Source organism: Ipomoea nil, unplaced genomic scaffold, assembly GCF_001879475.1.
Source record: "Ipomoea nil cultivar Tokyo-kokei standard unplaced genomic scaffold, Asagao_1.1 scaffold0382, whole genome shotgun sequence".
NCBI classification, from domain to species: Eukaryota; Viridiplantae; Streptophyta; class Magnoliopsida; order Solanales; family Convolvulaceae; genus Ipomoea; species Ipomoea nil.
This window is the reverse complement of record NW_017616810.1, coordinates 2,237-74,325: the sequence shown is the minus strand read 5'-3', so window position 1 is coordinate 74,325 and position 72,089 is coordinate 2,237. Positions and strand designations below refer to the sequence as shown.

At 38.0% G+C, this 72,089-nt stretch overlaps 2 protein-coding genes and 1 pseudogene across 2 annotated transcripts; 2 read left to right on the top strand and 1 right to left on the bottom strand.

The window, feature by feature from the left end:
* Positions 1-8,973: 8,973 nt before the first annotated feature.
* On the top strand, positions 8,974-11,527 carry LOC109171819 (protein FAR1-RELATED SEQUENCE 5-like). The gene is made up of 3 exons (XM_019320899.1): positions 8,974-9,753; positions 9,871-10,004; positions 10,114-11,527. The coding sequence occupies exons 1-3, from the start codon at positions 8,974-8,976 to the stop codon at positions 11,525-11,527; spliced, it is 2,328 nt and encodes a 775-aa protein (XP_019176444.1).
* Positions 11,528-34,535: 23,008 nt separating this feature from the next.
* LOC109171818 lies at positions 34,536-34,949 on the top strand. Its single transcript, XM_019320898.1, has one exon. It carries the CDS (start codon positions 34,536-34,538, stop codon positions 34,947-34,949), a length of 414 nt encoding a protein of 137 aa, XP_019176443.1.
* Positions 34,950-38,736: 3,787 nt separating this feature from the next.
* On the bottom strand, positions 38,737-39,657 carry LOC109171817 (annotated as a pseudogene).
* Between the last annotated feature and the right edge of the window lie 32,432 nt (positions 39,658-72,089).

Genomic DNA, 72,089 nt, shown 5'->3' with positions numbered 1-72,089 from the left:
CCACTGCCACCACTACCGCCGCCATCACCACCACCACCACCAACACCAACACCAACACATATTTTTATAAGGGTATTTATGTCTTTTGAAACATATTTCATTTTATTCCTTAAACCAACCAAACACTGTAATATAATTCCTAAAGTCTATTCCTTCCACGAACCAAACAAAAGAATACAATTCCTATTCTATTCCTTGCCTATTCCATTCCTTATGGAATAACATTCCTATTACCTCAAAATTCATTCTGTGAACCAAACGTGCTGTTAGTGTTGTGGGAAGGGTAGCTAGTTTTTATGTTAGTTGTTGTGCTTGCTTGGTGAGAGCTTGTTTGCCTAAAAAGCCTTGTTTATCTTTTTCTTCTATTCATGTCACATTTTGTTCACCGTTATCCTTTTTGACAACCCTTGTTGTACCCAAGCTTCGGGGACGAAGCTTATTGTTAGGGGGAAAGGATGTGACACCCCGAAAATCCTATCCTTTAAATAGGATTAATTGAGTAATTAATCTTAATTTATCCTTGTTAATTTCCTAATCAATTTCCTAAATTGATAGTCGGAGGACCTAAATTGACCAACTCCTTGGTCAATTGATTTAAATAAAAAAGGAGTACATTTAGCTTTGATGGTTGTACTTAATTCTTTGGGGTCTTCCTAAGCCTTTCTAAGGAAAGTAAGGGTATGATGGTCTTTTCACCTTACTTGGTCTTGAAGCCTTACCCTACCTAAACCTAAAGTTCATTCCCTCACTATAGCAAGACAACTTTTCTCTCCCTTCTCTCTAAGAAAATTGGCTTCTTCCCCAAACCAAGAAAGACCTCATCCAATCTTGCAAAGATTCATCCCAAGATCCCACCTTTCTATCTTCCAAGCTTAGGAAATGGTAAGATCTAAAGTTATTTAGTGTTTTTGGTTAGCTTTAAGGTGTCTTTATCTAAGTTTGGTGTTTTCTTGTGGTTTGGCTTATGTAAGAAGGTTGTGAGGAAGAAGAGCTTCCAAGTAGGGCCTAGGAGGGTTAGAAGAAAGAATGTTTTGGTCTTCAAAGGTAACACATGCTATACAAAACCTATTTTCTACTTGCTATTTATGATTCTTGACTTCTATTGATGATTCTTGATGATTGTGAGTGATTTGATGCATGATCTTGTGATAATGCATGTTTAGAGATTGTAACTAGGTTTCTTGAATGCTATCTTTTGATCTATTCTTGAGTTCAAGTCATTTTCTTGTTGTATGTGAGATTTGGGGTGTTTTGGACTTAAACTTGACCTTGAAGATGAAATTCCCTGAAGGGAATTATTTTGGTGCTCGGGTGTTCCCCGCGGGCGGAACGGCGGGCGGATGCCCACCCGCGGGTGGTGACTTTGTACCCGGCGGGTAGAGCCACGGGTAGGGACTCACCTGTGGACCGTGGTTCCACCCGCGAGGTACAACCTTGATGACGTGTCGGGTGTTGTTTTCACGTGGTTCCATCTTTTGGTATGTGATGTTTTGACCTCCTTTTGTTGGATTGTTGAGCTTTTGGGTGTCTTCTTGATGTTTCGTATGCCTAGAATGAGGTTCTAAGTATCCATGGTAGGATTTGGTGTCTTGAATCGTGCTTATGGTCTAACTTTGTGATTCGTTGGATTTATGTGAGTATTTGAGGTTTGTTGTAACCATTTTGGTTTACCCGTTTGATGTGCATGCTAGTTATGATGTCATTGATGCTAGTATGCATTGTTTGTCCATTCCTTGAGGATTGGTAACTTGTGTTGCCAACCATGTTGATATGGGATTGAAGTCCATTGTTGTTGTTGAGTAACATTTCATGTCTATCATTGAAACCTCTTGATTGATTCCTATGATGTGATCTTGTACATTTGTTGTACTCGTTGTTGATGCTTGATTGGGCTATTGATGAGCCCCAATCTTCTTGATGATGACTATGTGTGATTATGAATGAAATTGGTGGTGATGTGACTTGAGCTTTGCTCATGAGTTCGGCGGTATGTGACTATGATATTTAATGGTACCCTCGTGTACTGAGAGTTCGGTGGTATCGTTTGGCGGCAGTTTGACGGGAGACGACGGTCCCAGGAGGGATAAGGTTGGACTCAGAAGTATAGGGTGGTACTCGAAGGTATAAGTTGGAACTGAGATAAGGCCAGGGGTAGCCAGGGGTTCGATGTATGTTATAGATGGATATAAATACATTTTCCTAAATATTTATTATGTATGTACTTTCGTACAGACAGTACTAATCCTAAATAATATAAATTTATGTACCATAAATATGTTAATCCTATATTATTATTCCATCCATCCGAACTACATTATTCTTAATATATATATATATATATATATATATATATATATATATATATATATATATATATATATATATATATATATATATATAAACATAATAAGTGTGAATGAATGTTATACCCCTGATTTATGTCCGTTTTTTCCATTAAGTTTTTTTGTACATTATGCTATAAAGGTTGTACATTAAAATATTTTGGACAAACATACCCCAACCGTTATAACTTCCGTTATCTTTTCCACTATTGTTACCATGCACATGCATCCACCATATATTTTCTTATCTTCTTCATTAATAATAATATATACACATTATATATTAGATTTATATGTTAATTATTACATAAAATATAAATATCAAATTTATAAAAATAATTTACATTATTATTATTATTATTATTATTATTATTATTATTATTATTATTATTATTATTATAATTATTATATAGAATAATTTAAATATCTAAAATCTAAATAATTTTAAAATTTTAATATAATGTATTAATATTGGGCACCTATTTTTTGCGCATCGCGCATAAAAAATACTAGTATATATATATATATATATATATATATATATATATATATATATATATATATATATATATATATATATATATATTGAGATGACCCTAATTCTATATATTTCCTCCTCGCATAATCTCTCCGTTGCCACTCCTATTTCCCCCAAATAATTGAAAACTTTAGCTTCATCATCGGGTCATCAATTGAATCAAGAATTAGCAATCAAGGATCTTCAATTCTAAGTTGTTTGAGTATGATAGATTTTTGGGCTTCTAGAAGTAAGATTTATGTCTACCTAAAATTTATCTACCCCAAGGCAAAACTAATTTTCCTAAGTGCTTATGTGTTCAATTTCTGTCAAGATTTCTCAAAGATAATTCTCTTAGTATTTATGAACGTAGGTTCTTTTACTTGTAATGATTAAGGAATATTTGTATGTGAATTGCATGTTCAAATCGTAGGTGGAGGTTCATATTTTTATGGTGTATGTATTGTGTGTCAAATCAGATAGTTCGCATATTTGTATTGAAATGCATATTTACATTCATTCGTATATATAAAGCACGTTAGACAAAACTGTATGTTATAAGACATCCTACTATGCATATATACAATGTTATTAATTGCAAGCAATCTGTGTGTACATGCCAATACTTGTATACTTAGTATGCTATGGACAATCCCGCATAGCACCTCGTGTAATTACGACATAATTAAGAATTTGGCATAAAATATTCGTTATGGAATTTGGTGAAATATTTCGTGTGTGCTAAATTTTGGTACTTAATACTTATGTAAGTACTTGTTATGTGATTATCCGTAAAATTTTGTGGTGTGCAATATGACGATTTTGATTCTATTGTCTTCCCAAAATTTATTTACCCCTTAAGAAACAAAAATATTTTTTCTAATTGCCTACATGAAAATCTTTTCCTCAAAAATCGATCTTTGTCATTTTGAGTAATTGTTATATGATTTATGATCTTCCTGAATATATATGACAAATTATCCGGTTATGCCGCAAAGAATTTATTTGTTGAATATGCACTAGCTTAACATGTTGAATAGTACGCAGATGTGTTGTGTGATTCCATATGACTAGTTATTATTTAAGACTCGAAATATGTTCACATGCCTTCATGCTTGGAAATGATAAATTCATGTGTGTTAGTTTTTAATTAATGATGGATTTGGAAGTTTCGATGGGAGTTTTTCATAAAGTAGTTATTTTATTAAAAATGGCCACAACTGGGGACGGGTAAAGGTAGTTGCACCGGAAAAGTGGTGAGAATGTCTTGGTGGTTGGATTTGGGCTAGTCTTTTATTCATATACTAGTTAAAGAATCCAAGTGAGTGTTTGATTTTGGTAGGGGATTTTATAGTTTTATGTAATTGTATAAGGTAGGCTTGGATATTTAAGAACGTTGAACAGGTGAAACTGTGACCACATTATAGGATGAATAGAGTGCAGTATAGTTAGTTGTTTGTGTGCATTTACGCTTGGTAACAACACGCATTAAGTTGGTTGGTTGTTTTTTCTTTTGTGTGCACCTTAGAGTACATAATATGAGCATATTTGTGTTATTGAAGACATTGTATACCACGTGCGGGTGTGTAAGAGGATTATGTGAATTTGATGACATTGAATTGCATGTTTGGGTGTGCTTAAATTAGACCACCGCTGTTATACGTCTAGTGTGCCAGTTTGTGGGCATCATTTGTGCGCTTGAGTTGGTTACTAATATGCATTTGATATCGTGAATATTGGTTGTGTGAAAATGGAGAGGAGTGATAATTTGAAAATTTTCAAATGAGCTAGGTTATAGAATTTGTGCGCATTTATTTTGATCATTTAGTACCTATGATTTGTTTTAGGATAGTAGATGTGAGAGGCGCATATTGCCGATAAAAGGCGATACCATGTTCAAGCCGCTCAAAACGTTTTCCCATAAAAGGCCGAACACCCTCTTCACAACTCGGCATCCAATACTTTGTCCCACCGAGAGAAATGTCATCCAATACTTCGTCCCACCGAGAGAAACGTCCATGCCACAACCTTTGATAGAATTAGACTGCCCTACATGCATAAATAACAAAAAAATAAAAAAGGGATAAGGGTCAAATAGGCCCTCCAAGTACATACCAAAATTCAATTAGACCCTCGAACTAAAAAAACATTCAATTGAACCCTTATACTTGTTAAAAATGTGCAATTAACTAATTTGACCTATAATAACAAGTTACCTTCAAGTCACATGCCACATGGATGCCAAGTAAGATGACACATAGATTATTAATATTTTAAAACATTATTAAAATAATAAATCAAAATAATTGTATTTAAAAAAAAAAAAGAAAAACACAGACTGCCATGACACCTGCCATGGCTTCTTCGTCTTCTTCGTCCAGTTCCACATGGACGAAATAGCTTGCGGTTTTCTCCGTCCAGATTGGACGGAAAAACCCATCAGCTTCTCCGTCCGATAACAATACAGGCTGCGGTTGCTACTTTCTACTCGAGCTTGGCTGCTGCGTGGAGGTCACAGGTTGAAGCGGGTCTCGAGAAAGAAACTCCACGGATTGCCCGGAGCTAATTGGCTGCTGTTTTGGACTACCAAAGAATATTTGTTGTTGCTCTCTGCTGGAGTTGGGGAAGACATTAAACGCATTGGGCTGCTGCACAGAAGATACCGTGTTCGGGGCAGAAGGAACTGGGTCTGAGTTGAAGTTTAAGAGCAACGACCACACATTGACGACGAGGCAGAAAGCTTGATCGGCAAAGGAGAGCGTGTTCTTCTGGGGGGTTGAGCAGGAGAGCGAGGTGGCGATACTGATTGGCGATGAACTCGCAATCAAGGCTCTGGTTGGGAGCCACTTGGAGGATGCCGTACCAGTCCAAGTGGTGGTTGTTGATCCATTTCTCGCCGGCGAGGAGAGTGTCGACGATGGCTAGGAGTCCGAATCTCGGTCCAGGGTCGCAAACGATTTGCACCCTATTAGATCACGATTGTTCAATAGCTTCTCCGTGATTGACAGCCATCGGATTGCCTCCGCCCAGGGTTAATGAAGACCAGGTGCTCCATTTTCCGTCGGAATTTCCCGTTTTCCTCTTTGATTTACGGGAAGCTGGCAATTTTTTTTTTTTTTTAATTTTAACTTATTTTTATTTTTAAATGGGATGCCAAACAATCAAAATTAACATGTTACATGTTGGTAACATGTTAAATATGTTAATTGCACAATTTTAATCAATTTAAGGGCTTAATTGAAGCTTTGTTTAGTTCGAGGGTCTAATTGAATTTTAACATATAGTTGGGGGGCTTATTTGACCCTTATCCCAATAAAAAATAAAAATAACAGGATGAAACTACCATCATGTACAACCAAACCAATGATCACAACCACTGCTATATATGCACTTAAAAAACCGCAGGGGGTAAACAAAAAAAAAAAAAAAAAACAAAACAAAAAAACAAAAAAAAAACAAACAAACAAACTGTGTGTGTAAATAATATTAATGGTAGTACAATAATGCACAATTAAGGTTAACATCGATGCACAAAAGTGCATCAAAAAAGTTATAATAAAATCAATAAACTAGTTAAACGAATGTAACATACACAAAATTCTACTGTCACCAACGAAACAACAAGGAACAAGCACTGCTAACATGAAAAAAAATAAATAAAAAATCCCACGCACGATGATAAAAATCAATGACAACACACGAATGCACAACTATTGTAAACAACAATGCACAAATCCGTCTATTAAAAAGTGACTATATATTGTTCACTCTGTGCACAATATTATTCATAAAGTTTGAAAAAAAAATTATTTAGAATACAACTATTACTAATAATTAATTTATTAGTGGGATGATGGGGCTTTAATTAAAAAAAAATTACACCAAATTACGATGGTGGATATATTTCAAATTACATCAAATAAAAAAATAGGACACAAAATACAATAAAAATGAAAAATTTAATGATGAAAATATAGGTATATGGAAATAGTATTACCTTACCCTAGTTTACGCCTACAATTGTAAGCTAAGCTTTTTATTTTTTAATTTTTTAAAATAATTTTTGTGGCATGTATTACATACATACATGGATTAGGGAACTAGGATACCTACCTTTCTGGCCTCCTTATCTAGACGTAGTTTGAGCCGCTTCACACACATATTTGCCTACTTTAAAGTTCACCATCCCACAACTAATCTAAACAACAATGCACGAATCTGCATTTATTAAAAATCAAAACAATATGAAGAAATTAAATAAACAAATTGAACAATCCCACAACTAATATAATGCTCACACAACTAAGTTATATATACCACACAAGTGTGATACACCTCTACGACCAACAACACAAACTCTTGAAATTATTAAAAATAGAAAACCCATAAATGCATACGAGTGGATTAAGCACGGCTGACACAAAACTAGAGCACAAACACAAACATCACTGATGCACACAAACACACATAAAAAAAACACACACACACATACACACTACCTTAAATTGTACCTCATACGCATCAAGAGCGGGTGAATACGTGCACACAACTAACCTATATATACCCTCAGTGTCACACACTTCTATGAACAACAACACAAATTGCAAAAAAAAACAAAAAAAACAAAAAAAACAAAAAAACAAAAAAAAACAAAAAAAAGGCACATGCGTGGATTAAGCACAGCTGGCACAAATACACTGCACAAACACAGACATCAACGATGCACAAAAACAATAACAAAAAAAAAAAAAAACAAACAAACAAAAAAAAAAAACAAACAAAAAAAACCACGGCTTTGATTAGTTCACCAACCAAAGATAGAAAATAATTCATAATATAAAGATGGAAGTTCTAATTAATTTTTAACATTCTTGCTTAAGATAACAAATCATGCTATGCACAACTCTTCACATTCCTGTTTTTTGTCGAGAGAAATAGGAGCACGAAGATTATTAAATGCATAGGCAAAATTTATCTGATCAGTCATGCATAGTTGAATTTTTTGTTTGAAATAATAATCATCTACAGTGTCTTCGACAGGTGGGGGTGGAGGTAAGAACTCTTTCCCGGACGTGGAGATACAAAAGTTGACGCAAAGCAGAATTGTCACGGAGCACAAAAATGACCAATGTGGAGATATTGTTAAATTCAAAGCTTACCTTAATTACTAATCCTAAAAAAATGTAAATGATCCCAAAATAATAATAATCATACATAGAAAATAAAACAAAAGACTAAAAACCCCTCAATCCCCATATCACGTGAGATTTCAAAACTAAAAGAAAAAAACCAGATCAAAACCACACATTAACCTTAATCCACAATCCTCTTGTGGGAAAACATCCTTAATATATATATATATATATATATATATATATATATATATATATATATATATATATATATATAGGTAGATGCTCATGTGCGGTCACGGCCTTAGGTGAGGCGGTGAGGTCAGTTTACAGCCGTTGATCGAAGTTAATCTAACGGCAGCGACATATTAGTTGAATTAAGTAAAGTTTTTCGCGTTTTTGGTAAGCGGGGGCGTTTCAGTAATTTAATGGGATGGGGACGTGAATGTATAAAAGACGGTTTATTTTGTGTGATTTTAAACACGGAAGGAAAGAGAGATCAAGACATCGTTCGTGATCGCGTTGTAATTGGAAGAAGATCAAGATCGCGATCGTGTTCATGATTGCGTCCCAATTGGAATTCGGAGAATATCGCTGGAGATCACAATCGGAAGTTGGACGAGATATCAGTTGCGTTTGCAATTACAGATTATCGCAATTGGGAGATTATTGAGGTTGAGCGATGGAGCCTGGTATGTTTTGAATTTCTCATGTTTGTAGTTTTAATTTGTCTTTTGTATTACTATGTGTCTGTTATGATTTGGAAGTTTATCGCATGCTTTTTTTATGGATTTGCTGTGTATCGATGTTGACTATGTTGCTGTGTGTTGTTTTGTGATTACGGTTTACTTTTTGTATACTCGTGGTGCATATATTATTTGATGATGTGTATGGCAGTATTAGATTTTATGCATGTATAATGTGCATGTAGGTAGTGTTATTCGTGTGGTATTGGATAAGTTGTGGTGCTTTATTAGTTAACATGTGGTGTGCAGCTGATGTTTTGCAATCTGGTGGTGTTTGTGGAGAAGGCAGTGGTGGTGTTTGTGATAACTCAACTGATGTTTGTGGAAAAGGCAGTGGTGGTGTTTGTGATGAAGGTAATCCCACTGATGTTGGTATAGAATGCAATGGTGATGGTTGCGATGATGGTAATGTGACTGGTGTTGGAGTAGCAGGCAGTGGTGTGGGTTGTGATGAAGATTATTTGGCTGATGTGGGTGTACAAGGCAGTGTATGTGTGTTGGAAACTTCTCCTGGGCTGACTAAGTATTGGCGCCCAGTTTGTGCTGACAGTGTGAAGCCTATTGTGGGGCAACAATTTGTTTCCTTGGATGGTGCTGTTGTGTTTTATAAACAATATGCTGGGACTGTTGGGTTTGATTGTAGGCAGCAGTCAATTCGGAAAGATAGGGATGGTGTTGCTGTGGAGAAGCACGTAGTATGTAACCGTCAGGGTTTTAAGCAGAGGGTTTCTAGGGTTGCTAAAACTACTTTGGCGAGGAGACGGAGGGTGACAAATAGGGTTGGTTGTAAGGCTAAGGTTGTGATAAAGCGTAAGTCTAATGGGTTGTATGTTGTGCATTATTTTGAGGAACGTCACACCCATTCGATGTGTTCAATTATTGCTAGGCAATTTTTAAAGGTGAATCGTAGTCTCGATGCTGGGCACCAAATGTTTATTGCTAGTTGTGTTCGGGCAAATATTGGGTCTGTTCGGTCATATAGGCTGTTTAAAGAGATTGTTGGTGAGTATTCCAGTGTCAGGGCTACAAGTGTGGATTTTAAGAATTTCAAGCGTGACCTGATGTCGTACATTCTAAATGGTGATGCTCAATTATTCATAGACACGTTATTCAAGAAACGTGAGTTGTGTTAGGCATTTGATTTTGAATATGATGTTGATGAAGGTGATCAGCTTTCAAGGGTTTTTTGGGCGGATGCAGTATCTAGGAAGAATTTTGCGTTGTTTGGTGATGTTGTTTCATTTGATGCTACATACCGTACTAACAGGTTAGTATTTATTTTTATTGTGCATGTTGTATTTGTCTGTGGTGCATGATTCCATACCTTATGGTGTGTCTTCTTAGAAGTATGGTGTTGATTGCTTGTTGTGTTGTAGGTATAAGTTGGTGTTTGTTCCATTTACTGGAATTGATAACCATAAGAGATCCATCACCTTCGGTGCTGGTTTGCTTACGAGGGAAGATGTAGACTCATATGTGTGGCTTTTGGAGAAATTTAAGAAAACTATGTGTCATGACCCTATATGTGTTGTTACTGATCAAGATCCAGCTCTCAAGGTTGCTGTTGCTCGCGTGTTTGGTACATCAAAACATAGATTTTGCATGTGGCATATAATGTGTAAGGTTGGTGAGAAAGTTGGACCAATTCTATCTAAAGATGAAGTGTTTAGGAGGAAGTTGAATGGCATTGTCTGGAACAAATCACTGGACTCCAAGTCATTTGAGGAGGCATGGAGTTGTATCATGGAGGAATATGGTTTGGGTGACAATGGTTGGTTTCGTTACTTGTTCGAGTCTCGTACATATTGGGCATCCCCATATTTTCACGACGAGTTTATGTCAGGACTGGTTAGGACAACGTCTCGATCAGAGTCTCAAAATAGTTTCTTTGGTACGTTCTCTAATGGTCATTCTAGTTTGGTTGAGTTCTTGGTGCATTTTGGAAGTGCTGTTGGTGCGCAGCGTCATGCACAAGCAAAATTGAATGCTGATTGTGAATCTTGTTTTCCTGTTTTGAAGACACCATTGGCTTTGGAGAAGCATGCAATGGATGTTTACACCATTTCTGTATTTTATGATGTTCAAGTAGAGATTTGTGCAGCTTGTTATTCGTGTCAAGTGGTGTCTTTGTGTGATTGTGATGGCCATGTGTCATATGGGATAAAAGATGGTGCCCAACGGGCATGGTATGTGGAGCTAGTCTTGTCTGATTATACTGCTACATGTTCTTGCAAGATGTTTGAGCGGACGGGGTTGTTGTGTAGGCATATTTTTTTTGTGTTTAAAGATCGTGGGCTTGAGAGTATTCCTTCTAGGTATGTAGTGTCTCGGTGGACAAAGGGTGCTTGTTTGAAGCCAATATTTCATATTGATGATACAATTGTTGATCAATCTTCTAAAGTGGAGAATGTTAGGATTTTTACTAATCTATTGTGGTCTGACATATATGTTTGCGTGGGCTTGGCCGATGGTAATATAGAACGTTTGTCACAGCTACGACGTGTTATTTGTGAGCAAAGGCAATTATTTCTCCAAGAGGGGAGTGAGGATGGCAGTGGGGTGGTGGCTGGTGGCAGCAAACAAAGTGTGATCAATTCATTTTGTGGAGATGTGTCTCAGGGTTCAACAGTGGAGGTGCGTGATCCTATTCAAGCTAAGAACAAGGGTAGCGGTAAGCGGTTGAAGAGTACAAGGGAGAAAGCTGCTAGCAAGTGTGTAAAGCAATCAAGGAAATGCCATACTTGTGATGAATATGGTCATAATAGTAGGACATGCCCTTTAAATGGTTAGATACAGTTTGATTTGGGACATATATGTTTTCACAGTTGCGTACAATTCTTATAACACACAGTTATGCATTTTATTACAGTACTTGGTGTTTTTTAATAAACAGTGTGGTGCATTTAAGAATGTCGGATGTTTTTATATTAGAATGGTGTGTTTTATTCCGTTTTGTGGTGCATTTTTATATATAGACTTATGTTGGCTGTAATATATTGTGTGGTGCATTTTATTTCACATGTTAGTGTATTTTGCAAGTAAAAAGTGGAATGGTGCATGCTATTTGTTATAATGGTGTTTTTGAGGTGTCCTTTTATAAAATGAAGTGTATGCATAATAATACTGCATTTATAGCAATGCAAATGGGTAAGCCATTCACAAGTACCCATCACAAAAAATTGTTTGTCTAGTAGTCATATGGTCTATGCCATGCCATCACAAAAAAACATTTACATGATTGAAAGTCTTCCTAAACACCAAACTCTGCTGCCTTCTGTATGTTTATTTCTTTCAGTTCATTCACATCTGTGGTGATCAAGGCAGCCAAGTACCTCACTCGTAACTTGTTCAATTGTTCTTTGTTGTTTTTCTGCAATCCACAATCCCATTCTTCAACTGACTGTCCACGGAAGGTTTCCATATGCCACATTAAAAAGATGCCACAATCCTTTTTGTTATGCGCATCTCTCCAAGGCATCTTCATTATCTTGGATTTCAGCTTCTTTACCTTCTCACCTTTGTATGCGGATTTCTGTTCGATCAACATATTTGAAAAGAATTTTTGCTGCATCAAGGAAGCATACACCAATATTAGTTTTTTGTGTTGTTGTGTATTAAATATATATAACCAGGTAGTGTTTAGTGGGTTACCAGATTGTCAAGCACATATCCGTATTTGTCCTGTTTCTTCACAGGTGCTGAAGAGTTGTCAATGATGTCAAACTTTTCCATTAGTGGGCTAATAGACAGCAAGTAGTAGTGGTTGGATGCCACTATGGGAAACAGAAACTGTCATAACAAAAACACACCACATGTGTCATAATATACACCACTATATGAGTAATAATGCACCACAATTAGACAAATACACCACTTACGTATACAACTTTGTGCCACACGATGTCTATAGCAATCGCCTTGTCTTGCAGATACTTTTCTTTGAATCTTTCGAATCTTAATTTTTCATCCCCCTGCGGGTTCACAACTGTGTACAGCTGCAAAGTTCAATGATGCAGTTGTTAGATTTGTAGGGGTTTTACAGGCGTAGTTACTTTTATATTATTTGCTTACACTTATCCAGGTTGAAGCACGAATTTTGTAGACCCTCTCTCTCCTTCACGAATGTTTAGTATGGCCGCCCAAGCATCAACTATAGATACTGGAATCTCAGTATCTGGCGCCATTAACAGCATATCTCTCCAGTAGATTACCCGTCCTTCATACCTGAATAATTCCTGCTCACTGGTAATAATGTATTGTATAAGCAACAAAAATATTAATACATCATTATTAAATCATACACCGAAGTTATAGCAGTAACACACCATTAGAAGTTAATATTTCATTTAAAGAGAATACACCAATATATATAGAGATATACACTAATAACTATTGAGTATCACACAAAACCTAAGCAAACTAATGTGACCACCTGATGTGTCAACACAGACAACCATATAAACACACCAATAGTTATCAAATAATGCACTAGTTAATATATGATAATTATACACCAATATTATTATACAATGCACCAAATATATCTTAGAAATACACCAAGTAGAATGTGTTGTGCTTACAGTTCTGGGTTAGGGTTTTCTAATACCCATTGTCTGATTGATTCCTCTGTTGAAGTTATTGGGGCTTCCAGATCAGTTGCATATATTCGGGCCTTAGGTCTGATTGGGCTGTTCCCTCTAGCTGGTCTCTTTCCTTTGTCCAAAGGTTGGGGTGGGGGTGGTGGATCTGAAGCAGGCCCCTCTTGAATTTGGTCTGTCGGTGTGACCTGTAACATTTAGATTTTAATTTTTTTTCTTTTTGTCACGTCGCCAATTTAATACAGTGCATTACCTCATCATTGTTATCAGCAGGTGCATCTGGTTCAGCACTCTGTCCATCTTGTTGTCCTTCAGATGCTTCTTCACCCTCATTCATGTCCAGCTCTACTTCCTCATTTTCTGCAGCCTGATCAATGTTTTGGTAGTCTCGTGCAATATCATTCACGTCCGCCCATTGTCTATTTTGTTCATCTTGTGTCAATCCAAGGCTGAAAGATGGCATATCATTTAGAAAATTTCTCTTGTTTACTGCACGGACAATCTCATCTACTGCCTTCAAGAACTCAGGGTCACTCCAGTAGGCATCCTCTCGTTGAGTAAAGGTCAGTTCTCCATCATCTTGTGCTCTGAATCCAAGCATTTGCCTAGCAGATTCAAACATCTGTTTGAATGTATCATGCTCCAATACTGCTGCAAGTGCATTTTCAATTAGCTTTGATATTCTCAGCAGACTCTGTGCAATTGACCTAGTGTGGGTGGTAATCTCATCAACAAATTCCTGTACATGAAACACTATAGTATAAACACAATACATATTGTAATATACACCAAATATTTATAAAAAATACACCACAGTCAGATAATGCACCATATTACACACAAAATGCACCAATTACCATTGCAGTGGTTGGGTTACCTGTAATCCTTGTGGCAGTGGTGGGGTCTCTTCTTGTGGTGGGGGTGGGGGTGGGGGTGGTGCTTCACAGTGTGTTGTGATCTCCAGTGGTAAGGCAGTATCAACGCGTCCATATCCAAATCCTCCAGACTTGAGCTCATCCTGTTGTCGTTGTCGGAGCAGTTTAAATGTCATGCTATTCATGGCAGGGTAGCTTCTTGGGACAGACCTCCGGTAGAGCACCACACGGTCAACATAGAATACCTGCATTTGGTAGTTTAGATTATTCATAGGGTGATGTGAAAGTAATTACAAGCTTGTTGAGTGTCTTTTTACCGTTAGGAAAACAATTGGACCTCCAAACCGTCCATCACAGCTCTCCAGCCATGCCTTTTTGCTTGCAATGAGTGAATTGATCAGCATTCTACACCAATTGAGCCTCTTGATGTTGTCAACTTGACGCAAGTTGTCAATGTAGCTTTGGTTCACATAACCATTTATCTGTGGCTCCACCAACACACTCATAACAAGTAGTGCAAAATTCCGTTTGAACCATGGGTTAGCAGCTCTCAATGTCAACATTTTTTTAGCCATCTTGCGTGGGGTGATGTGGCCGTCAGCCCTTCCAAAGATTTTTCTCCAGTCTGCCAGGAGATCAGATACTGCTTTACTTTCCCTCTTAGTGATTACTATGTCTCCAAGCGGCAGTCCCAATGTCACAGCAACATCTTCTTCTGTGATATGTAGTTTTTGGTCATTTTGCAGATTCAATGTGTTGCTCCTTGCATCATAGTTTTCAACCAGCCACATCCCCAGTTTCCTTGGAAGGTTTGTGATTTTGAGGTCAAGAATCCTTCCCAGCCCAATGTCTTTTATACTCTGGCGTTGTTGTTTGGTTAGGGCATTAATGGGTTTTGTTAGCTGTGTTGGCAGTGGCCTTATCTTTAGGTCAGTATCTTCATTCTCTTGCTCCAATGTATCTATTTCATCATTTGAGCTGTCATCAACTTCTTGTTCATGCACTTCTTCATCTGTCTCTGTTTCATCTTCTATTCTGTCAAGGAATGTCATTGCTTCTTGTTTTCTATGCCTCCGTGGCTTTGACGAATCTCCTTGGTCTAATGCCTTTCTCTTGTTGTCTGAAATACACAGATGGTAGGACAAAAATACACCATGCATAAAAATTAAACACACCACAACACTCTTTACCAATATTCAAGTTCCAAATCCCAGAAATCACCAATAATAAATGATATATACACTACATTGATGTTCACCATAAAACAAAACAACACGTAATGAAATGCCCAGCCTGTAATGCTCAAAAATACACCGACTGTAGGATAAATATGCACAGTGTACAACAAATAAACTCACAACAAATTTTTCACCAGTATTCTAGTTATACATTACAGAAAACACCAATAATAAACGAAATATACACCACAGTAATGCTTATCATAGACAGACAACACGTAACGAGATACAACAAATTCATAATATGAAATACACCAACGGTAGGATAAATATGCACTGTGTACAAAAATTAAACACCCAACAGTTTTTTTACCAATATTCATGTCACAAATACCAGAAAACACTAATAATAAACGAAATATACACTACATTATTGTTTATAATGCAAAAATAACATGCAATGCGATGCCCTAGTCTGAAATGTTCAAAAGAATACATCGATGGTAGGGTTAACATGTTAGTTGACACATTGAAGTAAAATATTACAGAATACACTAATAATAAACGAAATATACCATTGCATGCTCGTTGCTTGCCTTTGTTCGCCATTTGTGTGTTTTGTAGCGAATCAGTGTTGTAGAAGACGGTTCGTGTCCCTCTCAGAACGCGGTGGTGTGTTCGGCTATAGTCTCCTCACTGTTCGTCGTTGAAGTTTCTCGTCGTTGCAGTGGTTCGCCTCGCTTTCGTCGCCGGAGCAGGAGCAAGTTGGAGAGAGTTCGCGACTTCGGGATTGTGAATAGGAAGATGGGACGGGGTGTTTACTTGCAGAAGTGGAGAAGTGATCAGTTCGAATTGAACGAATGGACAATTTTGCCCTCTATGTCGCGGTGATCTTTAAGTGAAGCGCGAAATCATCTCAATTATGGTGCGTTGGATTGGACTTGATCAACATATGGGAAATGACCTCACCGCCTCACCTTAGTGTACAGCCGCACCTGATCTTGCCTCTATATATATATATATATATATATATATATATATATATATATATATATAATAAACATAATAAGTCCCAATGAATGTTATATCCTTGATTTATGTCTCTCTTTTTATATGCCGATAAAGGTATACATTTTACTTTAAATGTTGTACACTTCAATATTATTAGACAAAATTGTCCCTACTATATTCTTGTTAGACGAAACTACCCTTACACCGTTATAACACCATTACTTTTTAATTCAACATTGATGACTCCATCATTATTACCATGCACTTATATCTATTATATCTTCTTTCTATTCTTTAATTATCATTTTATTAAAATCATTATTTAATTAATTTATTGATTGACTATATTTTAATTAAATTTCTATGAATGGTAAATCATATATGTGTGTATAAAACACATATATTATTTGTGTATATATAATTCGAATTATAATTTAATTATTTGTATTTATCAATATTTTAATATTGGGCATGAATTTTCGCGCATCGCGCGTACAAAATGTTAGCATATATATATATATATATATATATAACACCTATGATCTAAAAACTAGAAGGAACAACAATGTGCACTACAAGGCACAACAATGTACTCTGGAAAGCTAAACAATGTGCTCAGAAAGGCTCAACTATATGCTCTATAACGCAAAACAATATTCACTTCGATATTAGTCCTTTAATTCATAAGTAAAACTAAGAAAAATACTATGCCTCTAATATGCTGCACACAAAACATACACAAACACTGTCATTCTCAAAAACACAACCTCATACTGCACTATCAAAATCTATTCAGATACACATTTTCAATTCCCAATCAAATTTAGAAAAATACTATACCTCTACTATGTTGCACACAAAGAATAAACAAACAACGTTTATACACAATAACATAACACCATATTGCATATTCAAAACACTACTCAGATGCACAATCCCAACGCAAAAAAAAAAAAAAAAAAAAAAAAAAAAAAAAAAAAAAACTATGCCTCCTAATATGCTATACACACACAAAAAATAAAAAAAATAATACCGTTTGGGTGTAGAAAAACAACACCATACTGCACGGACAATCACTAGTCAGATGCACATATCCACATTCTCAAAAATTTGTATGACTATGTAAGACCTCACATTTAACAATTTAAACTAGTCACTTTTTTTTTTTTTTTTTTTTTTTTTTTTTTTTTTTTACAAACTGAGGACGTCTATTAAAATATAAAAAAGCAAGTATGTACGGAGGTGGCCTAAAAGTGGCCACCTAATAACAAATAACAAATAGAGTTGTTATGTTGTGCATCCGTGTGCATCATGCATGGTGCACACATATGCAAAAACGACGTCGTTTTAACGTCAACTTAAAAAAACAAATCAAAATTGCATAACTACACATCATAATTTCATAACTATACATCCAGAATTGCATAACTACACATTCATAACTTCGTTACTATACATCCAGAATTGCATAACTACACATCCATAACTTCATAACTATAAATCCAGAATTGCATAACTTCATAACTATACATTTAGAATTGCATAACTACACATCCATAATTTCATAACTATAAATCCAGAATTGCATAACTATACATCCATAATTTCATAACTATACATTCAGAAATTATGCACAACATAATGTTGTTGACGGAATCGAAACTGATTTTTTTTATTTTTAAAGTTGGACGCGCATTTTTAATTAAAACGACGTCGTTTTTGCATCCGGTTGCACTATGCATGGTGCACACAGATGCATAGCATAATTTGCTTAACAAATATGTACAAGCTTAGAGCCCAAAAGTGGCTCTAAGCAAATCAATCGCAAATTATGCTGTGCAACCGAATGTACCATGCGCATGGTGCATATGATGCAAAACGACGTCGTTTTGGTTAAAAAACGCGCGTCCCACTTAAAAAAGAAATCGGGTTCGATTCCCGGCAATAACATTTTTATATATCAATAAATTCATAACTATATATCCACAGTGAATGAATGAAGTAAAAATTCACAATGAATGAACTAAATATCCACAATGAATGAACTAAATTCCACAATGATTGAACTAAATATCCACAATGAATGAACTAAATATCCATAAATTCATAACTATATATCCAAAAATTCATAACTATATATCCATAAATTCATAACTATATATCCACAGTGAATGAATGAAGTAAATATCTACAATGAATGAACTAAATATCCACAATAAATGAACTAAATATCCATAAATTCATAACTATATATCCACAGTGACTGAATGAAGTAAATATCTACAATGAATGAACTAAATATCCACAATGAATGAACTAAATATCCATAAATTCATAACTATATATCCAGAAATTCATAACTATGTATCCACAATAATACTATTGCCGAGAATCGAACCTGATTTTATTTATTTTTAAGCGGAACACACATTTTTAGTCAAAACGACATCGTTTTGCATCGTATGCAACATGCGCATGGTGCATTCGGTTGCACAGCATAACTATTGCAAATCAATTAGCAATGGCCCTAGCCTACCGGAATAAAGGAGGCCCAATCGGCCCTAATAAAATGCCCCGGCCCAAGGCCTAACAAGAAAAAGGCCACTATGCTAACTAATAAAAATTAGCCCAGCAACCTATAATAAAACCAAGGCCATTCGGCCATAGTAAGAAAAGGCCCAATCCGGCTAAATAAAATGCCAAGGCTATTTAGGGCAAATTATATCGTGCACTGCAGTGCATAATCGATTATGCACCGCGCATCAAAATAATGTCGTTTTGTTTAATGAAAAGAAATGGTACCCGTTTCTTGCCGTTTCGTACCCTTCCGCAAAAAGTAACTCTGTTATTCAGTTTCATTTTGTATATATTGCAGTTTCAGTTCAACACAAATATAGTTCATTTCAATATAACTACAGTTTCATTCGATATTTATAGACTCAAATATGTGAAAATGTTATTTAATTTTATTTTATATACGCTATAGTTTTATTAAAACACAACTACATGATCATTTTGATATAATTACAACTTCATTGTACAATATACACTCAAATATGTGAAATGTTATTCAGTTTCATTTTACATACACTGCAGTTTCATTTCACCACAACTATAGTATCATTTTGATATAACTGCAATTTCATTTGATAATATAAAAAATAATACGTGAGGCAGTGTCAGTTTAGATATACTGTAGTGTCAGTTGGTGATTAACTTACAAAAAAATGCACGCTCCGTTAAAACTAACGGCGCGCAGTTTCTTTACTTAAAAAACGGTGCCGTTTTGACCGCGATGCACGTGCACCGCGGTCCACGATATAAAGACCCGCTATTTAGAACAGCCCAGCAGCTCCACGACCCAACTCTTTATATGCACGGCCCTTTCCATTCTCCATGTTAAATCAGCCTCATAAGGCTATCCTTATCACACAAATTTCTCTCACTTTCTAAAATGAGTCCCACTTCCCATCATCAATTTTGCATATAATAAAATAATATTAAAAGAAATAATAAAAATAAAAAAGACATCAAAAGTTGTGCAGGTTATCCTTTTCAGCAACTTTTGTGTAGCTTTTTCTCTCATTAGCAAATTCTCTATCCTATTTCTAATTTAGCAAACTCTGTCTCTCATTTCAATACACATCAGCATAAAAAAAGAATAAAAAATATATTCTCTCTCTTCCATGTCATTTAGAAAGAAGTAAAATTTCTACGATGGGTTAGCCTAAGAACCCAACCCATTAGAATGAGTAGACCGTAGAGTTACCATAACCCCATGTGGCCTAAACCTTTCTTCCAACCCAGTGCAATAATAATCAATCGTTATGCCATGGAACCGTGTTCACCATTCATGGTGAACACGGTTCCAACGGTGTTAGTACACCGTTATCTTTTTTTTTTTTCTTAATTAATTGCGTGACTTTTCTTCTTCATTTTCACATTTCGCGGTTTCACTTTAATTTGAGGTGAGCAATGATTTCGGACATTCATAAATTATGAATTCATGCCTGCACATTCACTTTGGAACCATGTCTACACATTCCTGTCCGAAATCACGGACATTCATAAATTATGAATCCATGCATGCACATTCACTTTGAAACCATGCCTACACATTCACTTTGGAACCATGAGATTATGAATTTTCTGTTATAAGATTATGAATTTTCTGTTATGAGATTATGAATTTTCTGTTATGAGATTATGAATTTTCTGTTATGAAATTATGAATTTTCTGTTATGAGATATGAATTTACATTACACTCATAATCTCATAACAGAAAATTCATAATTTAATAAATATTTTACTTTTATGCGATTATGAATTTTCTGTTATGAGATTATGAATTTACATTACATTCATAATCTCATAACAGAAAATTCATAATTTGATCAGACGCGCGCCGTTAACTCCACATCCGCGAAATTTATTTTTTTTTTCGCGTAAAAATGACGTCGTTTGGACTTGTGTTCACCATTCTCGGTGAACATGTTTCCAGGGCATAATTTGCGAATAATAATGGAGTGTTATGTTGTGCAACTGTGTGCACCATGTAAGGTGCACACAGAATTGGATCCATAATTTCTATACTATAGATTCATAATTTATATACTATAGATCCATAATTTCTATACTATAGATTCATAATTTCTAAACTATAGATTCATAATTTCTATATTGTATAGTTATCAAATTATGAACATATAGTTCAGTGATTTGTGAATACAGAGTTCAACAATTGGGAATATGAACATTGAAAATTATGAACATAGAGTTTTGTAAAAGTGGAAACCTATTTTACCCTTCTTCCCAGCGAAACGATTATGTCAAATTGCGACCGACGAAAAAAAAAATTAATAAACAAGACAGTTTTAAAAAACGAATTAAAAAACGAAAAATAGGTTTATTGTTTTATGTTGATCGCAATTTGGCATAATCGTTTCGTTGGGAAGAATGGAAAAATAGGTTTATTAATTTTTTTAACCCAAACCAACAAGCATTTATTATAATGTACCCCAAAACTGTCTTCTTCTTCTTCATCATCATACAAGATAAACGCGAAACAAAGGATACCATCCGGATCCAAAACATTTCATGGTTTGAAGCTCAAAAGGAATTGTTTATTGTTTCTAGTAATATTTTCCAAAAATAGTTTATATTGTTCCTTAGTACATAACCCCATTAGTTTTTTTTTTTTTTTCTGTTTTTTTTTTTTTTTTTTTTTTTTTTTTTTTGAGGATACCCCAATAGTGGGGTAATGTACTTGCCCAATGTTCATATCTTTTTGCCCTTCATTTTAAAACCCACTTAACACCAAAGCTAACAGAGAACCATTTTAATTTAAAATTTTCAATAGTCGGAGAACCACTTTGGGTGCAATTTAAAGTCAAGGAACCAATTTGAAAAAGATCTTAGTCGGAGGACTATTTTAAGAATTAACTCCATTTAAATTATATTCTCCAAAATATCTCAAACTCCATCGATTGTAATTAATTGGATGTCTCACCATTTTTTATATTTTTCAGTGTTTAATTATAAACGGAAAATGAAGTTAATGAAAAATATTTATCATGGTCAAAAGAAAAATGATCTATTTTGACCTCAAAAAAAAAATAAAAAATCTTTCAAAGTTTGTACTTGAAATACATTTTTTACATTCCTACCTCATGCTCAGCTCAGTTCTCTCTCTTCTCCTTTGAAATTTGAATGGCCTCACAAAATATACCTGATGGAATAATTACGATCAGAGTCGGAGCAGACGAACCGGACCCGAGGCACCCGACCAGTTTCACCTCTATGACCAGTTGAGCTACCCATGCGGGTAGCTAACACACACACATATATATAGGGTAGGGTTCCAGTGAGAACATGTGCTTAGGTGAGAACGTGAGAACACATCATGTGCATCCATATAATATTTTTTTAATGGTCTAAATTAGATTAAGTGTCTGCGAACGCGCATTAAATGTGTGCAAACACACTATATAATTTAACATTCATATAAATATTTAATTAAAATATAATTTATAATTAAATTAATTGTTATATGATAATTTTAATAAAATGATAATTAATAATAGAAAAAAGATATGATAGATGTAGGTGTATGGTAAGATTGGTGGATATATTAAATACTAACAACAGTGTTATAACGGTGTAAGGGTGATTTTGTCCAATACAAATGAAATATACAACAATTAAAGCAAAATGTATATATTTATTAGCATATAAGAAAGGGACAAAAATCAAGGACATAACATGTATTGGCACATATTATATTTTTAGATTTATATTATTATATTCATGACCCCTAATAGTCTAAGCTAGAACTCATGAATTGAAGCAGACGATGTTCATGATAGCGACAGTGACAATAATTCATCCCGGCACAATGGGCAAGTGGCATTGAGCCGAAACCACTCATCGATGCAATTAGCGTGGAAATAATGGTTGCAATTCGGTATACTCCTCATGATCTCTTCCGCCTGGTAATTCGACAGGCATATTGGACAAGTAGTACTTCCATTTGGGTTGGGAAGTTGTAAGCTCTCGCCCAGAACCATCGTTGGGTAGGATTGGATTGTTTGTCGACCCTGTTGGAAAAAGTGCTTGTAATCTGTAATACATGTGAGATACAACAAAATTTCATAAAACAACAAGGAAGAAAAATTGGATCATTTGATATCTTCAGATGTGTATTCACTTTCCTATAAGCTTTAAATCTCCCCATATAAAAGCAACAAGGTTCAAGATTTAATCTTATGGGATACAAGAAGATAATGAAATTCTCAAGTTGCTTTGTTTGATAATTTCATGTAGAACTGCAAGACTGTGAAATATCAAGATATGCAACAAGAAAATTTTACATCAATCTTTCAGATGTTTCTCCAAAATATTTATATATGCAAATATGACTGTTGGAGAAGTTACATGGAAGTTTTCTGCAGTTTTAAAAACTTATCTTCCATAAAATATATCTGATATATTTATCATAGGAGAATATTAATTACGTAAATCATGTCCAATATGAATATATATGTAATTATGAACCTTTGTAAGGTTCTGAACCGCATGCAAATAACTGTGCAAATATATATATATATATATATATATATATATATATATATATATATATATATATATATATATATATATATATATAATAATTTTCTAGCACACTTTTGCATATGAGTTTGGGAAAATTGGAAGCTCACGTGCTGTGTAATCATTTTTCAAATGAAACAAACAATTCCCCTATATTGGGGAATAATCCCCCAATGTTGGGGAATAGATAAAGCCTTCCAGCAAACTCATTGTCCATAAGTTGTATTCAATTAATTTTCTACCAAACTAAAATAATATTTATAAATCCACAACTCCAAATATAAAACTAAAACTCAGGATTGTGTAACGCACATCGTCGGGAGCCCAGAACAAGCTGTTGGGGAAAAATTCGGATAGAATATGTCGTAGACCTGGGGCTACTGTTTTTTATAGGCTGAGAATGGATGAATCCTGTAGGGATCGGTGACGTGTGCAAGACACTACCTTAAAAGCAAATATTTCCCGGAGACGGTTGTAGTCTTACCGGTTGCTTTCGACCAGTTAACATCGAAGCTCAGGATTGCAGAAGAGAAGAAGAGAATTTGATGAGTGAATAGAACTGAGGAGAAGCAGGGTATTTATAGTATTGAAAATACCCGCCCCTCCCCTCTCAGCCATTCATGCTCCACGATTTTAGGAAAATTTGTGGTGAAAATGCCCACAAGAATAGGAAGACTTGTTCCACCACAACTTAATGTGTGGATGGTAAATTTCTACATGAAATCTACCTCTAAAAGGGAAAAAACACAACTTAATGTGTGGATGGTAGATTTCTACATGAAATCTACCTCTAAAAGGGAAAAAACTCGGAATTAAAATAAAGCCCGAGTAAAACGCTAACCCCACCACACCGTGCGTGCGAGCCGTGCCGGGCGGCGGCGGCGACGCGCGCGTGTGGGGTTCCCTTTCCTTCTCTCTCTACAATAGTTTAAGCCTTCCAAATGGGTTGGTATTAAAAAGGTGGGAATTAGTCCCTTATCCTTCCAATGTGGGACAAGAGTGTCTTCCTTCTACACACTTTAAACCACCATCTTGATTGTAATCTCCAACAATCCCCCACACATTCAAGGTGGCAAGAAGAAGACGGAATTTCTGGCATTAGTGCTGATCTTAATGTCAGTGGTTGTACCTTGAACTGACACGTAGTGACTTGAGTAACTTTCTCCTTTGATAGTGAATTAGATCTTGAACTATCGAAAGAAGAGTTAGTTTTGAACTTAGTTCACACACCAGCAATCACCCTGTAAGAATATATAACTTGGTCTTTCTCGTAGGGTCAACTCTTTGACCTGAGACCTATCTTTGAATATGTGTGTTTAGCTTCCAGGTTTATATATAACCTCGAAGTTTGCTCACTGTATCGCTATTAAGCCCATCTCCCTCGATGTTTCGAGGATGGCTCTTTTGTTTAGCCCCTTCGTGAGAGGATCTGCAATGTTCTTTTCGGATTTCACATATAGGATAGCTCTTTTGTTTAGCCCCTTCGTGAGAGGATCTGCAATGTTCTTTTCGGATTTCACATATTCTAGTGAAAGTACGCCACTTAGAATTAGTTGTCTCACAGACTCATGTCTGACTCTTATGTGTCTCCTCTTACCATTATAGGCACTATTTTTTGCTACGCATATCGCAGCTTGCGAGTCACAATGTATGGGCACTGACGGCGTAGAAGACCCCCACAATGGCACGTCTGCCAGTAGGTTTCTAAGCCACTCAGCCTCTTGCCCTGCTAGATCAAGAGCTATACATTCAGCTTCCATCGTTGATCTGGCTATGCACGCTTGTTTCGTGGATTTCCACGATACTGCTGCTCCTCCCATGGTAAAAACATACCCGCTGGTGGAGCTCACCTCATCACTATCATTCACCCAATTCGCATCGCAATACCCCTCTAGGGACGCTGGGAAGCCAGAAAAGTGCAATCCCCAGTTCATCGTTCCCTTTAGATAGCGTAACACCCTCTTTAGTGCATTCCAATGGGTGTCGCTGGGATTATGAGTGTATTGACTTAGTCGATTTACCGCAAGTGCAATATCAGGTCTGGTATAGTTCATTAAGAACATCAGACTCCCGATTATTTTCGCATATTCCTCTTGAGACACACTTGCCTCTGTGTTTTTCGAGAGTTTTGCACTTGGGTCATATGGAGTTTGAGCAGGGTTCACTTCAAAACTGTTAAACTTCTTTAGCAGTTTCTCTGTGTAGTGACCCTGTGATAACTTGTAGCCATCTTTCTCTTTGATGACTTTCACTCCAAGTATCACATCAGCTTCGCCCATATCTTTCATATCAAACTTGTCACACAGAGACCTCTTTGTCTCTTTTATTGCATTTATATTTGAGCTAAAGATTAGCATATCATCTACATAAATGCAAATCAAGACAATGCTATACTCGATCTCTTTTGAGTACAAACAAGCATTTGATCGGTTTACCGTGTATCCCAGATCTAACAGTGTTTTGTGGAACTTCTCGTACCACTGTTTGGGAGCTTGCTTTAACCCATATAGGGATTTTACTAGTCTACATACCTTCCCTTCTTGCCCGGGGTTGGCGCATCCAGGAGGTTGAGACATGTAAATTTCTTCTTCCAGGTCTCCATTTAGGAAAACTGTTTTTACATCCATTTGATGGACCAGCCACTTGTGAGAAGACGCTAGAGCAAACAATATGCGTATTGTGGCTATTTTCGTTACATGAGAATAGGTGCAGAAGTAGTCTTCACCAAACTTCTGTTTATATCCCTTAGCCACAAGTCTTGCTTTGAACCTTTCAATCGACCCGTCGGGTCTCATCTTCTTTTTGAAGATCCACTTACAGCCAATAGGTTTGGCTCCCTTCGGTAGGTCTACAACCTCCCAAGTGTGATTAGATTTGATTGAATCTAGCTCACTTTGTATTGCTTCTTTCCAGAAGACCGCATCGATTGAGCGCATAGCTGCCTCAAAGGATTTTGGTTCCTCCTCTAGAATTAACTGACACACAAACTGATCAGAAATTTCATTAATGTCATTTAGTTCAGAAATGTACGTAATGAAATCAGGCCCAAAACTTGTCTCGGTCCTTTTTCTCTTACTCCTTCTAAGTTCTTCTGACTCAAGTTCTGTTTCAGAAGTTGAAGGTAGTGAGGACGAGACTTTTTCATAGGTATTTGATCCACGTTTTAGTGGGAATATGTGTTCGAAGAACTCGGCCTCTCGTGCCCCGCACATAGAGTGGCCGTCTAGGTACATAAATCTATATGCAGCGCTATTTTCTACATACCCCACAAATATTGCATCTGAGATTTTAGGGCCAAGATTAGGTTTCTTGAAGTAAGGAAGACCTACCTTGGCCAGACACCCCCACACTTTGAAGTATTTTAGATTGGGTGCGTAACCTTTCCATAGCTCATATGGAGTTTTTTCATAACCTTTGTGAGGTATCCTGTTGAGGACGTGGTTAGCTGTTAATGCAGCTTCCCCCCACATAGAGTTAGAAGCGCCTGCGCTTATTAGAAAAGCATTTATCATTTCCTTTAGGGTTCTATTTTTCCTTTCAGCCACACCATTTTGTTGTGGTGTATAGGGTGCTGTCACCTCATGGATGATTCCATGTTTTTCACAAAAGGTTTTGAGGGAGGTAGACTCATACTCTCCACCTCTGTCAGACCTAAGTCTTTTTATCTTTTTCTCTAACTGATTTTCTACTTCAGTTTTAAAGCTTACAAATTTTTGTTCTGCCTCATCTTTAGTTCTAAGCAGATATATCTTTGAAAAACGAGTGAAATCATCTATAAAGGATATATAATATCGCTTTCCCCCTTTTGTCTCAGTATTTTTAAAATCAGCTATGTCTGAGTGTATTAACTCTAGAGCACAAGTTGTATGATGCTTTGCAGTAATGAAAGGTTTTCTAGCTAGTTTAGCTTCAGCACATACTTCACATTGAGAAAGCGAATCATCTTGCACGTTTGAGAGCATATTCATAGTTTTTAATCTACTCATGCATTTGAGACCAACGTGTCCTAATCTAGCATGCCATACATCAAAAGAAACAGTGACAAACATTATTTTTATTGTTATTTTTAATAATGTTTTTATAGTTAATTTGCAATAATTAACTAATTTTATATTTATTTTTATTTATTATTGTTATTATTAGTAGCTTTGATAGTTATTCAATTTTAGGTTGTTTTAATTATTAAATTTGTCTATTATTTGAATTCTGTTAGTTTAATAATTCATTGATTCTAATTTAATTATAATATTATTAATTTTAGTAGTACATGTTCAATAGGAGTTTAATAAAGGGAGATTAGTTATATATGATATCTAATAAGATTATTATTATTATTATTATTATTATTATTATTATTATTATTATTATTATTATTTAGGAACAAAGGACTCGCAGTCTTCTTCTCCGTCAAAGCTACGATCCTATTGAATAGCTGAAGCTTCGGACTAGACCGCATCGGAGGAAGACGCAGCAACATTCGGTACAACTCCGATTGGACTGAGGATTATAAATAGAGGGTAGAAGGCATCAAGTCCATCATAATCCATTCACTCCGGACTAATTCCGGAGGCGGCTTTGTTCTTCACCTAAACTCCTCTTCACCAAAAGCCGGAGATTTCCGGTGGGCAGTGCTTGGCGGCGACGATTTCCGTCCAACAGTGGCTTGAATTCTTCCTGGCGGTAGTTCCTTGGACGGCAGTAAGCAAGCTCTGGATTATCATTGAATTTGGCTTTACTTAAGCAAGAAGTTTATCATTGTATTTGGCTTCCTTTTGTTATTATTTATCACTGTTTTTGGCTTTAATATTTTAATTAGTCCATTGCGTTGGATTTTACGTGAAAGTTGATTAGGAGTTTTGTTTCTCCACTTTCAATTCAAATTGAAGTATTGTGGCCGCAGCTTTAATTAAGAGCATGTTAATGGTTGATTATCTCTTAAACATGATTTACTAAGTTTTAATTGATTAATTGTTTGCTATCTTAGTTTTCTTGATTTTTGATTATATCAAATTCTTAAGGTGCCTTTATTTGATTTAATTCTCCGCAATTGAAACTTTATTTTGAATTCTTTTCACTCTTTATTCTCGAGCTATTTTATTTCATGGTTATTCAGTTATTCTGTCTAATTTTTGCAAAGTCTCCATCAAATTGCTGCTTTTGTTTTAATTCTTTAATTCCTAAATTGTGAGCATTGTTCAATTCCTAAACACTGCTCTAATTCTTTGATTCCTTTATTTTCTATAATTATTATTATTAATTTGTTATGTGATTAATGAAACTTTGTGATTTAATTTTTGTAAGTTTCATAACAATGCACTTTATAATGAGTTGCTCTTGCGATTGACTATGATGTTTAGTTGGTAAATTTTAAAGTCTTTTTTAAGTATTGCTTTAAGCTGTTGTTAGCTTTGAATGAACTGTCAAATTGCTTAGCTTATTCATATTTACTTTTAATGGTTGATTTTTAAATGATTTTATTGGCTTAGCTTAATTTCAATTTAATTATTGTGCATTTAAATTAATCTTGATCTTTTATATTCGTTTTAGTACTTTAAAAAGAAGTTAATTGTTTTATTTTTCAATTTATTAAATTGCATTGTATCAATTCCCTGTGGGATCGACCCTTGTCTTTGCACATTATTACTACAGTGAGTCGTGCACTTGCGAGGACATTAAATATTAAAATTGTCCATCAAACAGCAATATACGCAGAACCGTCATTACGTGTGGCAAGATTATTCATGAAAGTTTCAAAATTTGCAGAAGTGAATGCAATGAGGGGCAAAACAAATAGCCCCCCACGTAAATAAGCCTTCCCTAGGTACTCCCCTCTACGGGTCATGATCATTCTCTCGGATTCAAACACAAGTTTGATCCCGGCCCTAACCAACAAGGGCCCTGAGACCAAGTTCCTCCGCATAGTGGGGACATACAACACATTAGACAGAAACAGATACTTTGTGGAATTGAGTTTTATCTCTACTGTTCCTACTCCTCTTACCTCAGCAGTACTGTCGTTTCCCATATAGGCTTGATCTCCTTGTCCTTGAGTGAAGGCACGAAACTCCTTGAACATGATCCTACTCGCACAGAAGTGCCGAGTTGCTCCAGTGTCTATGATCCATTCTTCCGTGCCAGTCACCACATTTGCTTCCAGCGTCACAACCGCTGCTATGACTTCAGTCTCTTCCACCACGTTTGCTTGATGCTTGTTCTCTTGTTGGACATTCTTTTGGTCGTTTGCGCCCCATCGGCGATAGCACTGCGCCGCGCGATGACCGTTCTTCCCACAGACGTAACAAGGTCCTCCTTTCCCTTTCTTCTGGTTGCTTTTGAACTTGTTGTTATTGTTGGCTTTGACTCCTCTTTTCCAGCCTTTATTTTGTCCACCACTCCCAGTTCTGGACCTATCACCTTTAACATCACTAGATTCAACCATGTTAGCTTTTAACGTACCAGAATTAGAAACAGACCTTTGTCGATAGGCGTCTTCTATGTTGATGTGATTGACCATCTCTTCCCAGGAGTAATCCTTGGACTCATGTTTTACTTTGTTTTGAAACTCTCCCCAGGATTCTGGCAACTTCTCAAGTAAGGCATAGGTTTGTAGCATTTCACTTACCGGAATGAGTTCAGCTTCAAGGTCGGACACCAGATTCTCATATTCGTGCACTTGCTCGATCACTGGTTTCGTATCCACCATACGATAGTTGAGCCACCTCCCAACCGTGTACTTCCTCCGACCTGCATCATCAGCCCCATACTTCTTTTTGAGCATGTCCCAGATCTCCTTTGCAGATTTGTATTTAGCATAGATGTCTAACAGGTTGTCAGACATGTGATGCAGCAGAAGACCGCGAACCGTTTTGTTATCCCGCTCGAACTTAGCCCGGATGTCTTGAGACTTGTCAGTTGTGACAGGTTCAGGTGTTACAGACGCAGGGGTTGAAGTGGAGCCGTCCTCTGTTTGAGGATTAGTGGAGTCAGCAGCTTTCGCTTGAGCAGGTTCAGGAACATACGTGAGAACGTATTCCAGTTCAGCAGATTCGATGTGTATGAGCATCTTGACTGCCCAACGATGATAGTTTAGGCCGTCAAGAGGTTGAAGCTTGGCAAGGTCAGATGTAGGCTTAGGTACGAAGCTCGACATGATATCCGAAAATAAGAATAAAATTTTTGCTTTTAACTGTTGGGGAAAAATTCGGATAGAATATGTCGTAGACCTGGGGCTACTGTTTTTTATAAGCTGAGAATGGATGAATCCTGTAGGGATCAGTGACGTGTGCAAGACACTACCTTAAAAGCAAAAATTTCCCGGAGACGGTTGTAGTCTTACCGGTTGCTTTCGACCAGTTAACACCGAAGCTCAGGATTGCAGAAGAGAAGAAGAGAATTTGATGAGTGAATAAAACTGAGGAGAAGCAGGGTATTTATAGTATTGAAAATACCCGCCCCTCCCCTCTCAGCCATTCATGCTCCATGATTTTAGGAAAAATTGTGGTGAAAATGCCCACAAGAATAGGAAGACTTGTTCCACCACAACTTAATGTGTGGATGGTAGATTTGTACATGAAATCTACCTCTAAAAGGGAAAAAACTCGGAATTAAAATAAAGCCCGAGTAAAAAGCTAACCACACCGCGACGCAACCGTGCCAAGTGGCAGTGGCGCGCGTGTGGGGTTCCCTTTCATTTTCTCTCTACAATAGTTTAAGCCTTCCAAATGGGTTGGTATTAAAAAGGTGGGAATTAGTCCCTTATCCTTCCAATGTGGGACAAGAGTGTCTTCCTTCTACACACTTTAAACCACCATCTTGAATGTAATCTCCAACACAGGCTGCCGGCCAGAGAAAGGTTTAAGATTCTTTGGGAAAGGCAGTTGTGAGGGTCAGAGATGCGTATGATTTGAGTGCCGTAGTTTATATGTTTCACCACGAAACTGCCTGGAGTTGACAGGAGGGTGAGAATCGTTTCCCCAAGGTGGCTGCACGAGAGATTAAACCCCGGGTAGCCGCACCGCTCCGGTTGCCGCCCGGCGACCCGGAAAGGAAACTTGATTTCCGGTCCCGAGACGTGGTTGCATGAGTAAGGGGAGCAGTAGTCATCTGAAGAATACGTTAATGCAGCGAGGAAAATGAAAACAGAGCAGAGTAGAGGTGTATGGGTCTTCATTTTCCCTTTATTCCTGGTAGGGACTATGGGGTGGGACTGGCTGTGTAGGTGTAGCTGGCCGGTTTGTTTTGGGATCTGGAAAAGGGAAAAGTGAGTTTTTGTTGGTTGATGGGGGAGGGAGATTAAGGGAGGAGTGTTTTGTTTGCAGGTAAAGGAAAGGAAAGGCAGATGAGCATAGTAGTGATCTGGACAAACACAAGTGACTTGAAGCTCTACCTGATTTTGGAGAGATGAAGCTTATTGTTTATTGCATTTGTTTTGCATTACTAAAAATGTGGGAATAAAAAATGTTGGAAAAATTCAAAAGAGAATGTCTAAAGAGCCAAATATATCCTAATAATTTTTGGTGAAAACTGATGGGAATAGAAAATGAAGATCCTAGCTTACACATCTACTCTGCTCCGTTTTCATTGTCCCCGTCGCTTTAACGTCTCCTTCTTGATAAAGTCTTGAAACTTGTAACCACCATTTTTTACTAATTCACACATCTGATAATGTGAATATTTGATTTCTTAAGAGGTCATCATCATCCTTGTCATGTCAGCCTAGCTCCTTTCCAATTTTGAAAAAATAAGTCATCTTTAATCTCACTGTATTTCCAATTTTGGAAGTTCAATTCAATTCTCATGAGTTTTTTTCTTCAATCGGGTCAACCTTCCATCCTTGACAAAATCAGGTACTCATTAAAAGGTTGATGCTAAGATTCAAACAATACATAGTATACCATTGACCAATGCTTCATATTAACCTATTGGTTAATATTCTCTTGGAATATTTATATTATATAATCCATAATAGCAAACCATTCTTAAGTGTTCTAATAAATTAAGTAAAACTATTCACCATGGTTTAGGTGCGTAAGAATTAGCAAACGTTATCGAAGCCTGGGCAGTTAAGCAATAACCGGGTTCTTAGCTTAAAAAAATTTGTTTATTGTTTAATTTGAGGATTTGAGGTAATTATTTCACTGAGAAGAAATTGGCTGGTCAATTTTATTTTATTTTTTAAAATAAATAAAAGTAGGATGGTCAATGGTCTAAACAACAAACAATATAAATTGTCCCTTTTGCCCTTTATTTTAACACTCACTTAACACCAAAGCTAACGGGGAACCATTTTGGCTTAGAATTCAATAGTCGGAGAACCACTTTGGGTGTAATTTAAAGTCAAGGAACCAATTTGAAAAAAGATCATAGTTGGAGGACTATTTTGAGAATTAACTCCATTTAAATTATATTCTCCAAAATATCTCAAACTTCATCAATCGTAATTAATTGGACATTTCACCATTTTCAATAAAGAATTAAGGATTAACTTAAAAATTCATAAGTCATTTTTCATATTTTTCAGTGTTTAATTATAAATGGAAAATATAATGAAGTTAATGAAAAATATTTATCATGGTCAAAAGAAAATTGATCTAATTTGACAAAAAAAAAAAATCTTTCAAAGTTTATACTTGAAATACATTTTCTACATTCCTACCTCATGCTCAGCTCGGTTCTCTCTCTTCTCATTTGACATTTGAATGGCCTCACAAAATATACCAATTGAAAGTAAACAAAGTCAATATATTATTCTATCAAAAATTAAAATATAATTATACAATGTTTATGAAAATTTAGGAGTTTAAAAACCTTAAGGCAAAATCTTCTATGAAATCGTCTCATAGATCTTTATTTTTGGGACGAGTCAAGTTTTTCATAAGTATTACACTTACCCTTATAAGTAATAATTAATTTATCCATTATTAGTATTACACTTTTTCTCATAAATATTAAAAAAAAATTGCATTTTTTCCTAATTTATATGATAATTGTATAATTCGTCATTAATCCTAGCACTTCCCTTGCTCTTGTACTTGACCTAAAATGGTTCCAAAACACTCCAAACATCGTAAAACATTCAAAATCAGAGTAAACCATATCTAAATGACAAAACAAAAGAATATGCAATTAAATTGCCATTTTCACGAAATTGAACCCAACAAACATAATCAAATTAATACAAGAAATATGCACAATTTGACTCACATCAATCAACTAACTCCCATCAAATTCTTGTAAATCAAAATCAAAATTATTCATTATAAAAAATTTAAAAAGACATATAATTTTATTAGTTATATTATCTTTATTTTCTACCATTCAAAGATTCATTACCTTCAAATTTATTAAATTATTATATTCACTTACATTGTTTATTGTCTTCTTTTTACATTATCTTGTAATTAAATATCAAAGTTATAATACAAACTATGTTATATATATATATATATATATATATATATATATATATATATATATATATATATATATATATATATATATATATATTTATATTTATTTATTTATTTATTTACCAAGTATTTTATACAAATATAATAAATATTACTCCGTAATATTTTGTTAAATACTTTCACATGATAACTTACGACCCACATCTTACAACGCATGAAACATGTAGGGGAAAAACTACCACGCACTACCAAATATCAATATGTGCTTGTAAGATAAAGAGTTAATAGTACATGTTTCATGCGTTGTGAGATGTGTGTCGTAGGTTATCATGTGAAAGTATTGAACAAAATAATAATATTTATTATATTTATATAAAATACTTGGTAAATAAATATATATAACATATTTTGTATTATAACTTTGATATATTTTTTTTTTTTTGAAAATAAAAGGCTAATTCATTAATCATAAGCAGAAATTTGAAGGTCATGAACAATGAACAATGTAGTGAATATAATACATTAATAAATTTGAAGGTAATGAATCTTTGAATTGTAGAAAATAAAGATAATATAACTAATGAACACCAATGTTGCCTTTGACACTGCCCATAACACAATGGGGTTGAGGTGGGTGTTGCGTGACGATGATGGGCGTTTCTTGGCAGCGAATTGCCTTCGGATTCAAGGCCGGTACACGGTTGTTGAAGCTGAGGTCCTGTGTTTGCGTGAGGCGCTGTCTTGGTTACGTGATACTGGCATGGGGGAAGTAGATGTAGAAACAGATTCCCAGTTATGTATACATGCACTGAGGTCTGAGTCTTTCTTTTCTGCGTTTGGTTTTTTAATTGATGATGTAAAACAAGTTGCCTCATTGTTACAAGGGGTAAGTTTTGCTTATGTTAGGCGATCTGCGAACCGTGCGACCCATGCTCTTGCAAGGGAAGCCGTTTCTATGTCAGGTCCGGGGGAGTGGTTTGATGTACCTCCTGACTTTTTGGTCCCGTTTCTTGACTACGATTTAATGAATTGAGTTATCTTTTCCAAAAAATAACTAATGAAATTATATTTCTTTTTAAATTTTTTATAATGAATAATTTTTTTAAATAAATGCATTATAAACATCTAATTCTAAATTAATTAGATGCATATGTATTAATGAAATCATTGATTTTCTTTTTAATTTACATTCGTTGTGGATACAAATTGTTTTGACAGTTTGTCAATGACAATTGTTACAATTCATGTCAATAGATGATGATAATAAATAATTCAAAATATATAGTTATAATAGATATTGTTATAATTATATAGTAAAAATTAACTTACAAATTTATTTAGATGTTTTCATGCATTGATAAAATTCTGATGTGTAAACTTGCTTAATTGGAGCTAGTGAGATGTCAACATTGTCAAGTTTTTGAAAAATGGTCCTACCGTTTTAGAGTCCATGTGTAATTTTATTTATGATCAACAACTTTGTAGTTAAGTCGTGCAGGTCTAACAATGATGTAAGAACAATTTTGTCCGATAAAAAAAAAATAGTATAATATTTGTAAAGTAATATACAATTGTACCATTATAAAAATACATACAAAAAATATTAATACCATAACGACCTAAATCATACCAATAATGCAAAAGTATAATTGAAATATTAAGTTTTATTCTGATCTAAATAATCAAAAGAAGATTAATTAAACGAAAAAAAAAAACTTAACCTAAATTGGTTTTTTTTTTTTTAAATGCATAAAAATCAAATGATTTTTAAAGTTCTTGATTTATAATCTTTGATGTTTAACTTTAAATGTTATGTATTTAGTCGGACTAATTATTTGACCAAAGTTTATGTTAAACTTTATATTATATATTTTTTAATACATTTTAACATATTTGTAGTATATGTTTAACAATTATGTCAACTCTAATTGGGATGAGATTTGAACCTAAGACATTTCCTATAGAAATTAATAAGTAAGTTAAAAATAATAAATAGTTAACGGAATATTCCGTTACTAAAGTTAATAGTAACGAAATTTTGATTATTTAAGGGAAGAAAATAATATAATAGAGGGTAAATAAGGAAAATCATTAAAAAAAATACTAAAATCAAAATAATATGACCATTCATTTTAAGAAACAATATTATCGACATTTTTTGTTCCAGTTAAAGGCTTAACATTATTGACTCTTATTAGAATTGTAGATAGATAGATAGGTTGTAGATTGTAGATGTAGATGTAGATTTCTCAATTTGCATAGTGCAAAATAAAACAAAATAAAAAAATAAAATAAAAAAACAAAGCAATTTGAATTAAGGGAAATGTGCCCTGACAAGCAACAACGTAGCCACCTAGGGAGTAAAAGAGAACAAAGGAACTTCATATGCAAAATAAAACAAAATAAAAAAATAAAATAAAAAAACAAAGCAATTTGAATTAAGGGAAATGTGCCCTGACAAGCAACAACGTAGCCACCTAGGGAGTAAAAGAGAACAAAGGAACTTCATGTGTTTTCGAAGTTCAAAATTTAACTCATTCGCATTCGGGGAACCGAACCCCGGTTAGTACCATGGGAGGGTACTATGATACCACTACACCAAATGCGCTAGATGTGTACAAGTCTTTCAAAACATTTTCTTATTAACTAATTTCTCAATTTGCATAATGAAAAAAATAAAAGAAAATAAAATCAATTTAAATAAAGGGAAAGGAGGATATTGAATTTCCATACTAAATAGTAAATGAGCACTAACAAGTAACAACGTACGGAGTAAAAGAGATCAACGAACATATTATCGTCAAAAAGAGTTACATTGAACTTAGGATATATTCAATCATGATTTTTGTAGACTTTTAAAATGATAGATTTTAATAAATTTTGATTGATTTTTATAGATTCGTTCAAAACTTTTTAAAACTTTGTAAAACATTATAAAAGTCTATTAAGAAATATTAATAAACTTTTATCAACTTTTTTATTTTAAAAAATCTACAAAAGTCATTGAACTTCTAAATTGAATACATATTTACAAACTTTCAATGATTTCGATTCTTATCATCTATATAACTAGTTTTTTTACGCGCTTTGCGTGAATGGGATAATGCCCAATAATTATTTTTTAATAAGTATATTAATGCAATATTATGCATAGGTAAATAAATGTTGAATTTGTTTATTTAAATCGGTAATTTAAAGTATATAAATTCAAAATAATATATGAGAGATTGATTATAATTGTCACTATAATAAATGTTTGCAACTTTGTAATAAATATTACTTTTGGTTTAAATTTCTCTAATTCTTCTTAATCTTCTTTTGGGTAGCATTGTCATTGTTTTCATCTTCAACACATGTCCTTTTTTTTTTTCTTTTTTTTTTTTAAAATCGTAGTGTGTCATGCACTCATGTGCAATTAGGTTACTGGTTGCAGAGGGATTCATCATGCAATGAGATTATAGTGTAGGAAGCTTTAGAGTTGCCTTGCTGCGTATATGACTTGAGATTTTAGTTTTAATATGAACTCTTTATATTACAAACACCTATTGATATTTAGTAGTGGTAGTTTTTCCCCTACATGTTTCATGTGTTGTGAGATGTGTGTCGTAGGTTATCATGTGAAAGTACAATACTCAGGCACATTAAGTACAAAACTCACGCACATTAACATTACACACTCACGCACATTAAGTACAAATCTCAGGCACATTAAGCACGCGACTCACGCACATTAAGTATATAACTCACGCACATTAATCTACCGCACAATCGTATAGGAAGCCACAAATACACCTGATCCCTTCCCTATATATATATATATATATATATATATATATATATATATATATATATATATATATATATATAAGAGAGAGAAAAGGGAGGTGTAAGGTAAAATCAGGCGCCCGGAGACACCTAAGGATTTTCTCAACATTTGTCGTCGTCAACACTCAACACCTGAGCTGCGCTCCATCTGATTTTCGGAGATATCGAGATGCTGAGAAGAGATACGTGTTTGGGAGGAGGAAAATTTTTAATAATGAAAAAATGGGATACTTTGTCATTTTCATCACTTGTTCATTACATTAATATTTTCATTTCTTATTTCCTTTTTCATGCATGCATGGCCACGTACCATCATATATTTCCCCCCACACAACCAGACGACGTTGATGGTGACTCTACCTTACTGCTACGTTCTCTCTTCTCTATGGCTTCCCAGTACCACAATACCACCCTAATAGCGTGCCACGTTGGTATTTTAACCCGTTCAAATTAAAATAAATCACACAACAAAAAAGGGAAAAGAAGCCGATATTACTATTCACAAAATATTTTTTGAAAAATTAAGGGAACGCTTGGTTCAGGTTATAACATAACAAAAAGAATGTGACATTCCAAAGCTTATATTCTTATGTTTAATTTTAAAATAGAGACTTCAAAGCACTTGGAAATTAAAGCTGATCCTGAATGTTGGGCTTTTGTTGGCTAATCAGTGTGATCGATACGGTGAGAGTTCATGTTGCTCTTACATAATACTGAAGTTGTAAATAATATTTAATCATTGGACAAAATATTTTATCTAACATTATATTTGTATATGACTAATACTCTTACATAATTGTTACACCTAATTAGGCCATGTGCGTTTGCAGAAAATACGAAGCAAAATTTATTTGAAATAAAAATTAGCACATAATGTAATAGAAATAAACATGGATTTCAATAACATTTAAAACCATATCAGAGCAAATATAGTTATATATAATCAACTAGATATGAACTTCTTCCATTCTCAAGTTCCCAAATATGATTACCAACTAGATAGAACCAGCAAACTCTTCTAGCTCTTCATATTGCTCAAGCGCAGCCATGTGACCTTCTTCCATTGTCACTCACGCATCTACACCATCCATACTCTTATTCCCGAACAAGACAATGAAGTTCTTGAACGGACCCATTGGAATACTCGCGTGCATCGGTCTCCCCCAACCAAAATCCACATCGTACATTGGGAATTTACATAAGCTACTAAAAAAGTACTTATCAAACCCATCCTCGTTGTATGGCTTGTCTCCCCTTTTTGTGGATTCGTATATCTCCAAGGCCAACTCATTTTCTTTGGTCATGTCTTTCGCATAGAGCCCTTGTTTTCTGTTCCTCAAGTCGCCTACTAACTTCGCCATGTCCAATTCATCCTTGTGTGTTGTTGATATGAAAAACGTGGAAAGTAGATTTCCGGCGGATGTTGAGGCTAACCTCCGTGGGAGAGCCAACGGTCGGATATTAGCGTAGTGAAGAGTTGGGATGGTCGGAGGGTGTCGGAATCTTCTTGTATTGTCGCTGCCGAGACAATGCACTTGTAAAGAAATGCACTTACAACAAGTTCACTGCGCGTCGGATTTTGTATCCCCGTTTTGGCTTTTACCTATTAAGAATTAAGAATATAATTATTTAGAATTAAGAATAGTAATGTAAGGAGAGTTGTGCGAGGATTATGTTCAAAGTGAGCGTATCTCTTTCTTGTGTGATAAAGATCTGTGGTACCTAATTGTAAAACATACCATGGCTTTAAGGGAGTTTAGCTTAGACGCAGAGAAAAAGTATCTTTTCTGGCGACAATGTTGAGTTTCCGCCACGATCACCGGGGTGGGCAACGGAGGGCTTTTCTCCGGCGGCGGAATGACAGAATCTCTGACAAAATTTGCAAACGGTTTGACAAAATTATTCAAATCTGTCATTAAAAATATGTTAAATAGGACTAGGTCAAAGATGATAATTATCATGCATGGACCATGGTCCACCTTCTACTATAGTTAATATTTCATTATTATAAAAGTGTTGGTTTTAGTTCATTATTATAATACTGTAGGATCATTTGCATGACATCAATTTGAATGTTGCAAGAAGAAGGATTTAATTTGAACAAGTTGTCGCAAAAATAAGGACATTATGATATTGTATATATATTTGTAAATATATTTGCATTTTAGGGTTTATTTGTATATATTTGTAATTATTATTGATTAATTTCGAATTTTAGTAAATTTATTTGCATTTTAGGATTTATTTGTATATATTTGTAAGTTTTATTGATTAATTTCGAATTTTAGCAAATTTATTTACAATTTAGGATTTATTTGTATATATTTGTAAGTTTTATTGATTAATTTCGAATTTTAGTAAAATATTATTTACAAGTTACACCAAAATACATATGTATTATTATTTACAAGTTACACCACAATACACATATAAAAATATATTTGATGTTTTTATATTCACAAGTTACACCAAAATATTATTTAATTTTCAATTTTATATACAAGTATTCTATTTGTAGCTTTCAATATGTAATATTTTTGTTGTAATAATAAAGTTGACTTTGTTATTAAATACATACACAAATTAGTAGGATTTATTCAATATAATTTATATATTCAAATTTGTCATTAAAAATATGTTAAATAGGACTAGGTCAAAGATGATAATTATCATGCATGGACCATGGTCCACCTTCTACTATCGTTAATATTTCATAATTATAAAAGTGTTGGTTTTAGTTCATTATTATAATACTGTAGGATCATTTGCATGACATCAATTTGAATGTTGCAAGAAGAAGGATTTAATTTGAACAAGTTGCCGCAAAAATAAGGACATTATGATATTGTATATATATTTGTAAATATATTTGCATTTTAGGGTTTATTTGTATATATTTGTAATTATTATTGATTAATTTCGAATTTTAGTAAATTTATTTGCATTTTAGGGTTTATTTGTATATATTTGTAATTACTAGTCCATTTCACCACAACAATTATTTTTGATAGAGTTGAATCAATGTTAACAAAAGTTTAATTGGAATTAATATTATCCTAGATTGACTTGTGATGGATAAAAGTTGGATGAAAGCTTCTCGGTTGAGTACGGAATATGAAGCCGGAGTTAGAGAATATTTAGAGTTTGCAAAACGTCATCTTCCAAATAATGATGCGACATTTTGGTGTCCTTGTAAGAAGTGTTGTAATCTAAAACTATTAAGTGCAAAGGACATAAATGATCATCTAATTTGTGATGGAATTAATCTAAATTATACAAGATGGATATGGCACGGTGAAGGAGGAAGAGAGACTAGTACATCTAACATGTATGTTGACAACGAAGCAAATGAAGATGATGAGTCTGAAGATAGGTTGGACGAAATGTTCTGTGATGTTGGAGAAGAGTTCACAAATCGATCAAATGAGTTGGATGAATTATTAAATGATTCAAAACAGCCTTTATGGCCCGGGTGTAGTAAATATACTCGCTTATCTGCTGTTTTGAAATTATTCAACTTAAAAGCTGGGAATGGATGGAGCGACAAGAGCTTTACTGCTTTACTTGATTTAATAAACGATATGCTTCCAGAAGATAATGGACTCCCGAAGAGTACATATGATGCAAAGAAGACTATGTGTCCTATGGGTATGGAGTATGAACAGATACATGCTTGTCCTAACGATTGCATATTGTTTAGGAATGATTACAAAGAATTGAATGCATGTCCAATCTGTGGGGCATCTCGGTACAAAATAAGAGAGCATGTTGTTGGTAAGGCAAGTTCGAAAGGGCCACCAGCTAAAGTTATGTGGTATCTCCCAATTCTTCCAAGATTTAAGCGTATGTTTACAAATCCAAGCGACGCGAAAAACTTAACATGGCATGCAGATCAAAAAATTTCTGTTGGCAAGCTTCGACACCCAGCTGATTCTACCTCCCCGGGGTCCTCGACTACTACCACGGGGTCCTCGGCTACTATCACGGGGTTCCCGGCTACTATGCACATGGAATGATGAACCACCCCGGGGTCGCCCAACATGGGCTCGGCACCCCGGGGTCGGCCTACGTAGGCCCGGCTACCACGGGGTCGGCCGGCGCACCCCGGGTCGGCCTACGCGGGGTCGGCGTGGAGCGAGTCTCGCGGCGCTGGACGCTGCTCCTCCCGCGTACCCTGGGCCCGTGGCGGCCGGGGGTTATAAAAACACCCCCCGGTGTCCTATTCAAGCATCTTCTACTTTCCTACAACAATTGTCTGACTATTACACGTTGATTACCTCTGTAATAGAACTATTCGTTCGATTAATATAATATCATTTACATACACACCCCTATTATCATTTATTATTCGTTTATCACATTCGACATATATTCGGGTTGTATAGTCCGGACCCCCGGGTTCATATAATCCATTATTGGTGCTCTTGTTGAGAGCGGCTGTACAAGCTTAAGCGCTCTCCCCACTATCCTTCGTCCGCAGCGATGACAAGAACCGGGTCGAACACCCACAACTCGCATGATTCACGCAACACGCGCGACCTCTCCCTCGCCAACCACCTCAACGGGACCACGGCCAGTCGGCAGACCGTACCCATGGGGACGGGAGGGGACCTCAGAGATCAGATCAACGGGAACCGGCTGGGGACGGCGGAGGACCTCCGGGGTCGGCTCACCAACAATCGCCTGCTCAGTGGGACGGCGCTACCTGTCCCACCCCCAATTCCGACTCCCCAAGAAGAGGCCGTCGCACTCGAGCAGGCGGCGATTGCGCTCAACCGCGTCGCCGCGGGGCTGCGACGGGGTGCCCCGGCACCTCCACCTCCGCACCCTCCGAGGGAGCACGGTGGCCAAAGCACTCACGCGCCGCGGGCACCCGCAACGCCGACCGATGGGGAAGTTAACTCACCGCGACCATCCAAGAGACGAGACGAAGCGGAGGCCAGCCGAGGCCGGCACGAGCAACGGGAGGAGAGGAGGACTCGGCTGACCCGGACCGCATCCACACTTGGGCGGTTGGGCCCGCGTGTGCCGGCGCGAGACCACCTAGGGCCGAGGCCGGCCGCAAATGCCAGATAGGCGGAGTCGTCGTGTTCGCGGAGGTCCCGGAGCCATGAATCTCGTGTTCCGGGGCCACGGGAGTCGACCCCACCCGTGGAGCGCTCGGGGGAGACCAGAGGTCGACCTCCGAGCGCCCAGCGTGACGAGATGGAACAATTGCGCAGGCAGATGCGCGAGTTGCAGCGCAAGATCGAGGCGCGCGACGAGTCGCCGGAGCCTCGGGACGCCTTGGCCACACCTTTCGTGAAAGATATCATGGCCGAGCCCCTGCCTCAGGACTTCCGATTCCCGGCCATCAAACCCTACACGGGGGCGACGGACCCACGGGATCATCTCAACAGGTACACGACAGTCATGATGATGACGGGTGTCAATGACGCAATAATGTGTCGCGGCTTCTGCACAACTCTGGATGGCCAGGCCCAAGACTGGTTCGGGTCCTTGCCGGCGGAGTCTATCCCCACTTTTGCTGCCAAAGCTAAGAAATTTGTTACACTTTGCGGGCAGCATACAACGAAGGAAACAGTTCGCCGACCTGTGCTACCTGAAGCAACACAAGTCGGAGACTTTGGCGGAGTACCTGAGCAAGTGGAAGAAGGAGGTCATGGGGATGACCAATTTCGATGAAAGGTCCGCCATCCCATTCTTCACCAACAACCTCAAGTCCGGTCCTTTCCACATCGACCTCGTCCAGAACGAGCCAAAAACGTACACGGAGTTGATGGACCGCGTCACGCGGTATGCCAATGCCGAGGCGGCGGAGAAGAGGAAGGAGGAAGAGGATGGCCGGGGCCGGGACGACAAGGCACCTCAACCCTAGGAGGATCGCCGCCCGTCGTGATCGGGGTCCCCGTCGAGCCCCGCTACGACACCTGACCTCGCTAACCCAGCCCGTGAGTGTCATCCTGGACCACGCGGAGGACATGGGCATCGTGTCGTTCCCCGAGAAGTGCTTGAAGATCTCCCCCAAGGCCGACCCGGAGAAGTACTGTCGTTTCCATCGGTAGCACGTGCATGACACGGACGAATGTATGGTCCTTAAAATGCAGATCAAAGAGCTCATCCAAAGGGGATACCTAGGCCAATATGTGAAGAGATCCGGGCAGGACCACGCCTAAGGCCCCGAGAACGCCTGGAAGAAGAAGGATGGCGCCGGGTCGTCCGCCTCCGCCCCGCGCAAGAGGGAACTCGGCCAACTCACGTAGGACGAGGAGACCGAGCCGGACAGCCCGCCAAAGAGAAAGTCATCCACGTCATCTTTGGCGGCCCGGAGGGAAGAGATACGCCCGCTGAGAGGAAGAGGTGGGCGCGGAGCCTATACCTGGGGGAGGTCGTCCGAGCACCCCACGAAAAGAGGACACGCAAGGAGCCTATAACGTTCACCGACGACGACCTCCCGGATGGCCCCTTGCCCCACCGAGACGCATTGGTAATCAGGCTGGAGCTCAAAGACATCATTGTCCACCGGGTATTGGTAGATAGGGGGAGCTCTGTGAACGTCATGTATTATGGCACCTTCACGCAGCTGGGACTATCCCGGAAGCAGCTCTCCCATGTGCGGACCCCGCTATCCGGTTTCACCGGGGACTCCATTGAAACAGAGGGCTCCATCACCCTCGGAGTGTAGATCATCACCCCGTCGCACGTTAGAAAGTGGGAGGTGGAGTTCGTGGTGGTAAAAATCAGCTGCGCCCATAACATCATCCTCGGCCGACCTGGCTTGGAGGACCTCAGGTGCATCATCTCCATGGAGCACCTTTGCCTCAAGTTCCCTACCCCCACTGGAGTGGGTGTCGCGCGAGGAGATCAGAAAATCAGTCGGAGCTGCTACTTGAAAGCATGCCGCCAAATAACAAAGAAGGACATCCAGGTACACACCGTAACCGAGAAGGCGCTTCGAGAGGAAGTGAAGTGGCCCCGAGCCGAACCCGCGGTGGAGACGGAAGAGGTCATTCTGGACCTCAGCCGACCCGACAGGATGGTGAAGGTGGGTACAAGCCTCCCGGCCGACCTCCGGGGTCGGATCGTGGAGGTCATCCACAGCTACAAGGACGTGTTCGCCTGGGGTCCCTAGGACATGCCGGGCCCCAATCGGGAGTTCTTCACGCACAAATTGGCGGTGGAACCCAAAGCCAAGCCGGTCCAACAGCGAAAGCGCTACCTCGCCGCGGACAGACGAAAATTTGTGAAGAAGGAGGTCGACACCCTCCTTGAGATCGGGCACATAAGGGAGGTCCTATACGCGGCATGGCTCGCGAACGTAGTCCTCGCACCTAAACCACCTACGTGGAGGATGTGTGTGGACTACACGGACCTTAACAAGGCATGGCCCATGGACCCCTTCCCGCTACCCAACATAGACCAACTGATGGACGAGACGGCAGGATGCGCGCTCATGAGCTTCTTAGAAGCCTTCCGGGGGTACCACCAAATCTTCATGCACGAGGACGACGAAGAGAAGCGGCGTTCACCACCCTCGAAGGGGTCTTTTGTTACCGGGTTATGGCCTTCGGGCTCAAGAACTCGGGAGCCACGTACATAAGAATGGTGGCCAAAGTGTTCAAGAAGGTCCTCGGCCGTAACCTGCAAGCTTACGTCGACAACATGATCGTGAAAAGCACGGAGGCCGACCTCCACATAGCCGACTTGACTGAGGTACCCCGAAGTTAAAACGGGGACGCGGACTTGCTCTCCAAGCTCGGCCTCGGCACCCCGGAGCATGTCTCCAAGATAGCACGGATTGAAGACCTCTAGAGGTCCAGTCTGGAGGCCTACCCTGTCCTCCCCATAAAAACTCGGCCCCCATGCTGGTTAGACCACCTGGTGGAGTACAAGAGAACGGGCACCCTGCCAGCAGACGAGGCGGCCGCTAAGGCAGTCAAGAGGAGGTCACCAACATATGTCCTCCTTGGCGACACCCTTTACAAAAGGTCCTATAACGGCGCCCTCCTCCGGTGTTTATACCCAGACGAGGCTAGGTCCGTCAAGGAAGAGATACATGAGGACACCTGTGTGGCACACCAAGGAGCCTTCGCCATGGCAAGGAGGGCCCTATTACAAGGGTACTTTTGGCCAAAGATGGCCAAGGAGTGCGCGGAGTACGCACGGGAGTGCCCGACCTGCCAGCACTTTCACGCAGAGCCAGGTCGGCCAGCAACCAGCTACACACCTATCAGCACGGTGATCCCATTCTCAAGGTGGGGAATCGACATAGTCGGGGCCCTACCCATGGGGTCCGTGAAGAGGAAGTACATAATAGTCGCCATAGACTATTTCACAAAGTGGGTCGAAGCCGAGCCCCTCGCCACCATCACGAGCACCCGGTGCACGGAGTTCGTACGGAGGAACATTTTGTACCGCTTTGGAGTCCCCATGCAAATCATCTCCGACAACGGACGTCAATTTGAGAGCAAAGAATTCAAGGAGTTCTGTGACCAATGGTACATAAAACACACCCGTGTGGCAGTGGCTTACCCGCAGGCAAACAGGCAGGTGGAGAACGCCAACAAAACTATAGTGGACGACATCAAGAAGAACCTGGACACGGGAGGAGGTACATGGGTGGAGAGTTGGACACTGTCCTATGGGCATACCGCACCACCCCAAGAAGAGCCACCGGGGAGACACCGTTTGCGCTGGCATACGGGTTCGAAGCATGGGCCCCCACCGAAGCCGCGATACCATCCTATCGGGTCCCGGTATACGAACCCGACCTCAATGAGGAGCACCACGCCGCCGACCTCCACCTCATCGACAACAGAAGGGAGGACGCCATGGTTCGCGCGGAAAATTACCAGCGTCAGACTAAAGCATACCACAACAACAGAGTCCGACCTCGCTATTTTCAGGTCGGCGATTACGTCCTCCGGAGGAGGGAGGCAAGCCGACCCCAAGACGGAGGCAAGTTCGCCAAGAAGTGGGAAGGACCATATGTGGTCGAAGCCATAGTACGCCCGGGCAGTTACAAGTTGAGGACCCCATCGGGCAAGATGGTGGACAGGGTGTGGAACTCGGAGCACTTGCTAAAATTTTACTAGTAGAAGCACATTTGCACAGCCTGTCCCCACCCCTCCCAAAATAACGGCCGGACCCCCCACAATAATGTTTTATTTTCGATCGTAATGGAATAATGAATTTCGTTGAGCAATTATCCTACCCCGAGGTGTGGAAGAGCACGCGCACACGCGAGGTTGGGCACCGCGGGGCGGGCCTCCTCTAGGCTGACCCCACACGGGGTCGGCCGTCCCGGGGTCGGCTCCCGGGAAGGCGGCTGCGCGCGCGGCAACCACGACGGCCAACTTAGACGTAGCACACACCCTAGGGGCGGTGCGAGGTCCGACCTTGCCTATCGCCGAACAGGAGTGTTCGGGGCGCGAGTCAAAGGACTCCAACCCTAGAATCGCTAAAACGTCCTAAGGGCGGTACGAGGTCTGGCCTCGCCTGTCGCCGAATGGGCGTGACGCAATCTTAACACCCTAGAGGCGGTACGAGGTCCGACCTCGCTAATCGCCGAACGGAAGGGTTCGGGGCGCGAGTCGAAAGACTCCAACCCCAGAATCGCTAAAACGTCTTAAGGGCGGTACGAGGCCCGGCCTCGCCTGTCGCCGAACGGGCATGACGCAATCTTAACACCCTAGGGGCGGTACGAGGTCCGACTTCGCCTATCGCCGAACGGAAGGGTTCGGGGCGCGAGTCAAAGGACTCCAACCCCGGAATCGCTAAAACGTCCTAAGGGCGGTACGAGGTACGTCCTCGCCTATCGTCGAACGGAAGCATTCGGGATGCGAGTCAGAACACTCCAACCCAAGAATCGCTAAGACGTCCTAAGGGCGGTACGAGGTCCGACCTCGACTATCGCCGAACGGGCGTAACGCAATCTAAATAACCTAGGGGTGGTACGAGGTCTCACCTCGCCTATTGCGGAACGGGAGGAGCCGCCCAAGTGCGGTGACCTGGAGTCATAGGGCTACCCTAAGGGGGGCACGAGGTCTGACCTCATTCGCCACTCGACAAGGACTTGGCCGACTTCCCAATGAGGTCTTGGCCGACTTCTCGGGGAGGTCTCGGCCAACCTCTCGAGGAGGTGACGACCAACCTCTCAGGGAGGTCTCGATCAACCTCTCGGGGAGGTCTCGGCCGACCTCTTGAAGAGGTCTCGGTCGATCTCTCGAGGAGGTCTCGACCGACATCTCGGGGAGGTCTCGACCGACTTCTTGGGGAGGTCTCGGCCGACCTCTCGAGGAGGTGACGACCGACCTCTCGGGGAGGTCTCGACGGACCTCTCGAAGAGGTCTTGGTCGACCTCTCGGAGAGGTCTCGACCGACCTCTCGAGGAGGTCTCGGCCGACCTCTCGGGGAGGTCTCGGCCGACCTCTCGGGGAGGTCTCTGCCGACCTCTCGAGGAGGTCTTGGCCGACCTCTCGAGGAGGTCTCGACCGACCTCTCGAGGAGGTGTCGGCCAACCTCTCGAAGAGGTCTCGGCCGACCTCTCGAAGATGTTTCGGCCGCCCTCTTGATAAACACCTCGGAGTCCTTGTAGCTCGACACGGCTGCCTTCAATGCCTCCTCACGCGCCCGACGCTCCCGCGCATGGCTGGCAATTAAATCAGCATACTTGCCCTCCAACGCAGCAGGCTTGCTCCCCATGGCCTTGTGCGCCGCCTCCAACTCTTTGCGACCCCTCATCTCGACCCCCAGCTGCGCCCGAAGGGTCCCCAACACGCTCTCCATGGACACCGCTCGGGTGATAGCTTGCACAACATCAAGCATAGACGAAGGATAAAGCGTTAAAACACGAGGGGGGGGGGGGGTCTGTAATTATCAAGCGGCTTTGGTACTCTCTTGGGCTAACGACTTCTCGCATCCCGAGAGTGGGGGACTGATGATGGAATAATTACGGAGCGGACCTGGAGCGAAGAAATATGGAGCGGATCACACCCGGCACCGCGTGGCCTACGTACGCGGCCGCACAGACCATGGAGGGGTCTACCTCCCCGGGGTCCTCGACTACTACCATGGGGTCCTCGGCTACTATCACGGGGTCCCTAGCTACTATGCACACGGAGTGACGAACCACCCCGGGGTCGGCCAACATGGGCTCGGCACCCCGGGGTCGGCCTACGTAGGTGATGGGCACATTTTACACTCATATATTTTAGATACATCTTTATAATAATTTTGCATTAGTTATTTAATATTATCTAATAATTAGTTCTTTTTATATATAATATTTAATATATATAATATTTAATATATAATATATAATATATATAATATATAATACATATTACGTACTATACTTATATATACATATATATTATGTACTACTATATATATATATGCATTATACATGTATATCTATATATTATATATTATTTAAGTGGCCCACATTCATTTTAATTTCCAAAGCATTGAACAACCAATGAAACATATATTTTGTCTTCCTTTTTTTGTGGCGTGAAGAATTTTCAAGGGCGAAGAAGGAGGAAATGGCGTGCAATTGTCCGGAAGACCATTTCGGCATCATGGCGCAAACATAGGAAATTAGTGGAAGGAAAATGCTTAGAAACATGTATAAATAGTAAGATGAATTATGTTGTTGGGACAGAATTTCACGTTCATTCTTCCCCTCTCGAATATTCTTTAAGGTTGTTATCAATGCCCATTCGCGGCTAATTTCTTGTTTGGTTTAGTGAATTGAAGCCCCGGAGTTCATTACGCTGTAAGGTTATTTATTTATTTTTATTATATATTTTTTATGCACTTGAGTATTAAATATTCTTCTAAGTTATTTGAAATAATTGTGTCAATTAATTGCTAGGGAGGCCTACTAGTTATTTATTTGATATAATTATTTGCTATATTAGATAATGTTGTGCTATAAATTATTCTAATATTCAGTAGCAACTGGGTTAATTATTGACGGCTTAGTGATAATTGGACTCGGGAAGAATATTTTCCTAAATTAAATGCAACCGCTTGTGCTTGTGTTATTTAGTATGTCGGTTTTCCTAGTTCCTATTGCTGCTATTAAATTAAATCTATAGCGTTTGTCTTAGGTTATTTAGTAGTTAGGGGTAATTAAACCGCTTGTGCTTTATTTACCTACAACTAAGGGAAAACAGAAATGAAATAATTTCACGACAAATATTCAATTGCATATTAATTACTTTATTAATCAATGATCAGTGTTGAATTCCGGTGGTGGATATTTACTAACCAAGGTTTCTTATTATAAGTGTTTTCGATATATCATTTTCATTGCTTTATTCGTTCAATTAAATTTCTTGTTTATTTAAATTCTCTTTTATTTTATCTTTATTCTCGATATATTCCAAACCCCCCTACCTTTAATTTGAGCACAAAAGTTAAACTAGTTACTCCTCGTGGGATCGATCCTTACTCCCGCTACTACGTTTGTAAGGTTTTAATTTGGGAGCCTACGACAGCTCACCAAATTTTGGCGCCGTTGCCGGGGGGATTTTCTTGTTTATTTTGTGTTTATTTAATTATTTATTTGTTTATTTGTTTTTCTCGCTAATTTGTCCCAAAAATTTTTTTAAAAAAAATCTTTTTCTTTCGTTACTTTTACATAATTGCTGCAATATATTTTCTTTTTGTTTATGCCTATAACTCGATCTGCTAACAAAGAAGTCTTGTCGTACGATCCCGAAATTGAAAGAACTGTACGCAGGTGGAGGAAACAAGCTTTGAGGAAATTAGAGTTTAGTGATCTGGCTACCGATTCTGCCAACTCTGATTTAGAAGAGGAACCCATGGCTCAAAATCGGACCTTAAAAGAGCTTGGAGCTCCAAATTTAGATCAACAACCATTATGCATCACTTTCCCTGCTCTGGATGCCAATGTGCAATTCGAACTAAAGTCTGGATTAATTCATCTTTTGCCTTCTTTTCATGGACTTGCAGGTGAAGACCCTCACAAGCACTTGAAGGAATTCCATGTGGTGTGTTCAAGTATGAAACCCACAGGGGTTACTGAAGAACAAATCAAGTTGAGAGCCTTCCCATTTTCTTTGAAAGATTCAGCGAAGGATTGGCTATATTATTTACCTTCCGGAAGCATCACCACATGGAATAACTTGAAGACAATGTTCCTTGAAAAATATTTCCCAGCTTCAAGGGCGGCCAACATTAGAAAGGAAATTTGTGGTATAAGGCAATTTTGCATAAAATACTAAGAAAATATTTTTTTTTTGAAAATTATGAAATAAGAAAACAAATAATAATAAATTTTTTTTTGACATAAGCAAACAAACAATAAAACTAAATTAAGCAAACAAACAGTAAAACTAAATTAAGCAAACAAATAATAAAACTAAATCTCCTCCCCCACACTTATTACCAACATTGTCCCCAATGTTGAATAAAAACATGCAGAAAAAGGGAATAAAATAAAATAAAATAAAAATAGAACAAACACACCTTAGGTTGCCTCCCAAGCAGCGCCTTTGTTTATCGTCGTTGGCTCGACTTATGATATTTCTTTAAATTTCCATCGCCTTTTTGAGTACCTTCGATGATTATGATTATTCAAAGAAATAGTCCCGTCTTGCAAATTAGTACTCAAAGATGATTTATTATTTTTTTCTTCTTTATTTTCATTAGAAGCAATTTCATCAAATGTAACAAACTTCAAAGAATCAACAAAAATTGCAAAATTATCATCACTAGAAGATTTCATGGTATCATAAATATTAAAAGTTACAAGATTACTATTAGACTCCATAGTAAGCATACCACTATGAATATCAATTTTTGTTTTTGCAGTTTTTAAGAATGGCCTTCCTAACAAAATATGATTATTATTTTCCTTATCAAGCACATAAAAATTAGCAGGAAAAACCAAGTTATTAACTTCAACAAGCAAATCCTCAACCACACCCCTAGGATATGTAGTAGATCCATCAGCCAATTGAATTATTATACTTGATTTATTCAGGGGTCCAAGATTTAAAGAAGCATAAACAGAATATGGCATGACATTAATAGAAGCTCCTAAATCTAACATAGCATTTTCAAATTTCACCCCACTTATCATGCATGGAATAGTAAACATACCTGGGTCTTTGCACTTTTCAGGAAGATTGCTTTGACTAGCCATAGAGACATTCTCTTGCACTTTCACTTCCTCAATTCTTTCATTATTTCGTTTCTTTTTCATAGTGCGTACCTCTTTTAGAAAATTTGCATAGCGAGGTACTTTTTCCATAGAATCTAAAAGTGGTTTATTAGCATCACATTCACGAAAGGTCTCATACAGATCATTATTTGAGTTTCCTCTTATTGGTTCTAAAAGAGCTTGAGGAAATGGGGGTACTGGTTCATAATCAGAAAAAGAAGAAAGCTTACCTTGGGACTTCTCTTTATTGTTGGCAATGATTCCTGCACTTATTTCCTTATTCAAATCAACATTCTTTTCCAGAGACACACTTTCAACATTAATTGCACTTACATTCTCTTTAGGATTAACAACCGTTTGAGAGGGTAGTTTGCCAAAACTCTGTGCTTCCAGCCGACTAACCGTAGTTGCTAGTTGGCCCATTTGTCTTTCCAAGTTTTGAATACTAGCCTTTGTTTCTTGAATACTAGCTCTTGTCTCTTGTTGGAATAGTTGTGTTTCTTGTTGAAACTGCAAAGTGTTAGTAGCAAGAGATTTAACAATATCTTCTAGATTCATACCTGAGCTAGAGCTTTGGGCTGGTTGGTGGCTGGAAGGAAATTGTTGTCTATACGTTTGAAAGTTGGAACGATTCGGAACAAACTGGTTCCCTTGTGAGTTCCCATAGTTAAGGTTCGGGTGATCCCTCCATCCAGGATTATATTTATTAGAAAATGGATCATACTTACCTTGAGGTTGTCCAGGAAAACCTCCAGCCATGTTGACTTGTTCAACAGGTTCTTCTTGAAGAGTTGGGCAGGCATCAGTTTGGTGCCCAACTACCGAGCAAATTCCACATGCTTTTACAGTTTGCATATTGCCTACTGCTAATTGACGAACAAGAGTAGTTAAACCAGTAATTTGTTGTTCAAGAGAAGAAATATTTACCTCATTCACATGCTTAGACGGTTGGACTATTCTATTGCCAAACTGTTGAGAATTTGCAGCCATGTTTGCAATTAGAGTTCTTGCAGCGTCTGGTGTCTTGTCAACTAAAGCACCACCGCTTGCGGCATCAATCATGCTTTTATCCATTGGAAAAAGTCCTTCATAAAAGTATTGAATGAGTAATTGATCACTAATTTGATAGTGTGGGCAGCTTGCACATAGTTTCTTGAAACGCTCCCAATATTCATATAAGTATTATTTTGAAAAATAATATTTTTTTTCTTTCTTGGAATGCATAACATGATTGAATAAATAGTTTGGCAAGTTGTGATTAGTTTGTTAGCATTTCCTGTTTGATATGTAGTGGCTATATTAAGTAAGCAATAAACCTGTGAGTGTTTTGAGCCACTGACTGACACTTCGGTCTTATTTTCTTTCTTTTGTGTGATTTCTTCCATAATTTTGTTTCTCTAGAACTTGCCTTGATTCTCTTTTAAAGCTAATTAGACCATGCATGATTCAAATGTGATTAAGGCCATTATTTGATTTTGAGCCTCACTAGCCAAATAACCGGTTTGTCCTATGATTTATTTCCCTTTGTTAACCACTTTGAGCTTTATGGCCATTCCTTTCTTTATTTTGGACCAAATTACAAGCCTTTTATATCTAAAATAATGCCTTCACCCAGCTGAATAACTAGTGGAGCAAATTTTGGATTATTTTTGTAATCTACGTGAGGTTGGGAAGAATAAGTGTGGGGGAGACCGCTTGTTTTGTTGACATGATTGAGAGTGAGGTGGGTTGTATCTTCGTTGCCAATGTGGTTTTGGCCTTTTATGGAAAAGAAAAAATGAAGGCAGTTCATCATTTCAAAAAAAAAAAAAAAAAAAAAAAGTATGGAACATTGAAAAAAATGAAATGAAAAAATGAAGAATATATGTTTGAAAAAGAAAAATGTTGCTGAAAATTTATGAGAAAAATGAGAAAGAATCAGCAATTTTGAGTTGAAGTTACGTCCAAATAAGTTAAGCAAGGGAATACTGAGAAAGAATGCTATATTTTTAAGAATGATAGTCATGTTGAAACCTCAATAGATTGTGTTTTTGAATGGAAATTGAGGGTGTTGGATTATTTATATTTATTTGCTCCTCTAGTTTGAAGCTTATGCTTAAACTACTTACCTAAATATTCCCTACCTTAACCCTAGCCCCATTACAACCCGTGAAAAGTCCTTATGATTTGTGTCATGCTTGGCTCTTGTAGTGGTGATTGAGAAGATATGCAAGCCTATGGTAGAGCAATTTTATAGGAATGAACTTGAGCGAAATCTATACCCATCAAACACTTGAGTGATGAGTGATATTCCTGTGAGGGCTTACTTATTTAGTTTTCTTCATTTTCAAATAGGGGTACTAACTTGTTAATTGCAGGGTGCTTCAGATTGTCGTTCATGATATGTTATGAGTTTTGGGAATTTCTTTTCAATTTACTTCGCAAATAATATTTTTGCTTGGGGACAAGCAAATGTTTTAGTGTGGGGGAATTTGATGGGCACATTTTACACTCATATTTTAGATACATCTTTATAATAATTTTGCATTAGTTATTTAATATTATCTAATAATTAGTTCTTTTTATATATAATATTTAATATATATAATATATAATATATAATATATAATATATAATATATATAATATATAATACATATTACGTACTATACTTATATATACATATATATTATGTACTACTATATATATATATGCATTATACATGTATATCTATATATTATATATTATTTAAGTGGCCCACATTCACTTTAATTTCCAAAGCATTGAACAACCAATGAAACATATATTTTGTCTTCCTTTTTTTGTGGCGTGAAGAATTTTCAAGGGCGAAGAAGGAGGAAATGGCGTGCAATTGTCTGGAAGACCATTTCGGCATCATGGCACAAACATAGGAAATTAGTGGAAGGAAAATGCTTAGAAACATGTATAAATAGTAAGATGAATTATGTTGTTGGGACAGAATTTCACGTTCATTCTTCCCCTCTCGAATATTCTTTAAGGTTGTTATCAATGCCCATTCGCGGCTAATTTCTTGTTTGGTTTAGTGAATTGAAGCCCCGGAGTTCATTACGCTGTAAGGTTATTTATTTATTTTTATTATATATTTTTTATGCACTTGAGTATTAAATATTCTTCTAAGTTATTTGAAATAATTGTGTCAATTAATTGCTAGGGAGGCCTACTAGTTATTTATTTGATATAATTATTTGCTATATTAGATAATGTTGTGCTACAAATTATTCTAATATTCAGTAGCAACTGGGTTAATTATTGACGGCTTAGTGATAATTGGACTCGGGAAGAATATTTTCCTAAATTAAATGCAACCGCTTGTGCTTGTGTTATTTAGTTTGTCGGTTTTCCTAGTTCCTATTGCTGCTATTAAATTAAATCTATAGCGCTTGTCTTAGGTTATTTAGTAGTTAGGGGTAATTAAACCGCTTGTGCTTTATTTACCTACAACTAAGGGAAAACAGAAATGAAATAATTTCACGACAAATATTCAATTGCATATTAATTACTTTATTAATCAATGATCAGTGTTGAATTCCGGTGGTGGATATTTACTAACCAAGGTTTCTTATTATAAGTGTTTTCGATATATCATTTTCATTGCTTTATTCGTTCAATTAAATTTCTTGTTTATTTAAATTCTCTTTTATTTTATCTTTATTCTCGATATATTCCAAACCCCCCTACCTTTAATTTGAGCACAAAAGTTAAACTAGTTACTCCTCGTGGGATCGATCCTTAGTCCCGCTACTACGTTTGTAAGGTTTTAATTTGGGAGCCTACGACAGCTCACCAGTAGGCTCGGCCACCACGGGGTCGGCCGGCGCACCCCGGGTCGGATTACGCAGGGTCGGCCCGGCCGAGCTCCGGGCTCGGCCAGGGACCGGGTCCTCGCGTGGAGCGAGTCTCGCGGCGCGGGCCGCTGCTCCTCCCGCGTACCCCGGGCCCGTGGCGGCCGGGGGTTATTAAAACACTCCTCGGTGTCCTATTCAAACATCTTCTACTTTCCTACAACAATTGTCTGATTATTACACGTTGATTACCTCTGTAATAGCACTACTCGTTCGATTTATATAATATCATTTACATACACACCCCTATTATCATTTTATTATTCGTTTATCACATTCGACATATATTCGGATTGTATAGTCCGGATCCCCGGTTCATATAATCCATCAATCACCAAGCTAGATAGAACCAGCAAACTCTTCTAGCTCTTCATATTGCTCAAGCGCGGCCATGTGACCTTCTTCCATTGTCACCCACGCATCTACACCATCCATACTCTTATTCCCGAACAAGACAATAAAGTTCTTGAACGGACCCATTGGAATACTCACGTGCATCGGTCTCCCCCAACCAAAATCCACATCGTACATTGGGAATTTACATAAGCTACTAAAAAAGTACTTATCAAACCCATTCTCGTCGTATGGCTTGTCTCCCCTTTTTATGGATTCGTATATCTCCAAGGCCAACTCGTTTTCTTTGGTCATGTCTTTCGCATAGAGCCCTTGTTTTCTCTTCCTCAAGTCGCCTACTAACTTCGCCACGTCCCATTCATCCTTGTGTGTTGTTGATATGAAAAATGTGGAAAGCAAATTTCCGGCGGATGTTGAGGCTAACCTCCGCGGGAGAGCCAGCGGTCGGATGTTAGCGTAGTTGAAGAGTTGGGATGGTCGGAGGGTGTCGGAATCTTCTTGTGTTGTCGCTGCCGAGACAATGCATTTGTAAAGAAATGCACTTACAAGTTCAGTGCGCGTCGGATAAGGCTTGATCAATGTAAGAGAGGCTGTGGGTTCTGAGGGAAGTTGGGGTTGGTGACGACGGCTTCACAATATTCTTTTCAAGAATGGAAACCATTGGAATTGGTAATGATATAATTGCCATATTTTGGTATAAGTGGAAAAATACTCAGTTGAAGAATAGGCCGCCGCAGGTAGCTGTATTTGATAACTCAAATGTATGCTATTTATAGAACAGATTATTACACATTGTTGTGTACTTTTTTAAGATCAGAGGTGATATATATATATATATATATATATATATATATATATATATATATATATATATCTACTATCTACTATATATACTAATAAGAGCCCAAGAGAGTTAGGCCTATAATGGGTAGAAAAAATGGCGGTCAAATTTTTTAATCAAATGAATCACTCAGATTGATCAATTTTAATTTTTCCTTAAGATTTCCCAATTTATCCTTAATGAATATGATTTTCCGTTAACTTTTCCGTTAAATATTATCTTTTCCGTTAATTTCGATTAGTTCACCGTTAACTTACTCATTGATTTCAATAAGAAAGGTCTTAGTAGCTACAACAAAAAATAATACATATGCATTTCTTTAATTTAGAATTATGTGTCTACAATGTCTTTATTCAAAGAAAAATATTTATTGTCAATAAATTAAATACGAGAAATAATTTCATCAGTTATATTGCCTTTATTTTTCTCCAATATAAAAATTCTTTACATTCAATTTCATCAATTGATTATATTCACTACATTATCCCTACAATGTCTTTATTAAAAAAAAATTATTCATTATATTATCAATAAATTAATTAAGAGAAATAATTTTATTAGTTATATTGTCTTTATATTTCTCCAATATAAAAATTCTTTGCATTCAAATTCATCAATTGATTATATTCACTACCTTGTCTATTATCTTTTTTGTGCACTATTTTTAATTAAATATCAAAGTTATAATACAAAATAATGATATATATGTATTTACCAAGTATTTTATTATTACCATGAAAAAATTAAAAAAATATAATTAATAAAGCCAATCATATTAACTACTTGAGAGATTTATTGACAAAGAGAGTATTCAAATCACACAACAAAAAGTGAGAACTACCTTGCAATGTCCTTGTTTGACAATCAGCAATTAGCGAATTATATTAGCGGATTTGACCCGCGAATTATATCAACGGTTGGTAAAAAGATATTTGAAAAAATTAGCTGTTTAGATTAACATGTAAAATGCTACATTGTAATAGAGCTAGTAACATTCAAAAAAAAAAAAAAAAAGATTAACATGTAAAATGACCTAAGAGTGTACATATAATAATAATAATAATAATAATAATAATAATAATAATAATAATAATAATAATAATAATAATAATAATAATAATAATAATAATAATAATAATAATAAAAATAAAAATAAAAATAATAATTGTTTTAAAAAAATAAAAATAAATAAAAAAATATAATTAAGCCAATCATATTAACTACTTTGGGAATTTATTGACAAAAAGAGTATTCAAATCACACAACAAATTGAAGTGGGAAACTATCTCGCAATGTTCTTGTTTAGCAATCAGCAGTTAGCTCTTCAATATTAGTATATATCTAATATTTTATGCCTTAATTTTTATTTTCTCTCCCTTATGTCCCGTATTTGGTTTTAACCATACCTATACAATGATAACAAATCTTGACTATATTATCTTGCATTTGTAAACTTAGAATTACCTATTTAAAAACATTGGGCATTATCCCAATCGCGCAATGCGCGTAAAAAACTAGTATATATATAAAAGGTTCAGTTGCGGGTATAGATTTCCGTGTGGTTGACGCAACTTAAGCATTAAAATGGTGCACCTATTAAGTACATAAACCACGTACTTTAACCACACAAACAAAACATTTAAAAAAAACACAAACCACGCGCACATAAAGCTTTACACCGGCACACCTTATGTACACATGCAAACCACCCACTTTAAGAACACAAACCACGCACCAAAGGTTTTAAAATGGTGAACCTTACGTTTCAACAACTCACGCACCTTAAGCATACAAATCACGCAACTTAAGAAGGAAAACCACGCACCTTAAGCTTCAGGTTGACAAACCTTAATTTCAACAACTACTCACATTAAGCACACAAACCACGCACCTTAAGTACAAAAACCACGCACCTTAAGTACAAAAACCACGCACCTTAAGCACCAAATTGCCACCGTTTTTTTTTTTTTTTTTTTTTAAATCCTGGACGTTGATTTTAGCAAAATCAATGGTTCAGATTTAACCGCACACACGCATGGGACACTCCCAAACGCACTGGAACTGAATTCCATATATATATATATATATATATATATATATATATATATATATATATATATATATATATATATATATATGAGATGGATCAGGGGTGAGAACCATATGTCCAGGAAAGGAACGAGAACCCATTGCAACCGTCCATCTGTCTAAATCTGACGGATCAGAAACACTATTTTTTTTTTTTTTTAACGTGGTAGCAATTTCATAAATAATTAACTTTTAATATGCAAGTAAATTGTGTTAAAAATGCAAGTAACAGTTTCATAGAGTGCACCTAAGTGCAAGTAAAATGTAATAAAAGTTCAAGTAAAATGTTTTAAAAGTGCAACAATATTAAGTCCACCTAAAGTTATCATTAGTTGCACCAAACGGTATAAATAAGTGCACTAATGTAAAAAGACATTATCATTAGTTGCACCAATATGAAAAGGTAAATTACTTGCACAATTAAGTGAAAATGGTTGCACTTTTAAGTTATTTTACTTGCACCATCTACTTACACTTTTAACACATGTTACTTGTACAAAAGTTCGAGATATTTAGAAAAATGCCACCACGTCTCTATAAAAAAAATTACACCAGATCCGTTAGATCTGGACAGGTAAACGGTTGCAATTGGTTCTCACTCCTCTCCTGGCATCCTATATATATATATATATATATATATATATATATATATATATATATATATATATATATATATATGTGTGTGTGTGTGTGTGTGTGTGTGTGTGTGTGTGTGTGTGTGTGTGTGTGTTTAAGTTCCGGTGCGGTGAATGCTTCCCGTGCGGTTGTGCGGGTGATTAATGTGCGTGAGTTTTATACTTAATGTGCATGAGTCTTGTGCTTATGGTGCGTGAGGTTTGTGTTTAATGTGCGTGAGTGTGTAGTGCTTATTGTGCGTGAGTTTTGTACTTAAGGTGCGTGAGTCTTGTGACTAAGGTGCGTGAGTTGTGTGCTCAATGTGCGTGAGTGTGTACTTAATGAGAGTTGTTGTTGAAACTTTAAAGTGCATGAGTTTTGTGCTTAATGTGCGTGAGTTTTGTGCTTAAGGTGCGTGAGTTTGTGTTCTGAATGTATTTTGTTTGTGTGTTTAATGTGCGTCTGTTGTGTACTTAAAGTGTGCCAGTGTAATATTTAATGTGAGTCCACCCGCACAACCGCACGGGAAGCACCACCCACACCTGATCCCCCACATATATATATATATATATATATATATATATATATATATATATATATATATATATATATATATATATATATATATATATATATATATATGTATACATACATATATATATACATATATATATATATATATATATATATATATATATATATATATATGTATATATATATGTATGTATACATATATATATATATATATATATATATATATATATATATATATATATATATATATATATATATATATGTATATATATATGTATGTATACATATATATGTATATATATATGTAAGTATATATATATGTATATATATATGTATGTATATATATATATGTATGTATATATACATATATATGTAGATACATACATATATATATATACATATATATGTAGATACATATATATATATACATATATATATATATATACATATATATATATATATATATATATATATATATATATATATATATATATATATATATATATATGAGTTCTGGTGCGGAGATGTTCCCAAGTGAAAGATGTTCTCTCATCTAGTATCAAAGCAAATCTTATTTCCTGGCTCTCGCAGAAGTAACGCACTGTGGCTCGCTCATCCACCGAGGCTGAATATAAAGCACTAGCCGATGTCTCAGCAGAGGTAACGTGGGTTGTCTCGTTGTTACGAGAACTTGGTTTACACTCTGGTCAGCCGTCAACCCTGTGGTGTGATAATCTCGAAGCCACTTATATCTGCGCCAATCCGATGTTTCATGCCAAGACTAAACATGTCGAAATCGACTACCATTTCGTCCGCGACAAGGTCGCTTCAGGGGACTTCGTCGTCACCTTTGTGTCCACCACAGATCAGCTCGCAGATATCCTTACCAAACCACTGCCTGGTCCGCGGTTTGCAACTCTGCGGGACAAGCTCAATGTTATAGCTCATCAACCTTGTGTTTGCGGGGGTGTGTTAGTAATGTTATTATTGATGTCATTCTTGTATTATAGTATAAGTTATTATTTATGTGGTAGAGAATTAGTAGACTAGCACTAGTCTATCAGTTAGGAGATTATAGCGTACTCCTATTATTTGATATACTCTTGTAATCCATATCTTTCCCAACTGAATTGAAACACTTTCTCTCATCATATTAAACTCCATCTTTCACAGGAAGCTGATCACCACATTTGAACCATATATATATATATATAGGGAAGGGTTTAGGTGCGGGTATAGCTTCGCGTGCGGTTGTGCAGTTAGATCTGAGCCGTTGATCAAATTTAGATCAACGACTCAAATCAATGAAAATTAAAAAAAAAAAAAAAAAAAAGAGTGTGTCTCGAAGAAAGAAGCATAAGCTAAAAATGACGCACCTTAAGTAATAGAAACACACACCTTAAGTGTTAAATCTTAAGCACAAACTCATGCACATTAAGTTCAAAACCTACACACATTAAGCACAACCTCACACACATTAAGCACAAAACCCACGCACTTTAAATATTAGCTCACAGACTTTAAGTTTCAACAACTACTGACATTAAACACAAACTCACGCACATTAAGTACAAAACCCACGCACATTAAGCACAACCTCACGCACATTAAGCACAAAACCCACGCACTTTAATTATTAACTCACAGACTTTAAGTTTTAACAACTACTCACATTAAGCACAACCCCACGCACATTAAGCACAAACCTCATGCACCTTACGCACAAACCTCACACATCTTATATACAAAACTCACGCATATTAATCACAGATCTGTTCACCTTAATTTTGACCTAGATGCAAAAATTACAAAATTGCCATCGCGTTTTTTTTTTTATTTTAAATTTTGGTAATCCTGGACGTTGATTTAAGCGAGATGAATGGCCCAGATTAAACCGCATAACCGCACCTGGGCACCTTAACCGCACCAGAACCTAATTCTATATATATATATATATATATATATATATATATATATATATATATATATATATATATTCAAATACAGACCATGCTTCCCGTGCGCCCGATACGAATTTACTGTTAGGTGTGCAAAAATGCAACACACAAGTTCATAAATGCACCATAATGAAATGCACCAATGCACCAGAAAGTACACCACACCACACCACAGCACACCTAATGATACATTTTCAAATACTTTGTGTGTGTGTGTGTTATAGTTAAAACTTGTTTCAAACATTTCATACTAATAAAAAATTGAAAAAGAAAAATATGAATAGTCAAGAGACGGATTAAGTGCATACCACGGATGTAACCCTGAAACAACCTAATCAAGAAGATGGAGTGAACTCACGAAGAATAATCAATTGTTATTGTCATTAAAATATTATACTAGTTGATCTGATCCAATGATTGTATTGTATTAAATTCTTTTTTTATAGATCTAATTATCAAAAGCAGCGACGGTGGAACGTCATTGGCGGCAAATTATACTGTAGAACTGTGTCCACTTTGCAAGATGGACACGATTCTAAAATTGTTCATAATTTTTTTATATATAGTTGAAAAATTATGAATATATAATTTTATAATTATGAACATACAGTTGTGAACATAATTATGAACACATAGTTCTGTAATTATGAATAAAGAAATTCAATAATTGTGAATATGAAATTCAAAAATTATGAATATATAGAATTATAATTATGAACATAGAATTCTGTAATTGTGAATATAGAATTCAATAATTATGAATATAAAGTTCAAAAATCATAAATATATAACTTTATAATTATAACATAAAACCGTGTCCACCTGACAAGGTGGACACAGTTCCACAGCATAACGATTGGCCAACGGCTTTCCTGGCCGTGCTTTAATTTATATTAAGAAACTCTTTAACGAAATTAGACTTAGGGTCCTTTGAAAAATTGAAATGTTTGAAAAAAAGAAGAAGATGTATGTGGATCATGACTAGGGATGGAAATTAATTCTTATACATTGGACCATGCTCCACAGTGTTATGTGGACTATGATCGTCAAATGAAATTGTAGTAAAATTAAAATGATATTATAGTGTTGATATAATGAAACTAGTGTGTATGAAAAATGCAACTAAAAAATAGAATTTCATTCAACAACGTATATTGTCAAATAAAATTGTAGTATAATTAAAATAATACTTTATTATTGTTATAGTGAAACTAGTGTGTGTAGAAAATGGAACTAAAATCCAGAGTTATACAAGAACATATATTGTCAAATGAACCTAGAGTATAATTAAAATAATACTTTAATATTAATTTAATTAAACTAGTGTGTGTGGAAAATGAAACTACAAAATAGAGCTCATGCAATAATGTATATTGCCAAACAAAACTGTAGGAGAATTAAAATGATATTTCGGTATTGCTATAATAAAACTAGTGTGTGTGGAAAATGAAATTGAAAAGCAAAGCAATATTGTCAAATGAATCTGAAGTGTAATTAGAATGATACTTACTTCATGGATCACACTGCTACATGGACCATGGTCCACAGTAAAATTTGTTAAGATGAAAATAGGTCCAGCCGAGCCGAACTTTAGAAAATAAGGCCAAGGCCTGTTACGAAAATCTAAGGCTGGGCCTGGGCTTGGGCCTAAACCTGTATGTAGGTTTTTTATTAAGCTCAAGCATGAGCCTACAATTGGTCTGATCTGGCCTGAAACTTTTTTAAAAGCATGTTTAATATGTAGGCCTGTAGACACAGGAAATTTGAATCCAACAAATGGATTGATATATGGTCAGTGGACCGACGTTGAGGTTAAATGTTGGACCAATTTAATTAATTGGATCATATGAATTAATTTATTTAATTAGCCCGATTAGAATTTGATTTGGGCTATTGAATTAATTAATTAATTGGTCCAAGCCCGTTGCATATTTGAATTTGAATTTTAAATTATAATTATAATTTAAATATAATATTAATTTTATTATATTTGAATTAGATAATTATAATTTAATTTGAATTTGAATTCGATTATACAATAATGAACCTAGACTTAATTCTGGGCAAGGTTCATTTTCTAGAATATTTAATTAATTAATTAATTAATTAAAGGGGAAGTTTGTTGAGGAATGTTGGTTAGGCTTCTAGTATAAATAGAGCCTTCATTTCATTCCAAAACACACTTGAAAGTTTGAAGAACTTGAATGCTTAGAGCTTGAAAGCATTGAACAACTTGAAGACTTAAGGAGTTGAGAGCATTTGAAGAACGCTTGAAGGCTTGGAGGCATCTTTTGAATATTTTGCAGGCAATTTGAATCCATTGCAGGTACTTTGGAGCTTTGCAGAATTGATTGTCTCGAAGATCTTGAAGTCTTTTGAAGGCATTTGAGGACCTTAAGGCGGCTTGAATGCATGTGTTTTTGAAATTTTGCAGGATTGATTACTTCTAAATCCTTGACGCTCGTTGTTGGAAGCTACGCCAATTGAATCCCGGAGGCACGCGCCACTTAAATCCCGGAGGCTACGCTACTTGAATCCCGGAGGCACTTCCATAGATAACGTTAGTGAAGAATCAGAGGACTAGACAGAGATTTTGTACCTGCATTGAATTATACACACGCTGTACACGGAATTTTGTGAATATATACAAAGTTTACATTTTTGTGTTTACAGATTTTGGCACGCCCAGTGGGACCACTCTGCCTCTCATCTCTTCGCTGTTGATTCGCGAGCTCTACAAGGAAGGAATCTAAATGGCATCAAGAAATCCCTCCTCCAAGATGACATATGCTCAGGCTACCCGCTCCAGGGCACCATCAGCGGCCGGTTCCGGTGATAGCCAAGGCGCAGGAGGAGCAATGACTCGAAGCCGAGTGAGGAACCTAGGGGTGCAACTTCACGAGGCCCAGGACATTGCCCGCCACATCGTCCGAAGGATTGACAGAAACTCCACTATGTCACGGAGAGCTGCACATGACAAAGGATCATCCTCTACAAAGGAAACTGTTGCTGACCAGAATCCTACAAGTGAGGGAGCTCCAAGCAACAAGAGTCCTGCGAGCCCTATTCCCTTGAATAAAACTCCAAGCAGTGGAAGTTCATCACAGTCATCACTTCTGCAGAGAACCTCACCAGAATGGAATCACATATACACAATCATGCCCGCTATGACAACGAACGCGGCTTCGGTGGAGGAACAACTCGCAAACATCACTAAATCTCTCGAGGGGATAGCTGCACTCATGCATAACCAAGAAAGGCGGATCAATGAGCTCAGCGAAAAGGTTGAAAGCGGAAGGAACGGCGAAACAAGTCGGGCTTCCGGGAAGCAGCCTCAAACCCAAGGAGATGAGATTGATGTCGAGTCCCCGCGCCATCAAAGTAGGCCAGGAATGGAAGAGACAATCTCCCGTCCACCACCCGCCGAGAAGAGTATCCCGATTTCTGAGGGCATGATACTCGTTGAGCAGTTGAATGAGTACATCATGGGAGCGATCAAGGGGAAGCTCGGGGGAGGACAATCTTCATATACTTACACTAAGCCATATACTCAGAGAATTGAAGAAATGAAAATGCCGCTGGGCTATCAACCTCCCAAGTTCCAGTAGTTTGATGGAAAAGGCAACCCGAGGCAGCACATTGCCCACTTCGTTGAAACCTGTAATGATGCAGGAACATACAGAGATCTCCTCGTCAAGCAGTTCGTCCGCTCTCTGAAGGGCACTGCCTTTGATTGGTACACTGACCTGGAGCATGGTTGCATTGATAGCTGGAATGATATGGAGCGCGAGTTTTGACCCGCTTCTACAGCACTAGGAGGACTGTCAGCTTCTTGGAACTCACCACTACCCACCAATGGAAGGGTGAGCGTGCGGGCACTTACATCGAGAGATGGAGGAATTGTGCCTTAACTGTAAAGAGAGGATATCACAAAGCTCCGCAATTGAAATGTGCATCCAAGGGATGCACTTCGAGCGCTCTTATATCTTGCAGGGAATCAAGCCTAGAACATTTGAAGAACTATCCAGTCGTGCTCACGACATGGAATTGAGTATTGAAGCCAATGGAGGGCTCGGCATGTCAAGTATCCCTAGCTCATCCAAGGCACCTGTAAAACAAGAATTCAAGAAAGGGGGCAAACCCTTCCCGAAACCAGAAAAGAAAGAGGCCATGAACGTAAAAACAGCATCAATGCGGGTTTTCGACAAAGTAACTGAAAATCCCAGGCTAAGGCCATTTTCCCGCCCATCTCGGGGTACTAGAATCATTGAAGAGATGCAGCAAAAACAGTATCCGTTCTTAGACTCTGATGTGTCACCCATGTTTGATGAATTGTTAAAGCTTAAGTTGATTGAATTACCGGAGATGAAGCGTCCCGAAGAAGCTTCTAAGGCGGACGACCCCAACTATTGCAAGTATCATCGTCTCCTCGGACACCCGATTGAAAAATGCTTCGTCTTTAAAGATAAGGTGATGAGACTTGCTCGTGATGGAAAGATTGAGCTGACTGATGCAACTGCCAGCACCAACCAAATTTCATGCGGAAGGTTCGCTCCGTTAGTTGTGGAGAGTGATGAAGAGGATGGGGGCAAGCAATACAAACGCCCGCTTCCATTTATTGTGAAACATGCTACTAGGCAACAGCCGGAATTACCACAGGTCAAGCCGGTATGCGAGAAGGATTGGGTAATTGTTACCCGCAAAAAAACAAAGGAACAATGCTGGACATGTTAGATCTTTGAAGAGAATAACGAAGCAATGGGTTGAGAGAAAGCCAGCAAGGGACCTCGCCTATGGCACAAAGATGAGAGGACGTCCCGGCACGTCTCGAACACTAGTTGCCCTGGCTCAATACATGCCGAAGACGCCTCCTCCGCATGGGACAAATATTCTTGGAACTCGCTTGAGTATTAAAGAGAGACATGTTGAAGAGGAGGAATGTTCATTCCCCGTGATTGAGGGAGGTGACGAGGTTCAAGTCCACAAAGCCGCGTCTTATACCGCCGAGATAACTTTTAAAGATGAGGATCTGTTGCTTGGTGGTACACCACATAATCGTCCGTTGTTTGTTGAAGGTTATGCCCGCGAGCAAAAGATTAAAAGGATTTTGATTGATCAAGGGTCGGCTGTGAACATTCTATCACTCCGAGCTATGAAAGAACTTGGCATCTCCACCGATGAGCTCTCTCAAAGCCGCTTAATGATCCAAGGATTTAATCAAGGCGGACAAAGAGCCCTGGGTACCATCAGACTCGACCTCAGGATCGGAACACTAAACTCAAGTACACTATGTTATGTGATAGATGCAAGGACGTCGTACAACTTGCTGCTGGGCCGGCCTTGGATACATGAGAATGGAGTAGTTCCCTCATCCTGGCACCAATGCCTCATGTTTGAAAAATGCGGGGTGATAGAAAAGGTAGTCGCTGATCAAACTCCCTTCATTGAAGCAGAATCATACTTTGCAGATGCAAAGTTTTACTTGAAGAAACAAGTTGTAGAGGAGGCTGAGCAAAGCAATGTTGACACACCTCTTGATCCAAAGTGGAAAGGCAAGAAAGTTGTAGACCAAGCTCATTGCGACAAGGAACTTGTTTTCCCACTCGCAAGGATTGAGACATTAAAAGCAGCAGCTCCAGTTAAATCGCTTGAAGATGAAGCTCAAGTTGGGGCAAGTCAAACAGTGCCCGCTAAGCGCACTGACGGCTTCGACCCTAATGCATATAAACTTCTATTCAAAGCTGGATATGATCCCAAAGAGCCACAAAAGCTGGGGAAACTCATCCCAGAAGCTGGTGGTAAAGGCAAGTCCAATCAGCAGGAGCCACATGAACGGAAAGGATTGGGTTATATTCCCCCTAAGCCAGTGCGAATATTCATAAACAGAGCCACAAGTAATTGCATCACTTCTACAGATGAGGAGGAAGGTGACAAGAAACAGTCTGTTTTTGATAGAATCGGAGATGTAGAAGTACGACAATCAGTCTTCCGTAGACTTGGGCCGAATCCCAAACCTGCTAAGAGAAAATCAGTACATGACAGAATCGGGCCTACTCAGAGTTCGAAGGAGCAGACCAACCCTCCTACTGAAATGGAACCCTCAAAAAGGCTCAGGAGTGCCGTTCCATCTCGCATGAGAAGAGAAGTTAATATCCATGTCTCGTGTGGTGAAGTTTTGAAGGTCCAACCAAGAACCATTATACACACCCAAGTGCAAGAAAGAAGTCAAGAAAACATTGATTCAAGTTGTGAGGCAACACCAAGTCAAGATGAGATGGCATCGTCATTTCATATAACATTATACGATGAGATTCCAACCGAGGGTGAAGATGCAGAAGATGCACCTCAAGAGCTAGAAGAAGGGGTACAAGCCGCAGTGGACGAACTAAAAGAGGTGGATCTAGGAACTCCTGAAAGTCCTCGACCTATCTTCATTAGTTCACTCCTTTCCAACGAAGATGAAGAAATATATGTCACACTTTTGAAAGAATATATCGATGTATTTGCATGGACATACAAGGAGATGCCAGGGTTGGACCCAAAGATAGCCGTGCACCGCTTGGCAGTAAAAAAGGGGTGTCGCCCGATTAAGCAAGCTCAACGTCGCTTCCGCCCCGAGCTCATTCCCTCAATCGAAGCAGAAGTCAACAAGCTTATAGAAGCTGGTTTCATTCGCGAAGTTAAATACCCAACTTGGATATCCAGCATTGTTCCTGTGCGCAAGAAGAATGGCCAGATCCGCGTGTGCGTAGACTTTCGAGATCTTAATGTTGCATGCCCGAAAGATGACTTCCTGCTCCCTATCACAGAGTTAATGATAGATGCTGTAACTGGACACGAGATCATGTCATTCATGGATGGCTCATCCGTTACAATCAAATCCGCATGGCGCCAGAAGATGAGGAGTTTACTGCGTTTCGTACGCCCAAAGGTATCTACTGCTACAAAGTGATGCCCTTTGGTTTGAAAAATGCAGGTGCTACATACCAAAGGGCCATGCAGACTATATTTGACGACATGCTGCATAAAATGGTGGAATGTTACGTAGACGACCTGGTTGTGAAGTCGAAACTCCGCACAGATCACATGATGCATCTAAGACAAGTATTTGACCGCTTGCGGAAGTTTCAACTCAAAATGAACCCCCTGAAATGTGCTTTTGGGGTTGCTGCTGGCAAATTCCTTGGGTTTACTGTTCGACATAGGGGCATTGAGATCGAACAAGCAAAGATCGACGCTATAATGAAGATGCCTGAGCCAAAGAACCTTCATGAGCTTAAAAGCTTGCAAGGGAAGTTGGCTTATATAAGAAGATTCATATCAAACCTAGCAGGAAGATGTCAGCCCTTTAGCCGGTTAATGAAGAAGGGTGTCCCATTTGTATGGGATGAGGCCTGCAAGAATGCTTTCCAAAGCATCAAGTCCTATTTAATGAAGCCGCCTGTGCTAACTGCTCCAATTCCAGGACGCTCGCTGATCCTTTACATCTCCGCCCAAGAAAGCTCGGTGGGTGCTTTACTTGCACAAGAGAATGATAACGGGAAAGAAAATGCCGTTTATTATTTAAGTAGAATGATGACGCCAAATGAGCTCAAATATCTGCCAATTGAGAAGTTGTGTCTGGCCCTTGTATTCGCCATCAGGAAGCTCAAGCATTATTTCGAAGCGCATACAATTCGACTAGTTTCCAGGGCAAACCCAGTGAAGTATGTCATGTCAAAGGTTGTTCTTTCCGATCGACTTGCTAGGTGGTACTTATTATTTCAACAGTTTGAGATCACTTATGTACCACAGAAGTCCATCAAGGGGCAAGCCTTAGCAGATTTCCTAGCTGACCATCCAATTCCTGCCGAATGGGAGCTGTCCAGTGACCTACCTGATGAGGACGTGCTTGTGGTCGAAGTTTTACCTCCATGGAAGATGTACTTTGATGGAGCGGCACACAAAGAGGGGGCAGGCGCTGGAGTTGTCTTTGTTACGCCTGAAGGGAAGTGCTTCCTTATTCATTTACCTTGACAGAGCGCTGCTCGAATAATGTTGCCGAGTATCAGGCACTCATTTTGGGACTTGAAATTGCAGCTGATATGAAGCAACTAAGGGTTAACATATACGGAGACTCCAAACTGATTATCAACCAAGTACTTGGGGTTTACGAAGTAAAAAAACCAGAGTTGATCCCATACAACAGTTATGCAAAGATGCTCCTGCATTGGCTAGGAGATGCTACGATGGAGCACATTCCAAGGAAACATAATAAGCAAGCCGATGCCTTAGCTGCTTTGGCTTCAACTATATCACATCCTATAGATGAGGCTCGGCTACGAGTATGCCAAAGATGGGTAGTCCCTCCAATCTTCGAGGACGATGGCTCTCTTGACGACATTGTTGAACTCCCGACTGTTTCTGTCTATGAGGTAGATAAAGAGGATTGGAGGCAATCATTGATTGACTACCTTGTTGATGGGAAGTTACCTCAAGACCCTCGTAAGAGGGTAGATGTAAGACGTCGAGCTCCTCGCTTCATATATTTCAAGGATGCGCTATACCGGCGCTCGTTTGATGGTGTGTTTCTTCGATGTTTAGGCGAAGAGGAAGCTTTACAAGCGATGGAGGAGGCTCACTCTGGAGTGTGCGGTGCTCATCAGTCTGGTCCTAAGTTACATTTTCACATCAAAAGAATGGGTTACTACTGGCCTACGATGGTGAAGGATTGCATAGACTATGCACGGAGATGTCAAGCATGTCAATTTCATGCGAACTTTATCCATCAACCTCCTGAACCGCTACATCCGACGGTAGCATCGTGGCCATTTGATGCATGGGGGCTCGATGTGGTTGGTCTTATTACACCCAAGTCATCAGCAGGGCATTCGTATATATTAGCAGCCACCGATTATTTCTCAAAGTGGGCTGAAGCAGTGGCTTTAAAGGAAGTGAAGAAGGAAAATGTTGCAGATTTCATCCGAGTTCACATTATCTATCGTTTTGGCATCCCTCGGTATATCCTAACCGACAACGGGAAACCATTCGATAATAAATTGATGGATAAAATCTGCAAACTTTTTGAGTTCGAGCAAAGAAATTCATCAGCTTATTATGCAGCTGCAAATGGACTTGCCGAAGCTTTTAACAAAACTCTATGCAATCTACTAAAAAAGGTGGTGTCGAAGTCAAAACATGATTGGCAAGAAAGGATGGAAGAAGCACTGTGGGCATACAGAACTACATACCGTACACCAACACAAAGCACTCCATACTCACTGGTTTACGGGGTTGAAGCAGTCTTGGCCTCTTGAACGCCAAATACCTTCTCTAAGGTTAGCTATCCAAGAAGGTCTTACAGACGAGGATAATGTAAAGTTGCGGTTGGCAGAGTTAGAAGCTCTCGATGAGAAGAGATTGCAGGCCCAACAAAGTTTAGAATGCTATCAAGCTCGAATTTCTAGAGCTTTCAACAAGAGGGTAAGGATTCGCTCATTTCAGGTTGGTGACAAGGTGTTGGCGGTTCGTAGACCTATCATTATTACAAGGAAAACTGGGCACAAGTTTACTCCAAAATGGGATGGACCTTACGTGGTACAAGAAGCATACTCAGGAGGTGCTTACAAGCTAATTGATGAAGATGGTGTGCGAGTTGGCCCTATTAACGGGAAATTCTTAAAGATCTATCATCCCTAAGCACACGGACTACGTAATGAATGATATCCACCAAAAATGCAGCACGTGGTTAAACTGCTAATGCATCTCGCTTGTCTATGAGTGGGCCCAAGTCATAGACGCTCCTGACCGCACGAGCTTAAACTGCGTACGGTAAACTCCTGGCCCGCATGAGTTTAAACTGTGAACAGCCCTACCTATTCAAATGGTCCTTTGAACTACGTTTGACTTGATCTCCTTCG

Excerpts from the sequence above, each read along its gene's own strand:
- LOC109171818 (XM_019320898.1), top strand. The coding sequence starts at position 34,536 with ATGGGGTTGAGGTGGGTGTTGCGTGACGATGATGGGCGTTTCTTGGCA.
- LOC109171819 (XM_019320899.1), top strand. The coding sequence starts at position 8,974 with ATGTGGTGTGCAGCTGATGTTTTGCAATCTGGTGGTGTTTGTGGAGAA. Across the intron at positions 9,754-9,870 it reads TTGTTGGTGAGTATTCCAGT|GCATTTGATTTTGAATATGA; the intron begins GTCAGGGCTACA and ends GAGTTGTGTTAG. Across the intron at positions 10,005-10,113 it reads GCTACATACCGTACTAACAG|GTATAAGTTGGTGTTTGTTC; the intron begins GTTAGTATTTAT and ends GTTGTGTTGTAG.